This window comes from Lontra canadensis, unplaced genomic scaffold, assembly GCF_010015895.1.
Source record: "Lontra canadensis isolate GAN:19392208 unplaced genomic scaffold, GSC_riverotter_1.0 scaffold35, whole genome shotgun sequence".
Classification (NCBI taxonomy): Eukaryota; Metazoa; Chordata; class Mammalia; order Carnivora; family Mustelidae; genus Lontra; species Lontra canadensis.
Window position 1 is genome coordinate 5515559 of NW_022631029.1, and position 70832 is coordinate 5586390.

At 48.1% G+C, this 70832-nt stretch overlaps 2 protein-coding genes across 4 annotated transcripts; one reads left to right on the forward strand and one right to left on the reverse strand.

Moving 5' to 3' along the window:
- The first annotated feature begins 7449 nt into the window (after positions 1 to 7449).
- CCRL2 (C-C motif chemokine receptor like 2) lies at positions 7450 to 9542 on the forward strand. Of its 3 annotated transcripts, none has more exons than XM_032867850.1 (2): positions 7450 to 7865; positions 8375 to 9542. In XM_032867850.1, the coding sequence occupies exon 2, from the start codon at positions 8433 to 8435 to the stop codon at positions 9495 to 9497; it is 1065 nt and encodes a 354-aa protein (XP_032723741.1). In that variant the 5' UTR covers positions 7450 to 7865; positions 8375 to 8432; the 3' UTR covers positions 9498 to 9542. The 3 variants fall into 3 exon arrangements, with proteins under 3 accessions (XP_032723741.1, XP_032723742.1, XP_032723740.1); XM_032867851.1 differs by lacking the exon at positions 7450 to 7865 and adding an exon at positions 7878 to 8079; XM_032867849.1 differs by lacking the exon at positions 7450 to 7865 and adding an exon at positions 8107 to 8250.
- Positions 9543 to 15488: 5946 nt separating this feature from the next.
- Positions 15489 to 44020, reverse strand: LTF (lactotransferrin). The gene is made up of 17 exons (XM_032867852.1): positions 43913 to 44020; positions 37585 to 37748; positions 35237 to 35345; positions 34723 to 34905; positions 34273 to 34420; positions 33643 to 33698; positions 32044 to 32222; positions 31399 to 31573; positions 30505 to 30659; positions 29200 to 29290; positions 28153 to 28200; positions 27512 to 27667; positions 25729 to 25870; positions 20018 to 20085; positions 18207 to 18391; positions 17104 to 17293; positions 15489 to 15697 (listed from the first exon to the last, which is right to left on the reverse strand). Exons 1-17 carry the CDS (start codon positions 43953 to 43955, stop codon positions 15663 to 15665), a joined length of 2127 nt encoding a protein of 708 aa, XP_032723743.1. The 5' UTR covers positions 43956 to 44020; the 3' UTR covers positions 15489 to 15662.
- Between the last annotated feature and the right edge of the window lie 26812 nt (positions 44021 to 70832).

Sequence of the window (70832 nt, forward strand, 5' to 3'; positions counted from 1 at the left end):
CCCCCATTGGCCAAGCCCAACTGAGACTCCGAGGGTCAGAAGGTAGAAGCTCTGCCCTTAACAAGATTTGCCTCCAGGACCCAAAGCAGGCTGGAAGGGGATGGAGAGTGAGTACAGAAGGGCGGTGGGGAAGGGGGGGCGGGATTTACCAAACAGCAGACACTAAATGCCTATGAAATGAATAACATTTTTCGACAAATATTCCCTGAATATTCACTTCATGGATATTTATTATCTTGATCACTGTCTTATGTAAACAAATCAAAAGGCACACACCCTAAGAGGCTGTGGAGCCTACATCCAACACAGAGCAGACAGCAAGACCTTGGGCTGTCTGTGACAGGAGCTGGTGCAGAGAGGTCCCTGCAGAAAGCGGGCCCCTGGGGAGGAAACTCACCCATAGATGGGGGACAATAAGGAAGCTTAGCTGGCTTGGCCTACCAGGTGGTAGGCGGAAAATCTCTTAAGACTCCAAAACCCATCCTTCGTGCAAATAGCAAGTTCGATGTTATCATACCCTCAAAACGGGAGACCTGGAAACTAAAATTCAGCTCAGGCCACGGATGCCCTTCATGGTCCCGGTGGAAACAAATGCAAAACTCCTCTGGAAGGGAGTGCTCCCACCTCGTGCCACAAAAACCTGTTGCAGGACCAGTAATTCCCAATAAAGGTGAACTCACACGGAGCTACAAAACACATGAGGAAATACGACACCAAGAGTGACAGTGGGCAGGCCTCCCAAACCATAGGAGTAGAACCCTGAAAGACTGGGTTAAGTCATTAGTTGATTCGAAGTATTTTTACACAGAATCAGAGCACCTGGGTGGCTCAGTTGGTTAAGCCTCTGCCTTCGGCTCAGGTCATGATCTCAGGGTCCTGGGATCGAGCCCCGCAGGGTCTGCTTCTCCCTCTCCCTCTGCCCATTGCCCCGCTCATGCTCTCTCTCTCTCTCTAATAAATAAACAAAACCTTAAAATTTTTTTTCACAAGGAATCAAAATCCTTAAAAAAAAAAAAAGAAGAGCAAAAAAATAGAATATCACTACCAGAAGTTATTCAGTGTGTACGAGGGCATATTTGACTTCTGTGGAGTCTGTCCTATTGCCCTCGCTCCACACATTGTCTTAGAATGTACGAAGTCCAAGAAACCCTATTGGAATGGGAGGACTTTTACTCCGTAAGTGTTTTTCCTTTCTTTTCCTAGGGACACACACTCCTCTTCCCCCCACTTGTCTCTGACGGGAGAGTATTAGGATAATTCTCAGGATTTGCTGATTCTCGCTCTTTCTTCAATACTGTGTCTGTAATAGGATTAGGTTTAGACATCGCTGTAATGCACCGCATTTCAAGGTTTTGGCACAAGATTGCAGCCTGTTTTGTGTTCGGTTGCTACTGGTAGCTTTTTAAAATTCTTCTTGAAGCGATTTGATAAGATACCAGAGGAGAGCAAGACCGTTGATCCTGCTTCCCTCTGCCATCTTTACTGGAAAACCCATACTAATGTTTCTTAGATTTCACAAGGGTTTCGAAACCATTAAGCATGGCTTCAGCTTGGAAAGCCCGAGATATGGTGATGTTGATGTATTGTTGGCTTCACTGTGAGCAGGGGCATGTTGGTCACTTCCTGCTCACGGGTGCTTCACAGAGCAATGATGACATTTCAGCACAGAAGGGTGTTGGGGACCCTGAGGAGGCCAATATCAGCATAAGGATCTGGACTGACACCAGCCAGGAGGGGACTGAGTAGAGAATGAACAAGGATAAACTAGGATGAACAGATCTGGACAAGGAATGAAGGCTGCCTGAGAAGAGGGAGAGTATGTAGTTAGAGCAACGTGTGGGGTTCAGGATGGGTTTATAGTCTTTAGTTAAAGGAGAGACCAGAGCATTTCAATATTGTGAAGAACGCAGTTGAGGTTGGAACGGACCGTCGGAAACAGTTGCCAGAGGTCAGACAGAGTGTGGTCCAGAGGGCAGGAGGAGAAATGAGCCTCTGCTCTCCAAGGAGAAGCTCTGTCCATGGAGGAGGAAGGAATGGAGATGCCATGATGACATTTGGAGCTGGATGCCAGGGAGCGGAGAGAGTTCTGAGAAAAGCAGGAGATGAGGTCACCTCCTGAGCAGAAGTGAATGTGGTGGCGATGGGAGTATGAAGGCACTACAAGAGTTTTAGGGGGCTTGGAGTAGCCAACGGAAGACAGGAGAAGGTGACGATTTAGGACACTCAGAAGAGTGACTGGGGAAATGAGAAAAGTCTCTGGAGGCTAGCTGAGCCTGGAGACCACAAATTAGTGATGGATCTTCTCTTTGTGGCTAAGTGGTTTTAACCAGCTATCCTCAGAATCACATACTGAGAGAAAAATTGGAAGGGAGAAGCAGATGGATGGGTTGATCTAAGGCAGGGCTTTAAGGGAGAGCAGGGTATAGATCAGAGTGTGGCTAAGTGATAGACTAGGCTCTCAGCGAGACGGGAGGGGTGTGACTACCCAAGGCTCTCACAGGCAGAGCTAGAAGACTCAAGGAAAGAGAACAACCAATGGTGGGAAGTGGATGGAGGGAGGAGGGTCAGAGGGGTGGGAGCTGTCATCAGGAAAATGAGCTATTTCATTTTAAGGGTTCAGTGGTGGATCAGTGTTAACAGACATAAGTAAAGTTGAATTAATGAGTCCATGAAAGTGATGACTTGGGAGCTGAATGGAGGTCAACTCGGGCAGGTAGGTCTCCAGGGGTGTGGAGGAAACTGGGGTGAACAGAAGCCTGTTATCCATGGTACACAAGGCTAAAATGAAAGAAGAGGGCCATCAGGCTAGTGGTGGAGCAAAAGGTGACACAGTCAGAGAGGTGGGGACTCAAGGGGTCTCCTACATACCCAGGAGCAATGGTCAGCAAGTGGCACTGGGGCCAGAGATGTCACCTCCTGACCCCCAAGTCTGAGGTAGACATGAGAAAGAAGGAGTATCCTCAAGAGACAAGAGATGCTAGGACTGTTCTAGAATGAGTGAAGGATGTCAGAAGGAGCAACTGTCCTGGAGTTCAGGTTCCAGAGGTGCAGAGGAAGAGAATAGGGAGAGAGGAAACATTGAGAAATGAGCCAAGAGCAGAGGAAGCACAAAGGAGAATGTCGATGGGAACCAAGACAAGGTACATGACCTGAGCAGTTGAGCAGGATGGGGACATGATGGCAGTACCTGGTCTCCTGTATTCCAGAAAGTTCCATCCTGACAGGCCACAGGTAGATGGTGGACAAGACAGTCAGAGAGGGTTGGGGTGCTGCAAAGTGTATCATTCTCCAGCAAGCAAAGGGCTCAAGACTCTAGAGACGGATGCCCTCCTTCCAAGGCTGTGTTGACTCAGCTCCTTCAAGATGGGATGTGGTGTAGAGGAAGTGTATTAGAGGAAATGTCTCTGAGAGATTGCAAGGGAGTCGGGAGAAGCTGGGAAAACCGCCAGATCACAAAGCAGAATTGGCACCAAGTGAAGAAGAGAGGAAGGGTGCTAGGCTGGGGGAAAGCGCCAGCCAAAGTCACCATCAGAGCCTACCTTCCAGCACTGGGCCTGTCCCCATGTCCCTAAGAGGGTCACTGGCTGGAGCAGCCCCTGGTAGGCATGGCCTTGGCATGAATGCGAGGATGTGTTTCAGGATGCAGCAGCTGGGACCCTCAGTCACTCTGCTCCCTTCAGAGATGAGGAGATCCTTCCCCATGGCCATACCAAGACACAGTAACACACGAATGTCAAAGGCAACACTACTCAAATTATGTTCTGCAGAGCCCTTGGCCCATAAATAACTGAGAATTAAAAAGGGGGTTCCATGATCAAATAGCTTTGGGAAACACTGCAGACTGTTGGGGTCAATTCCACGTTAAAACCCGTTAAACCCCTAGGGCCCGCCTGGGCCTACTTAGCTATAGTGACTCCATGTTGCCTAGGTAGCCATTTTGTTGTTTAGTAAATGCGTCAGCAGTTACTGATACCAGTTCCGGGTAACCGTTTTAGACTTCTAATGCTTGGCATAGAATAAAACTTTACATAACTTTCACTTTGTCTCAGTCTTGTTCTTTTGATAATGGACCCAACACAGACCTTCCCTTCCTCATGGAAGATCACCGTGCTTATTAGCACATTAAGAGTTCTGAGAAGTCCTGTAGTAAAGACACTTGCTTAAATTTTTTTAGTTTTGCTCTTTTTCAAACGTACTTGGGCAAAGTCTCCCCCCACCCAGATTTTCTCTTTTACACTTTTTTAGCACACTGTGTAATGAATAGAGCATGCGCCAAGAGAGGCTTTTTTAGATACAGGTAACAATTTTTCTTTCAGTAAGTACATAGAAAATCTGTGTTTCAGGGTTGATTATCAGTACGATCGCATTTTGAAAGGATCATTCGCCCTTTGCTGCCCTCCCAGGAAGGCCAGCTACTGGGATGACCAAGCACTGAGACAGAGGGTTAGTCATTAGGCAGTCGGTGGGAGAAAATGTGGGAGCAGGACAGACACCCTCAGAATGCTGAAAATTACAACACGTGGATACTTGCCCTTTTCATCTACCACTCAATGCCAAACAACTAATCTGACAGAAAGCAGGCATCGAAAAGCAGTTTTTGCACATTTTTCATTAAGAAGTGGTGCTATTTAAAAATTATAATAGCTGTTCTTTGTGAATATCACGATTATAGATTATTTTTTCTGTACTTCCCAATTTTTCTGTAATGTAATATTTTCAAATAAAACTTAGATAGATAGATAGATAGATAATCTGAGAGCACTGATATTTGAAGAAGTCAGTTTAAAGGATAGATTAAATTATGATAATTCTAAAGTTTTGAATATCCATTTTCTCAATATCAAGTTAGATGCCTGGGAAATTTGCCATGTTAGCAATTCATCATCCAGGGATGCTGACAGCCTTTCACTGAGCTAAGTTCCACGTTGGCTATCTGTCAACCTGCATCCAGTCGAGAGACAGAAATCACACCAGTAACGTGAACAAAGAGAATTTACTATGAAGAATTCCTGTCTAGTAATAGGGGACTAGCTATAGGACCCTCAGACATAAGGAGCCGTCTCTAGGCTAAGACAGAACACCCAGACGTTCTGAACACACTTGGAAGGTGCCTTCCCTCCCAAGGCTGAGCCTCAGACCTTGTTGGAGACGGTGCGAGTACAACCTACTGGGCTGTGTGCTTTCCAAGCTCCCTGGTATAAGAACTTAGTACAACACGAAAAGAATGAGATCGTGAGCGTTCATTATCAGGCCTAATCCCACGCTGCCCCTACACACACCTGTCACCATGTTTTCTCAGACCATCTGACACAAAATGTGAACCCCTGAACCATCCCGGCCCTTCCCACCCTCCTTCCTGCTTTGCTTTTCTCCGCAAAACACCCCTCCTCCTACCCTGCAACTTCTGAACTCTTTGCCTACATTGTTCCCCCAGCCAGGCACCTCCCAGGCACGCTGTATCAAAGGTGACAAGCTGACCCAATGAACTGAAGGAATGATCTCCGAGTACAGGAGAATAAGAGCTATAACTTCTTAGTTTCTTGGGCGGAAATTGGGGTTGAATTATAGTGGAAAAGAAGAAAAAAAAAAAGACCTCGCAGGCAAGGTCTGTGAGCCACAAGCCAAAGTCACAGAATGCGGTGAGCTTTCACCAACAATGGAGATCCTATTATGGTTCCAGATAGCAGAACGGTAATAAAACGTTCCTCTTGCCTCCACTTCGGGCCTCCGAGCCATTCCATCCTACCCACTTAGAAGTTTCTAGAATCCCAAGGCCGTGGAGAGTGAATACAGAGTATAGCGATGATAGGGAACAAAACTGTGTCATAAACATCCAACTTGCTACCGGGACACGTCTTAACAGCTCGCACCACTAGAAGAAGCGGTACTTACGTGATGGGACAGAGGTGTTAGCCAACATCCCGATGGCAATCCTTTTGCAATAAAAATACAACAAATCAATACGCTGTAGACCTTAAACTTACACAATGGTATGTGTCAATTATCTCTCAGTTTTTGAAAAAGTGGGGGGTGAAGGACCCCATGGCCTGAGGCTGGGTAAGCAGAATGTTGGGGAATTGAGCCAAAATAACATAATACTGAAAGCGAAAGCCATTGATATCGGGAAGTTAGGGGCGGTCCTGAATTTCCAGTGTTTTTCCTGGGGAACTTCAAATCTCATAGAATTCTGTGACATGCGTGAGGTCCTGCCTGCTGCTGTTTTCCTCCATTTAACCATGCAGGGTGTGTGTGTATATCCACGGGGCTTTCCCTGATTCCGAGTTGACTTGACTGTCATCCTCTTGCCCAGCGTGGACCAGTGAGCAGGTGGCAATAAGGCACGAGCCTTACTGAGCATCCATCACTTACTCAAGGTCCTGGGGAGGAGAGGGTGGGGCTGGTGTGGCTCCGAACAGCCCAACCCAGGGAGGGAGAGCCCCTGGTGGATGGTCTATGGGTCCCAGGGCTGTGCCGCCTCCGGTGGGCAGTGACCTCCCACTCACCTACAGAACCCCGTGCGGGGGTCGGGGGCGTGGGGGTGGCGGTGCATGTCCTTGCTGGGAAGCGCGCACCGCCCAGGTTCCCACCGACGCCAACCCCGTGCGGAGGACAAACGTCATCTTTGAGTTAAATTTAACACTCAACTGCATTTTCGTCTGGGCCCTTTTTATGTTTGTTTTTGCCTTTCTTTTAATAGTTTGCTTCTATTTCCATCTTCACGGGTCCATGGTCTGAGTTCAAAGCTACCTCAGACACGTCTCTGGCGTTCGTTAACAGGATGTCCCTGAACCAGGTCTGTGAGAGCTAAACCACTGTGCAGTGGGGTGGCCCCAAATTAGGTCAGTCACGGGTCCCGAGAGCGGATCTGGGAGAAGTTCTTAGGGACTTCCGTGCTGTTTGGTGTTCCTCTTCTCCCTTCATCCTTCTTCCAAGCCACCCTCCCTGACTAGTTCCTGCCCCCTGACCACCCCCTGCTTCTTCCCTCCACTCTGAAATCTGGACTCCTCCAGCTTCCTTTCTCTCCAACCTCAGACCTCCCCCTTCCCCCACCACAGTCCTGGGCGGGGAGTTCTCCCCACTGGCTCTGTAGCCCAGACTTGACCCACCCCCATGGAATTTTCTGGGATCTTCTGGGAGCAGGGGCAGCGCTTCACGGCTTGCTTTCCTCACAACATTTTTGTTAAATCCCATAGCAGCCCCCCACTCACTGATCCCTAGCCTCTCTGCACCAGCTCTCTTCCCAAGTGACACCACTCTGTGGCTTCCTTTGTCTCCAGATCCTCTCTTGGGATGCCCCCCCTCCACCAGGGTCTCTCAACCATTCACTGTTGTTCTCCCAGAGCCTTCTAGATGCCCTACAGATGCACAGAGTGGGCTTCTGCCCTGGGGTCTGCACACAGAGCTCCCACAGGACACTTTCCCCTCCACTGCTGGCTGTCACCCACTCAGAAGTGTCCTGCTGTCATCCCACCTCGTATCACTGGGGAGCAATGACAAGTCAGTTCCCTTATCTGGGACAGCCAGGAGGACGCCTGTCTAAAGGCCAGGGGGAAATCAAAGGCGGGGTCCAGGGGGAACCGGGAGGAGAAAACAACTTCCTGGTTTCTCTCAGAGGCTTGAGAAACACTGTAGGGGTCCGGAGAAGCTTTCAAGTTGTTTTCTTTGGGTTAGTCCCTGAAACCGTGACCAGTGACTTGTGGTGTAGAGCTCCCCAGGGCTTAAACAGTGGCTTCTCTTGCCCCCAAGGTCAGGACCGGGGCTGCTCAGAAGAAAGCCGGTCTCTCAGGGGCCCCAGGCCATTCCCACGGCAGCTCGGATGGTGGGTCGGGAGGCTGTGCCCTGCCCCCCTGGAACTCTGTCAAGGGGTAAGTCATCTCTGTATTTAACCAGTGACGTCTATGTTGATGCTGGGGGTGGTTTCACTTTTGCAAACCTTTGTTTCTGTCCTTGGAGAGAAGAACTCGGCCAGCCTGTCACAGGAAGCTATCTGCCCGGGCGAACAGACTTTTTGAACACGTAGGAATTAGGACAGATACTTATTTCACGACACTAAACGGCGCTGCTTGGCTCTCTTTGATGGTGCGTTTCCTTAAATATTATCTTCAGATAGGCAAACCGTACTTCCACCGGGAGAATTTAAGTTCTGTGAAGAGGTGTAATGCTTACTTTAATTTCTCTGGTGGTATTAGCGCATGGTCCAGTACGTGACGGCTTAACGAGGAGGTCATTTACAGCAGCCGCTCTCAGCAGGTGCTGATGCATCAGAGAAATGTTTATTTTCTGAGCTGTAGACCTACTCTAGGTAAAATGAACCACTAGCAAAGAGACAGGTGGCATCACGAACACTAATTCCATTTTTATTTTCCCACTCCAGGACCACCCAGCTGTATGAAGGAAAACAATCTTGCTGGTCCGTGCGGGGCAGCCTGAAGATGGAAAATTACACGTCAGCCCCCGACGATGACTATGACGTCCTCATCGAGGATGACGTGAATAGCGGTGAAGTAGAACAGTGCGACCCCTACGACCCCAAGGTCCTGGCGGCCCGCGTGGTTCCGCAGCTCTCCACCGCCGTGTTCCTGGCAGGTCTCCTGGGCAGTGTCTGGGTCGTGCTTATCCTGGTGAAACACAAAGGACTCAAGCACAGGGAAAATATCTACCTCCTAAACTTGACCATTTCAAATTTGTGTTTCTTGCTGGCCCTGCCATTCTGGGCCTACACTGGGACACACGGAGGGGTTCTTGACAACCCCTTCTGTAGAATTCTAGTGGTACTGTACTCCATAGGCCTGTACAGTGAAGCGTTTTTCAACGTCCTCCTGACTGTGCAGAGGTACCTGGAGTTTTTCCCCGTGAGCTTGCCCTCCACCACCTGGACAGCACGCTGGGGCTTGGTCTCAAGTGTTCTGGCATGGGTCCTAGCCGCTCTGGTCATTTTGCCCGAATCCATGTTTTACAAAGCTCGGATGGAAAGCCAGACATCCAAGTGCTTCTTCGGACGACCTCACTTCCTGCCGGCAGAGGAGACATCTTGGAAGTGTTATCTGACCTTAAAGATGAACATTTTGGGACTTCTTTTTCCACTGTGCGTTTTTGTCTTTTGCTACGCGCGAGTGAGAAAAATACGAGGGTCTGGGGAGAGGAGGTCTGGACGTTCTAAGCTTGTTTTTGCCATAATGGCTCTTTTCCTTCTGATGTGGGGACCCTACAATATCGCCCTTTTCCTCTTCACTTTCAAAGACTCTTTCTCCCTGCATGACTGCAAGAGTGACTACAACCTGGACAGGAGCGTTCAGATCCTGAGAATTGTCGCGGCCACCCACTGCTGCGTCAACCCCCTCCTGTACACGTTCCTCGACCCCACATTCAGAAGACACCTCTGCCACCCTTGCTTGGTGTGCAGTGGCCGTCCGCTTCAGTCCAGGGAGGAATCTACACGAGAGGCATCCAGAGAAGGACACGACCATTCCATTCCCCTCCAAGCTAGTGTAAACTAGCTTCTGTCTAAGGCAGCACAAATAAACATTGATTTTTGTAACATTGCCCTGTTTTGCGTTTTTTTTAATGCATTTGTATATAAAACAGGATACAGGAAGAAAAGCGGGGAGGTGAACCAGCATTTTCCAAGCACCGAATTTGTCTCAGGTGTTGTGGAAGGCTGTTTGCTAACCTGAGCCCCTTTGCACCTCAATACTTGACCATGGGTGTGGATGAAATGTGTCTCATTTCGCTAAGGCGGGAACTGAGGCATGGAAATTTGTCTAGGTTCATGCAGCTGGAAAGTGGCAGGGATGGGACACAAACGTGAGTGCCACTCGCTCCAAAACCTAGGCTTTGTCCCAGCATGCCAAAATTCCAAAAATCAAGCAAGGAAACAGGAGAAATATATACATACCCTTAAAACCAATCAGACCACATTCGAAATCAGAAGCAACCTATTCATATAGAAGCAATTATCTAGGCACATTTTCTTGCAGGTAGTTGAAAGAACTAGCTAGCTGGAAACTACGGATAAAGAGGTAGAAGGGACTTGCTCTGTGGAATTTGCTGTCTCCTTGGCTACTTGCTACATGAATAATCTGGGTGAAAATAACTCCAAGTGAGAATATTCTAGAAGGAATTGAGAAAACCTCATTCAGTACAATCTGAAGTGGAATCTGCTAGGATGTGTTGTAATGGATGGGGGTTAAAACATGTGTTGGGCAGGAAAATGGCTTCATTGGACAAATTTACAAAATGTGGGAAAATGAGAAAATCAATGGTTATTCGTTGGTGGTACTCTTAGAAAATACTGGAATTTACGATGTGCATTAAACTGGTTGTGCCTGGGTGTCTCAGTTAAGCATCTGCCTTCTGCTCAGGTCATGATCCCAGGGTCCTGGGATCGAGCCGGGCATCGGGCTCCCTGCTTGGTGGGAGGCCTGCTTCTCCCTCTCCCACTCCCCCTGCTTGTGTTCCCTCTCTCGCTATGTTTCTCTCTGTCAAATAAATAAATAAAATATTTTTAAAAAAATAAAATGAAATAAAATAAATGAAGTAGGCCCAATGCCCAGCGCAGAGCCAGATGTGGGGCCTGAATTCATAACCCCAAGATCAAGAGCAAGTATCAGATACTTAACTGACTGAGCCACCCAGGTGCCCTAGTAGGATAATACAATTTTTTGTAAGTTAAGTTGCAAAAATGCGATCTCTGTTCTCATGCAAACTTGTATCAAACATATTTCCTGGGGGGCCCTGGGGGGTCAGTCGGTTAGGCATCTGATTCTTGGTTTCAGCTCAGGTCCTGATCTCAGGGTCGTGAGATCAAGTCAGCTTGGGATTCCCTCTCTCCTCTCCCTCTGCCCCTCCTGCTCACGTTCTCTCTCTCTCTCCCTCTCCCTCTCTCTCTCTCTCCGCCCCCATAAATAAATAAATCTTTTTTAAAAAATGTTTTCTGAACTTAGCCATGATTTTTAGACCTCTGTGCAAGGTCAAAAGACATTTCCCTGTTTTAAAATCAGTTTGGGCAACTGGAGAGCTTTCGTTTTACCTCCAGTGGGGGGCGCTCTGTAATCCTCCGTGCCAGGCTAGAAGGTAAACATCAAGTGGAGAATCTAGTAGAACTCTATAAACGTCTCCCAAGTGATAAATAGGCACGAGTAGTGTCTTACACTTGCAGGCAGGTGTCAGTGTTTGACAGCACCTTTTGTGAACAAGACATTTTTGAAGACGAATGATGTAAAATTTCTCCACAGATCAGCTTTAAGGGACGAAATGTTGGAATCAACTTCAGTAATGGGAAATATCAGTTTTGAACCTCAATTAAACAGAAGTTACCCCCCTAACTTCCACTCTTCTCCTTAGTAGGCCTGTATCACGCACAAGAAATTATACTCCAATTATGAGCTGGTACTGATACTGCCCATTCCAGCCCAACCCAGTGCTTCCACCTCGCCTTCTCCATTCCGCATTTCTGTCCTCTTTTCTTTCATGGTAACTCTAGGTCCCCAAAAGCATCCACGCATTTACTCATTTCCTCAATCATACATGCACACGACAGTGTCCAGTGTTGCTACACCCATAGTGCTCAGAATCACGGGTAGATGGATATAAGGGTGATAGAGAGTGGTATGCAAACTAGTCCTAAAGATATGGCCTGGAGGAGAGGAGACGATGCTATCACGGGGCGTGGGAGCGTGACTGATGTTACGAGATTCAGCAGTGGTCTCCCTGGAGGACATCTGTGCTCAGACGTGAGTGATCCTCCCCTAAGAATCCAGCATCTGCTCTATCTTCTGTGTCTGTGGTGCCTGGGCGGCTATGCAGGTGGGGTCCTGCCTACGCACCCTAATGAGGGAGACATTGGACCTGAAATCCAGCCTATGTCACTGAGCAGACCGTGCTCCCAAGCAGGAACCTGTACACACCCTGGGAAAGAGGTACCTTCCCTGGCCTTCATACAGGCTGGCAGGGCTGTCCTCTGACTGCTCTCTGGCCAGGCACCATGAAATTCTGATGCATTTTCCTTGGGCCATTTCTCTTTCCCCTGTCCTGTGTGTGGGCATGGTCTGCGGCCAGGACAAACAGGAAAGGGGGATGTCTCCCTCTGGGACCAAGCTTGGGGGCAGAGAGAATTTGAGGAGCCAGGCAGAGACAGTTGCAAGCCAGAGCAGGGCTGGTGAGGTCTGGCCAGGGGGTAGAGAGCCCAGAGAAGCTACACAGGGTGGAAACCATGCAGAATGCAAGGCTCTGGGCTTTCCCTTGAAGCCTGTGAGGAGTCAGGGGTCGGAGGAAGTGAAAGCAGGGACACCAAACCGAGGCCACCCTCCTTTCAGTGTGTAAAGAAAGTGGGGACCAAAGGTCACGTGGCAGCCCAGGGCTTGGGCTAGGTGGGATGCCCCCCGAGTGGGAGGAGAAAGGAGCATCCGGGAAGTTATGGAACTGAAATATGCAGATTTCCCACTTCTGCGAGAATTCATGAGTGCGAAACTCGAAGACAGTTTACCGCGGGTGCAGTTTCGGGGTTTGTGTGTCCCTGAAGATCTGAGACGCACAGAAGGAGGGATGTTGCTCTTGGTTAAGACAAAGTGCACACGTTGGTTCCTTCTCATGACTGGAGGCTTTGACTGCCATCCCAGCCAAGATGAAGCAAAGATGCTGGTGGGCTGTTTCTTCTCTTCCTCCATCTGTTCCTGCCTTACCCTGGATTCTCCACATCATCTTTCTGCAGCGACACCCTCCCTTAGGACTCAGCATGCCATGGTACCCATCTCCTGCTCTGCAAAGGGCTCAGGGTCCCACTCTGAATTTCCACAGGTTCCTGGGGCCTCACCCTCTTCCGACCCCCTGTCACCCACATCCTTCTGCTCCCTCATTACTGGTCTCCACCACCTTTCATTCCAGAAGTTGCGATCCGCTCCCCACATGCTCTCCCCACAGGCAGACCCTGTCCTGATGGGAGATGGCCAAGATGGGTCCAATCATTGATAGGTATTAGGTGTCCGGGATAAAGTATCCTGGCCAGCAGGGGCAGGAATTGTCTCCATGATGACATTTTCTTTTAGAATCTGAGAGGCTGAGTTCCTGGGGCCCATGTGTCCTCTCTGAGTGGATTTTCCACCATCTCTACATTTCCCTCACCTGCAGTCAACTCTAAGTTCCCTTATTCAACCAGGAGAGTGAGTCAACTTGATTGAGTTGGCTCCAAACTCTCACTCTCATGGTAGAGGGCTCACTTTTCTCAAACCCCGTGGCCACCTACGACCATTTCTTAATATACCCTCTGCTTCCATCCTAAAATTCAGACTCAACTTCACCCATTTATTTCATTCTGGCCCGGGGCACCTGGATGGCTCAGTGGGTTAAAAGCCTCTGCCTTTGGCTCAGGTCATGATCCCAGGGTCCTGGGATCGAGCCCTGAATCGGGCTCTCTGCTCTGCGGGGAGCCTGCTTCCTCCTCTCTCTCCCTCTGCCTGCCTCTCTGCCTACTTGTGACCTTTCTCTGTCAAATAAACAAATAAAATCTTTAAAAAAAAAAAAAGAATATTTCATTCTGGCTCAAACACTAGAAATGACCTGCTTCAGGCCACAGTGTTCACAACCCAGTGGGACTGTCACTTCGGTTGGAAGAAGCAGGTGGCTTCTCACACCCATGACCACAGCAGAATGATGATTTGCTCACCTTCTCTACATTTTGTGACTGTGAACCTGATGTACAGATGTTCCTGTGTGTTCTGCTGACAACACTAAATCTCAGAAAAGAGATGGACCAGAGCCTTAGGGTTGAAATAAATGAAGGTACAGCCTCAGGCACAGAAGTGAAATAGAGTCCTATGGCCAAGATGTTCACTGCTCCTTCCCACCGGGCCTCTCCCTACCGGACATCATATACCCACCTCCTCAATGTCGCGGCCACCTGACTGATTTAGGGCAATGAAGTGATGGGAATGACCATGCTGTCGATCTACAGAAGCTCTAAAAATTACGGTGAGGCACCCCTCCCCGTCTCTCTTTCAGCCCGGGTCTCAGAACAAAGACATGAGCGAAAGAGTCACTGGCGGAAAGACACGGGTGTGAGGCAGGAACAAGAGATTGCTGTGTAAGCTGCTAGGATTTTGATAGAACTTAGCATGAGCTGATGGCCAGAAAGGGTTTTTCACTGGTGGGGCTTTAATTTCTCCTTTGTATTTTATTTATACGAGAAGGTTCATACTGTCCAAATGTTATGCTTTGCGGGGCTAGTATTGTAGTGAACATGACAACAGCATCAAATGTTGCTCCCTGAAAAATGTTCTCAAATTAGTGAGGAGGGACGGCGTATCTGGGCCATAATTCACAGTAGCAAAAAGTGAGTTTCCATCCGAAGCCTAGGGGACCCTAATACATGTCCTTTCCTGGCAGATTTCAGAGACTGGTGTAGGCTGCAGCAAAACCACCTACCCATTGGTGGTGGTCAATGCTGGCCACCCTTGTCTGGCGGCTGCTTTGTCTTCACCCGGTTGGCATGCGTTTGCCTGTTGGGTCCAGTGAGCCAATGGAAAAACTGAAAGCCAGAGAATGTTCCCTTCCTGAGGAAGAGTTAGCAGTCTGAGAGACCTGGTATCTACCCACCACTGAGCTCCAGTTTCTGGAAGAAAGTCTGCTTTAGCAGCCGAGACCCTGTCATATGGTTCTCTCATGGGTCAGAAGTAAAACCCTGGAGAAGAAAGCCACAGGGGAGGCACACTTCAAGGACAAAGCATGGGTCCTCGACACGGCGGGGGAAGGAAGCTGGAGAGGAGGATGAGTGGAAGCTGAAGGAATGGGGTTCGAGGAGCGGCCCCGGGCTCGGGGAAAGAGATCCGGAAACCCTGAGAAACTTGGTGGTTTGGGAGGGCATGGGTGTCCTTTTCCAGAACCAGTCGGGAGAGAGAACAGGTTAGCACCCAGTCACAGTGAGATGCAGAGAGAATGAGAGAGTGGCCTGACCAGCCCACTCTGCTTGCTGAAGGAAGAGAGGGCAGCCTGCCTGAACCATGCTCTCCAGAGCTGGGCCGAGGAAAGTGGGGGGAAAAAACAACTGAATGGAGGTTAGCCGGAGGTGGGGGGACAATAAGGCCAGTCAGAAGACAAAGGGACAGAAGGCTGTTACCTCTCCCTATGACGCCTGTATTACTTGTACACTCGCTGTACCGACGTAATTTATTTAAAATACCAAACACTCAAAAATCTTTGTGATATCCAGTTTCTTTCACATCTTAGGATGCCTTCATTCCTACTCCCTATTCCCTCCCCCTGCCCTAGAAACACACACATACACAAGCACACACACAAACAACCATGTGAACAACGAGCCGATGCCCTTGGGGAAACCAGCTACTGGGCCTGTCCTTTGCTTCCAAGAGCCTGTGGGACAGAGGAGGCATAGGACCTGGAAAATGCAGAAGGAGCCGTCCAGCTGGCCCAGCACCTGACCAGACCCATGATTTCAGCATAAAATCTAGAAAAGATGAATGATGCATTACAAGGAATGAAAATCGACAGCCTTTCTCATTTTATTTTATTGAGAGGATGACAGCACGGGGTTGGGAAAGCAGATGACTGGCCAGGGTGGGAGAAGGCCCAGCACCCCCCTGGGAAGGGCCGGGAGCAGCGAGGGGCTGAGGTGCCTCAGGAAGGGAGGTCAGGCCATCTTCTGGCGGGTTTTATCTACTCAGGAAGGCGCAGGCTTCCAGAAGCGCTGTGGAACACACCAAAGCAGGAGAGTCAGAAACTGATTTCTTTTTTTTTAACCAAGATATCAGTCAAGGAGGGTACTGAAACACAGACCTTCCCCTGCCTTCTCCCACCAACCTGCGGCCCGTGCTTGCTCACCTTGGGCCTCCGAGCCTCCTCCTGATGGTGGCCCCTTAGCTCTGGGCCTCACTAACCAGGGTGACTTCCTGTCCTCGCCTGAGCGACACAGGCCCCACCCCCTTTTGCCTCTAACTGACTCAACTGTCACAGTCAAGTTCACAAGGCACAGATGGTCTTTGGATGGGAGCCGTCAACGCCCCGTCTTCATGCAGATCTGTCCACAGTGGCAGTCACCTCCTCGTGCCCTCGGGCACTGACAAATACTCCCCGAGGCCTGCTTGGTGTGAGGCACTGTGCTGAGTGCCAAGGTTCCTGCAGGGACACACGGGCCCTGCCCTCAAGAGGCACACACTCTGGGCACTGGAATAGCCCTGCAGCCTCTTTCTCAGAACGGAGTCCTCGAACCACCTGATCACAATGCCCTGCTAAAGAGTGGTGGCAGTATTGACTTTGGGGCCCAGGGAACCCTTGGTCGGCTGAGCTGTTCTCTGCTTTGTTCAGCAGCAACCATGGCTGCTGCCCACAGACACCAGCTGCACCCTCCTATGTTGTAAGAATCAAAAATACCTCCAAACACAGCCCAGTGTCCCCTCGGTGGGCGGGGTTGGGGGGGACACAGCACCTAGCTGTGAAGGACTGATACTAGAGCTTCTGGGCCCCACCCCACCCCGGGGCCCCCACCACCCCGATGTCTCCAGCTGTCGATGAGGTCCCAGGAACCAGATTATGGGCGACCCCATGCACAGGCCTGGTGGTGCACATTGTAGTGTTAGAATCACTGCCTGGGGTCTTACGACACTCAGCAGTATCTTACACGTGTTCTTCAAGGAGCAAATCATTTTTCAATACATTTTCCTGGCTAAGATGCTTTCTAAGACTTTGTATTTTCCATGGCTGGCATTTACAGTAACTGTCTGGAGACCAGCATTTGTCCTTTCTGAATACATACGTGTATACACACACACATACATGTACGTGCATGTACATGTGTATAAGCATATATACATATAGCTCCATACATGTACACATACTTCATTCTACTGGATAAAATGTATCATCAGTTTCTAAAACCCAGGACGGGCACTCAGCATTACAAAAATTGAGCATATTACTACTGCCTGATTTTTCCCTAAGTCTTTCATCTTGTCAGTGACACTGTAACTTCCCAAGGCAGCAGGAAAGCACATGGCCATGACTTTTTTATTCCCATCTTCACTCCTAAAATGCCACCCAGCCCAGCAACCTCGCCACCCTTCTCACATGCCGGCTTCCCCGGGGTGTCGCACTTACGGGAGCTCGAACACTGTCTCAGATTACCAACGGCCGTGACGTATGCTGATCCCAAATATTCTTGATACGTGTTTTTGCCCTGGAGTCTGGCCAGGCACTCCGTGTTGTCATTGAACAGAAGGTTTTTGGTCTCAGACAGGAACAAGCAAAAGTCTCTTGGGCACTTCTCGCCGTTTCTTCCAAACTGATTCTGTAGTAACAAGGCAGACAGTAAGAGAGTAGCCGAGGGAAACAGGAGAATGTAGGACAAAGACACCTCTTCCATCCAGGCTCAGCCCTGGGAAGCCCACAGAATGAAAGGAGCTGAGTTCTGGATGCCTTCTACCACTTGGCTGAGCCCCACCCTGCCCCATGTCCACCAGCGGTCCGTGCTCCACAGGTGGCAGACACACCGGGTAGGGACTGGGCCCCTCCCTACTTCTGATCTCACCTCCTGCCATCTTTCCCTCCTTGTCCATCTGTGGCCTCTTCCCGTAAAATCTCTGGGTGGCTAGGTGACAGCTGAGGATTTCTGAGAACTCCCCCAAAAGCTAACCACCTACAGCATTCCAAGAGGCCAGCTCTTGCAGACAGGCAGTCTGCATTGGAAATCATCTCTGTCTTTGATCAGGTCATTGCCCTCGGCGGGTGGGTCACTCAGCCTCATCCGCGGGGTGAGAGCAACACACCTCGGTGATGAACCCCCTCTTACCAGCACCAGTGAGCGTGCCACAGTGAGGTTACTGTACCCATTATTACCATTCTAGGGCCACCATCTTTAAATCACACCTGGACATGAGGTATTCTAACACAAAATCTAGACGCTCTAAAAGAGAATCACAGACTTTAAGGAAATTGCATGGTTTCCTGCAAACCACTTCCCACAGATAGCCTTTAAACTACAGAAGTTCTGGGTGTGTTCTTTCTAGAGATTATGCGTGCAGATGCCTCTGTTTTTCCCATCACTGAGACTCTGGGCAGCTCCTCTGCATGAAACCAACTTCATGCAGAGGGACGGGAAAGATGGGCTCTGGACGGGCTGCTTCCCCTCTAGCGCTGTGACCGCCCTGCCTCGCAGCAGCCCATGCAGCTGGGAGACGGCAGGAGACCCTGGCGATCCACACCTGTTGGTCGAGCAACACCTGCTTCAAGTGTGTTGCCTTCTCTTGCCGAGATACCACACCATGGTTTGGAGCCATGGCCAGGTGGCACGTCTGAGCCTCCGTCACGGGCTTCCGGGTGCCATCAAGGCACAGCAGCTCAAAGTCCTCCAGCCTCAAATCCTTAGCCCAGGCCTCAGGGTTCTTGCCTGGGGAGAGAAAGAAAGGCGGCATCAGCCATGGGGCTGCCCCACTGAGTAAAGGTCCTTTCTGGGTCCACTGGCTTCTCCTGAAATGCACACATGTGGGTCACAGTGATGCAAGGGAGAGGGAAGGAAGCTGTCTGCACAAGCTATACAAATGCCAAATATAGCAGACGTCAGTGCTGTTTCCACACTAGGGGACGGGATCCAGGAATACAAGGGAGCGAAACCCTGATATGCTCTACAATGTGGACAAACCCTGAGAAATTGATGCTCAGTGAAAAAAGCCAGTCGCTAAAGGCCATGGGATTCCATTTCTGTGAAATGTCCAGAACAGGCAAATCTACAGAGACAGAAAGCAGACTGGTGGTGGGCACCTCTGGAGGAGTGAAGAAAGGGGCAGGAGTACTTTCTGGGGTGTTCTAGAGTGTTCTAGAATTGGGCTGGGCTGGTGAGTGTGGCGCTCCATGAGTGTGCTAGAGATCACTGAGTCGAACATTTGGAATGAGCATATTTTTATAGCATGAATTGTATCTCAACAGAGCTGTTAATTTTTTTTTTTTAAAGAACGCCCTCCACTTGTGCCCTATTTTCCAGTGAGTTCTAGAAAAAGAACATCTGGTTTATGTTCAAGAAGAAATTGTTTTCTCCTTCCTTTCATATTCAAAGGCTCTTAGTGTATAACCAGACAAAGGATAGGAACTTCTGTAAGTTTATTGAGTATGTTCCATCGATTTAAAAAAATAGTTGTAAAATCCCAAAGAAACTTTACACCGCAGTCTGACATAGCTCTAGGATAACGAGAGTACGCTTATCGTGGTAAGCACTGAGTCATGTACGGTGATTGTTCAATCACTATACTGTACACCTGAAACTAATATCACACTGTATGTTAATTACACTTCAGTAAAAAAAAACTGACATCCATCGATCCCCAGAGATCACCTGGAGTAATGCTTCATAAATTTGAAGTAGAATTCTATGCATGTCTGTGTATGTGCAAACACAGATCCAATGTTCAGGCCCCTACTTCTCTCCTTCTACCCTATCTCCCCTCAAAAAAACAAAAACAAACACTTTACCAGTTCTCTTGGCTCTGTCTATTTGATATTGAGATCACTCCAAGTTTTCATGTCTGCCTTGGGGGCCGAGTAGGGGTTCAGGAGAAGGCTGCAGTTTGGAGGGAGGCCAGATGGCTCAGGGTGCAGAAGTTGGCAATTACTATTCATGTTCCATTTTCGGTACCTGCCTGTGATTTTGTCCCTCCAAAGACTCCCAAGGAGTTTCCAGACAGAGGGCTCACATGGGTCTGAATGAAGGCCCTTACTTCTTTTTTTAAAACTTTGGGACGGGAAGATGGTCTACTTCTGTGGTTGACTAGACAAAGCCAGGGAGACATTTGCTACTGTGTATGGCTGGGATGTGTGTGTGTGTGTGTGTGTGTGAGAGAGAGAGAGAGAGAGAGAGAGGGAATATGGTTTCAAAATCAGTGTGACACTCACAGACATACCACATGGCATAATTAAGTAAAGAATTTTGCAAGTAACTTGATCCAAAGCCTAGAAAAGGTTATAATAACTTCCCAATTGCAAACCCGAATACTGAGACGCGAAAGGGAAACACTTTGCTTACCATTCGTGTTCTCCAAGACAGTGACATCTTTCACAAATGCGACATCTCCAGCCCTCTCCGCCAGGCACCTAAAATGTTCCAGAAAATAAACACATTGCCACAAACGAGAAACTATTAGGGTTTTCATGAATATTTGTAATATAGATTCCAAAAACTGGAACAAGGGTGTAAACATGGAATAGATAAAGACAAATATTTCCAGGAACATATAATTTAAAATGGTAGCTTGGAACACATATGTTTATGAATTTTCCCTGCTTCCAGAGTCCCAATAAAATGATATTAGTGAAATTGATGGGTTTTTGGTTTCTTTTTTTTTTTAACTTTAATGAGATTTTTTTAAGCTGTAAACCATGAGTCAGAGGAGGGCAGGAGGGGAAGAGAGAAGGTAGTACTGACAACTTTTGGAAGGTGGAGAGCAAACCAATGAGTTGTAATTGATCCAGCAGAGCAGAGACAGCTGTAAATGGAAGTTGGAAGAGAGGGAAGCCCAGAAGAACACTGATGTGTGCTACAGAACTCCAGAAAGGTTCATCAGTTAGAGTACCAGGCATCACTAGAAGTACCAGGCATCACGAATCTGGCTGAGACAGGAGGACTGGATAGAGTGTGTATAAACATGGCTTATGTGCCCTTCTATTCCATTTGGATGGGAGATGGCTCCGCACACCCCACTCTCTGGCAGAAGACTGAGAACAACAAGGCTTGTTCACAAGATATTGAACCTGAATTACATGAGAGACAAAGAGCCAAGCAAGTGGAGAGCAGAGGCCCAACACTGATGTCAGAGAGTGGACTGAAAACCTATATTCTGTAAGGTTAAATCATAACCTCTTTCCCCCACTCAGCCTCCCAAGAAGCATACGGGATGACTCTTTCTCTGGAAGAGTTGATCAATCCAAAACAAATTCCTATCGATTCTGACATGGGGATGCCCCACAGTGAAATGACACAAATCAATTGCCCCCTAGGTGAGGTCCATAACCAAGCCAAGACATAGCACCTGATGCAGAACGAACAGTCATTGTTTGTGTTTATTCTCAAATATGGAAAATTGGCTAGAAACTACTGGATCTTTGGAATAAAAGCCAGAAAAAAATGTAGACTGCAAAAACATAGTTAATTATGCTCAGAAAATACAGAGACAATACAGGAGAGGGAATAAAAATTTTTTAAAGATTTTATTTATTTATTTGACAGAGAGAGAACACAAGTAGGCAGAGCAGCAGGCGGGGGAGGGGAGGGAAGCAGGCTCCCTGCTGAGCAGAGAGAGACTGATGCACGGGGCTCGATCCTAGGGACCCTGAGATCATGACCCGAGCTGAAGGCAGAGGCTTAACCCACTGAACCACCAGGTGCCCCTAACATTTTTTTTACTACAATGAATATCGCTAAAGAGATGAAAGAAATTGTAGCATTCATAAAACAAGAACAAGAAGCTCTTAAAAAGGAGCAGTCAGAATACAAACTGTTGTTAGAAAGTAAAACAAAAATCATTATCAAAATTCTCAAAAATGATATAATGATTAGGTTAAGCTGAGGAAATACCCCAGAAACTGGAAGATAAAGAAAAGCAAATAATAAATAAATAAATAAGAAGATGATGAAATGATAATCCAGGAGTCTATAATTTAAGAATCAAAGTTTAAAGAGAAATCAGAGAAAAAAAGGTAGAAATTATCTAAGAAATAATGAAGTAAGATTTCCCAGAACAGAACAACTTGAGCTTCTAGACAATAGAGGCCCATCAAGTATCCAATCCAAAGGTTTAAAAGGAGACTCACATAAAGAAATATCAGTGTGAAGTTTCAGAATATTGGAGATTTTTTTTTTAACTCAGAAACTTCTTAAGAAACTTTTTTCAAAGCATCTTACTTTCGATAAAACCCCATATGAATTTTTCCTAAAAAGTATTTTTCAGGGCGTCTGGGTGGCTCAGTCGTTAAGCATCTGCCTTCGGCTCAGGTCATGATACCAGGGTTCTGGGATCGAGGCCCACATTGGGCTTCCTGCTCAGCAGGAAGCCTGCTTCTCCCTCTCCCACACTCCCTGCTTGTGTTCCTTCTCTCTCTGTGTCTTTCTGTGTCAAATAAATAAATAAAATCTTAAAAAAAAAAGTATTTTTCATTCATTGTTCAATCTCTGTAAATTTAGAGAGAAATATACATTTTAAGGGAGAGGCATAGGTGTCTGATTTCTTTACTCTTCACAAAATATTCTTTGGGTCGACCTGTGCGTCTAAGATGCTTCCTCACCCTCCCAGAGCTCATTCTCTCAGAACAAGGATGTTACAAATAAATTGTTGAAAAATCAAAAGTAATTTTTTTTCAAAAAGGAAGAGTCACAAAGGATTGGGAATCCAAAATGGTAGATTTCTCAAGGGAAATTCTAGATTTAGAAGACAATGGATTAATGCTTTTAAATTTTTGAATTTGTTGTAGTTTCTGTCTTTCTGTTACATTCTGGATAATCTTTTCACATATATTCCTTAATTCTCTTTTCAGCTATGTCTGAGCTGTGAAACTGGCCAATGGCATAGATAGTTTCAAATGCTATGTTTTTTTTTTTTTCCTTTCCAGAAGTTCAATTTATTCTTTTAGAAAAAAAATACTGTTTTTTCTGCTGGATGTTGCTTCTAGTAACTTTCCCCCTGTGTGTTTGCTTCATACTATTATAGTTACTTCTGATTGTGTACTGCTCATTGTTATCAAGACAGGATTTTGGGGACACCTGGTGGCTCAGTGGGTTAAGCCTCTGCCTTCGGCTCAGGTCGTGATCTCGGGGTCCTGGGATCGAGCCCCGCATCAGACTCTCTGCTCAGTAGGGATCCTGCTTCCCCCCCTCTCTCTCTCTGCCTCCCTCTCTGCCTGCTTGTGATCTCTCTCTCTCTCTCTGTCAAATAAATAAATAAAATCTTAAAAAAAAAAAGATAGGATTTTTGAACAATCATTGAGGCCTATCCTCAAGGTGCTGTCTTTCAGGCAGGTTTCTAGAGGGAGCACTAGTCTGGGACCACTTTTAAAAATATTTATGAGTTGAGGGGCACCTGGGTGGCTCAGTAGTTAAGCATCTGCCTTCGGCTCAGGGTCATGATCCCAGGATCCTGGGATCAAGCCCCGCATCGGGCTCCCGGCTTGGCGAGAAGCCTGCTTCTCCCTCTTCCACTCCCTCTGCTTGTGTTCCCTCTCTCACTGTGAATCTCTTGGTCAAATAAAAAAATGAAGTCTTTATATAAATAAATAAATAAATAAATAAATGAAAATATTCATGAGTTGAGAATTTCTGGACCATTCTAGGGGATATAAGTTTGAGCTGCAAATCCATGCAGGAGGGGGTTCATGCTTTCAGTTTTTCAGGGCTGGTGTGCATTCTCCTCCATTTTCCTCAGCATCCAACAACTTGTTGCCCTCAGGAGTAGGTGAGGAAATTACTTCTGATTCACTCCTACCTTAAAGCTGTATGTAAGCTCTGTGTTCAAGTTTGTCATGACAGGTAAATGTCCTCAGGACAAAGTGAACTCTTATTTCTCTGAATTCCTAGTCTCCCTTAATAACCTTACTACTTTGTTATTTATTTGATATTTTTAAGAACGTGTGCGTGTGTGTGTGTCTGTGTGTGTCTGTGTGAGTGCGCACGCATGACCGTGTGGACTATTCCAACATTTTTGCTTGTTTTTAGTGAGAGGATTGGTCAAAATAGCTAATGCTGTCCTTTCCCAGACAGGGAAAATCCTGTCAAAATCCCTAAGGAGAATGTTTTTCAACGGACACTTAGTCATCCAGCCAAACTATACATCATTTCAAAGGCAGTACAAACACATTTTCAGACATGGAATCCTCAAAGAACAGCAATGTCAACTCAGCCTTTCTCAAAAAGATGTGTTCTGTGCCAACAAAGCCAAGAAAGCAAAAGATATGGAATCCAGGAAACAGGCAATTTAACATAAAGTATTGTGAAGGGAAATCCCAGAATGACCATCAAGGGGAATCCCAGGATGACAGCTGTGCAGGAGGCATCGAGAACACCAGTCGGGACTTGGCCAGAGCAAGATTCCCCAGCATCTGAGGAACCAGAGCCAGTATTCAGTCTGGGTATGTATTGTTAGGAGGTTTACACTACTGACTACAGGTTTTTAGATGAACTAGTGATTTTTTTTTTTTAAGCACACGAAGCAAAAAACATGACGCAAAAAAATGAAGCAAAAAAAAAAAATAAGACACTTATTAACCCTAGAGTAAACGAAAACTTTGTACTATAAGAGAAGTACAACCTTGTTACACCACATATTTGATATGAGAATATTTACATATTCATTATAACGTAAGCACTGAACATGAAATAAAAATATGCTGGGTGCTGAAAGGTGAAATTCGTGCTTGTGAGTGGAATAGGCACAGGAGTTGTAGGAGAGGCTAGAACTTCTTCCATAATGGAAAGTCAGCAGAAAAATAGCTGAAAAGTGAAAATTAAGAACCAGCAATATAAGAAGGTTAATTAGAAATATAGCCATGCTAGGACTTCTGGGTCCAGCTTTCAGTTTAGACAAAAGACAAAACATTTCCTTCTTGTATAAAGAGGAAGACTAAGGTGTAGGTGTTTCCAATGGAATAATACCTTCCCGTGATTATAAAAGAGAAAACCACATGATTCCTCTGGGTTTTTCTATTTCTGAGCAGAATCACATCACAGCTTTTCTATTTGAAAATCCTTAGTCTTTTAAAGATATTCTCATACTTCCACAAAATATTTTCATAAGTCACTCACACTATAGTAAAAGTTACGTCTATATCGTCCCATTGTGGGAGAGAAGGCCACTGAATTTATATATGAAAATTTCAAAGACCCCTCTTTGGCCACTGTCCTTGTCAGATCCATGACGCCATCTGGTGGTGCAATATCTTTTTTTTTTTTTTTTTTTTTTTTTAATAGGCTCCACACCCAGCGCAGGGCCTGATGCAGGGCTTGAACTCACAACCCTAAGATCAAGACCTGAGCTGAAATTAAGAGTCAGACGCTTAACTGACTGAGCCACCCAGGAGCCCCAAGAGCAATATATTCTTGGTGAATAGAGAAAAAGGGATTGGGGAGGACCCCTGAGAAGCCGACCTCTGTAGGAATGGGGTTGCAATTTTGAATTATGGATAATTACTGTGGATCACTAAGTGGTTATAACTAGTGAATTCTAAAAACGTATTTTTTGGTTTATCTTTCACTTTCCTAGTGGAAAATAACACTGCACTACTGCTTTGTCTTTGCCATTTCTAAGGCTGAAATCAGAGAGAAAAGTAAACTGTGAGATATAAGGACCACCCTGATGGGGGAGGAGGGTGAAGAGGGTGGCGGCTACAGGAAAGAGAATTCTTGCCCATAAAATTGAACTGTAGAAAGGACTTAAGAGGCCACAGACACGACCCATTTGATTTTGAGGAGGATGACGCTGAGGCCCACTGAGGCTGACTTGGGTCCCAGGCCACAGAGAGGGGCCAGGCAGAGCTGAGGTCATGCAGCCCCATGGCAGCAACCCCATGGCAGCCTTGGGAAGGAGTGGAGGGGCCCTGATGGGTGCAGCCCCTTTGTGGGCCCCCAGGCCGCCCCTTGGCTCTGCTGTGACAGGCCGTGTCTGCCTCCTTAGAAGTGCATTGTCAAGATGCTGGAGGATAAGGGATGAAGGACGAGACCCCACCCAGGGCAGGCTCAGCTGCAGAACTCACCTAAAAGCCCCAGTATAGCCAAAGTATCTCTCATTGTTGTTGGGCGCACACTTGTTTTCACCCTTCTCGTCGCCAACGCACAGCGCACAGAGATTGGACTTCGGGTCTGACCCAGGGGCACAGCTCTGGCTAAAGAATTCATCTGGAGAGAAGGAACACGGGAGTCAGCGCTTCCCACCTGAGTCAAGACGAGAGGCCTCTCTACCCAGCAGGCCATACAGCTTGGGTTGGGTCCGTTCCACAGCCTGGCAAGGACACTGCACCCTTGATGTCACACACCGCCTGGTGCTGCCACCCACAGAGGGCCCAGCAGAAATCAGAAGAGCTTCACACCGGAGGCACTGACAGGAAGTGTGCCCGGGGGCTGGAGAAGAGGGTCCGGTACTGGGCAGAGGGGCCCATTGTGACACCCTGGGGCTGAGACTCAACTGATGAACTTGGCAGTGACCCACAGCCGAACCTGCTGGCCACCCTGCAGGATCTGATGTCCCCTTTCCTCAGAAACAGAAGCCCTGCTTTTTACCTGGGCATCCGGTCCGTTAGAATAAAGACTGGCCTTACCAGATGCCCTGTGGCTAGTACAGAACTCTCCAGCAAGTTCCTTAGAAACACCCTTCGAAGACAGTTGGCCCAGATCTTTCTCCCCTTCTTCTCTTTCCTTCTGCACACGGGCTGCCAAAGTGAGCACCCAGCCTCCAGTTGTGACATATATGGGCCATGAAGGGACCTTGAGCACGGCAGCCACACAGATCACAGCTCTGTGTTTGAAGCCCAGGCTCTGACCCTGTGAGGTTATCACAGTAGCTCCGCACAATCTAATCTCTGGGTTTCACTTCCATGAGAAAGAAACCTCTGCTTTGGGGAAGCCTCTGCTACTTGGGAGTTTTCTCTCCTGGCCGCTGAACTTGATCCGACTAACCCCCGTGTGATCTGACCCACGTTTAGGAGTTAACATGGACTTATATGGGTGAAGGTGAGAGGACACGCTGGGACGAGAAGGTCCTGCCTCGATGAGCAGCTAGCACCCATTATCCGACTCATGCGGGCCCTGCCCCTGGGAGAGCCACACCACGTGTCAACCTCTGGAGAGGCCTGGGGAGCACCTGCTAAGGTCCCCCCTCCCAGCTTGGAGGCAGCCACGGGGCTGGGAAAGGATGACCACGGCAAGTGTCAGCAATGAGGAGCAGAGCCCCACGGAAGTTTGCCGGAGCCGGGCTCCCAAATCCACTCAAAATGCAGCGGCGTCCTCCTTGAGGAGACACCTGCACGAGAGGCAAGCCCTGGTGAGGACATGCCACACATTTTCACAGCAGCAGGCTCACAGCAGGTGGGACACAGCCTGCGCATGGCGGGGGGAACATGGGGCATGCAGGGAGAGAAGGCCCCAGAAGCAGGCAGAGCCAGAACCCTTGAGCTCTTAATTTGGTTTCCTGGCAGCGTGGAGGAAGAAGTCTGTTTCCTAAGGCAAACAGGTGCCCTTCCCCAAATTAGGAAGCCAGCGCCTAGGAGAAATTTGGATCGAACACTTCAAAAGATTTAAAAAAAAAAAATTCTGTACTTCTCAGAACCTGTATCTATTCTTAGGGTGCAGAGAAGCCAACTGGTCCTCCAGTTTTTTATCTTAGGGTGGAGCGACCCACTCCTTGCTGTCCGGTCTGCCACACGGACAACGTGCTGACCCCAAGAGAGGCCTTCGGGCCACAGTCGGCCCCGCCGTCCCCCTTCCCTGAGGTCCCACAGCTCAGCACGCCTACCCACGCACGACTCCCTCAGGACGCCTTACCGAACTTGCAGGAGCCCGTCTGCTTGAAGAGCAGGCCCATGGGGATATTCCAGCCTGCAGTCCTGCCCACAGCGGTGTGGCAGGACTTCCTGCCTCTCAGAGAGTTCCAGGTGAGACTGGGGTCTGATTTCCTGACAACGGCCACAGCAAGGTACCCTTGAACAACAGAAGGGGGGGCGCCTGGCATCGGACTCAAGCGCAGCTATCTGCAGCCAGAGCCAAAACAAGTCAAGGAGCCCCACCAATCAGGGATACCCCCTAGATATCTGGCCACTGTCAGAAACTTAAGCGACTGTTCGATGTGAAGGTGAGACCGATCTAGGCCATGAAAGGAAGAAGACAAGCCGAGCCTTTAAGCGGTGGCTGGGGACCTACCCTGACCCAGCCATACGAGACAGGGATGTAACCACCCTCCTGCCCTGAGATCAGGACACAGTGAGCCATTCTGAAGGTTCTTGGCCAAGTGTGGTCAGCAGAACATTCATTACCATTACGCATCTGTGAATTATGTGCACCTTCGAAAGAACTTCAGGATTCTCCAGCTGCATCCCTTTCTCGGAGTTTTTCTAGAGTTCCTGCCATCTCCCCCTCTGGCAATGAGGACTTAACCTCCACCCGGAAAGGAACAGATTCCAACTCACCTTCCGCCGGTCTATCCACACAACCTGCGTTATTAGGGTTCTGTGATTCTGAAAGGACAAAAACAAGCAAAATGCTGTTCAACACTGAGCTTTGTGGAGAAGTCGCAAACTTTTAAAATCTCAATGACACAGGATCAAATCTGAGGAGAAGGGACGGTGCAGCAGCCCCTGGCACCAGAAAGGCATCCATCCTTGTGTTCGCGGATGCTCACGGCAGCTCGCTCACAACGGCCACCAGCTGGACGTGACCCAAATGCCTCTCTGCCTTAGGAGGGACAAGAAACTGGTCGAGTCACGGCACAGAACACCACACAGCCACGAGAGTCCATATCCTTTGGAGGAACAGCACCAATGGAGCACCGAGCGAGAGACGTACAAAGCACATGCCTCACATGCAAGGTTTAAAATCAGGCAGAATTGCTCTGTGTTGTCCGAGGTCAAGGGTCATTACCCTGGCTGGAGTAAGGGGGCTTGTGGCAAGAGGGCACCCAGGGCCACGTGGAATTTGCTGTGTCTCAATCTGGGCACTAGCACACTGGGACGTGTCAGTTTGTGAAATATCACTGAGTTGCATGCCTATGGGCATTTTTCTGTATGTATATTAAACTGTAATAAAATCTTTTAAATATTTTATTTATTTGAGAGAGAGAGAGAGAGAGCATGAGTTGGGGGCTGGGCAGAGGGAGAGGGAGAAGCAGACTCCCCACTGAGCATGGAGCCTGACACAGGGCTCAATCCCAGGACCCAGAGATCATGACCAGAGTCAAGGTCAGACGCTTAACCGACTCAGCCACCCAAGTGCCCCTAAAACCTTTTTTTTTAAATGAGAAGAAAGAAGCCATTCCATGCCAATCTATGCTCTGTCCATGCTCGATCCATGCTTCTCAACACAGCAGGTAAAAGCCTCTTTCCTTTATTCTTTCCCCCCGATTCTCCTGTTTGAATGCATCCCCCGTCTCAGCATCTCCACCTGGACCCCACCCGGTGGGCTTACTCCTCCCATGGCCCAGACGGAATAAACCAGAGAAGACACTCCCCCCAACTTACTTTGGTTCTCTGCCAGGACAGGCACCAAACCACACTTGCCCGCAACATAGATAAGTCCTCCATCCAGGCTCAAGGCATCAGCTTTTCCTTTCTGCAAAACCAAAGCAAATCGTCAGCAGCACACAGGGAGGCTCTCTCCCATCCCACCTGTTTTAGGGTCTCTCGGAGCATGGCTATCCGTCAGAGAATGTCAGGTGTTCCGATAAAGCAGCAGAAAGAGACAGGGGTTTGTGTGAACAGAGCATCCAAGGAAAGACTATAGGCACTACTGATTCTCTACCAGCCCTCTATGCCTTTCACGCTGTCACTTCCAGCACAGAGACCAGGCACAGGCAGCCAGACTTTCTGTCCTCCAAGCACTCTTGGGACACCCTCCTGGACCAGCGTCACTCACGGAGGAAATGCATACGAACAACTGGCCTGGTCTAGTCTCATCCCGTTGGCACCACACTCAAAGAGCTACACAGAAGCTGTTCAACATGGGGAAGCCTGGGTGGCTCAGTGGGTTAAGCATCTGCCTTCGGCTGAGGTCATGATCACAGGATCCTGGGATCGAGCCCCGTGTGGGGCTTTCTGTTCAGCCGAGAATCTGCCCCTCCCCCTGCTTGTGCTCTCCCCCTGCTTGTGCTCTCTCCCTCTCTCTCTCAAATAAGTAAATAAGATTAAAAAAAAAAAAAAGGCGTTTAACAAATGAACCAAAACGACTGATCTGCCTCACCCTGGGAATGAATGAGCCCGCACCCCAACACTGGAACATGGATTCATCAAGACTAACTCCCTCTTTGGCTCAGTAATATATTTTTTTTTTTTTGACAACTCTCCTAAAAATAACTGGAGACGTGTCTGAAGATTTCTATTCGGGGATGGGGCATCACCGAGTTATAGATAATAACGAAGTAAGGGGACAAAGCAGAATAGGATCATGGCTAAACCAAGCCACAGACACAGGAAAGATGCCCTAACATCATTTTTAAGTGTTTTCAGAGACTATGTTCACGTGAGAAAATGGCCACGACGTACCCCAAGTGACAAGGACTCAAAGCCTACGGAACAAGTGCAATCCGGGATGCACACGTGTACCCAGGAATCCGGGGGTAGGGAGCTCTCAACCCCTGAACCGCGGTGTAGCTCTGCTAGTGGTGTGCGACATGCTACCTGTCTAGGCTTCCTCGGTCCCCGGCAATAACCGCGTCAAAGCGGGCTGCTTGGGGGTGGGGGGGTGGAATGGCCACCAGAAGCAGTTCTGAACGGAGCGCGGAGCGTCCCGGGGCCCCGAACCACCCCCGGCGGAGCCCGCGCCCCTACCAGAACCAGCGCGATGCAGTCCTCGCCGCTGGGCGCCGACTCGCAGCTCACGGTCCCGCCGCTCGCGCGGCTCCACTGCTCGCACTTGCGCAGCTCGTCCGCGCCCACCGCGCACCACGCCACCCGCGCGCGCCGCTCTGCCACCTCCGAAGCCTCTGCGCACGGGAACAAGGCCGAAGTGGGGTCCAGAGCCCGGCGGGGACACCCCGGCGCCGCCCAGCGCCCACCAGCCCAGAGAAACACCCAGGTAACCTGCTGCCCTCCCGCGCCCCCCACCCCCAGGCACAACCCCTTCTCCAGAAACGCTCATAACCCGGCTTCTTGTTTCCGATCCTTTGGAGACTTCCCCGGTTTCTAACCCACCCTTCGAGCCTTAGTGCAATAACTTGTCTAATGTCTCAGTCCCACGGGACACAAGCTCCAGGACACAGAGACAGTGGCAGTCCCAGGAGATGGCTTAGGGGACGTTGAGCCCATCCCGGAACTCCCCTCGGGCAGTCACCACCTCTAACGACAGTGCAGGGTCCTGGTTCCCCCCTCAAACTCCCACCTGTGCATGCACCCAGGAGAGGAGCCACGGCTGAGCTGGCTCACTGTGGTATCCGCCCCCTCCCCCCAGCAGGTGCAGGGCCCTAGCCCAGACTTGGTGTTCACCAGGCCCTCGGGGTTCATCATGCCCTGGCTTGGTTGACAGGACACTGGCCTCTGCCTCCAGTGGAGAAGTGACCGCTCTAGAGCAGGGCCGCACTGCCTGAGAAGGGAGTGCAGGGTCCTTCTTGGAAGGTCTCCCCGGCAACTTGCAGCCCCTGCTGCCAGCCTGCCTCCCCACCCCTCACCCACCTACCCCCCACCCCCCCAGCTCCCTCAACCCGGTCCTGCCCTGGCCTCACTCACTTTCCCTCAGGCCCTGGAAGGCACTGATGAAGTCGAAGCCAAGGTACAGCTCAGAATCTATATTCGAGGGGATCCTCAAAAACCCAACGGCGGAGTCTTTGAACAGCAGATCCTTCTCCCCTTCAGGGGAGCCAAAGAGCTGGAACGAAGATGACTTGTCTTTTCCAAACTTTTCCTAATTCAGGAAGAATAAGAACCACAGTCTCAGTGGTAAATAGAGAGGAAAGGAAAAACATCACGTTGGAAAACAGTATCGGGAGCTGGGGGATGATCCTTGGTTCAGTTCCTCCTGCGTAGGGACCGGCGCCTTCCCTGTGGCAGGAGCTCAGCTGTGGCTTATTCCTTAGAAAGCTGCTAGGGTCCCAGCACCTTAAGGTCCTGAGAATACTGCCCCATCCTCCCTCTGCTTCTGCTCCAGCCCACGAGACAATGTTCATCAGTAATGCTGGAGAGATCTTGATTTCTTCTGCTGTCTAGAGCACCACCGAGGTAGGCAGTTCACCGAATGTGTCACCTTTTGGGAAGAGAGGCTGCAGTCGGACTTCTGGAACAGCAGGAAATTGGGGAAGGAAAGCATCTCCCCACACAAATCCAAGGAGGTGCGGAGGGGCTCCAGGGGTAGGGGGGGGGACGAGGGGTGGATACCTGTGCCTTCTGGAGAAGCTCCCAGATCAGGTCCTCCTTGCCATCCACACTTCGGGCCACAACAGCATGAGAAGGGATCCGGGCCAGGTGACAGTCCTGGAAAGCTTCCACTGGCTTCCGAATGTTGTTTAAGCAAAGCAGCTCATACTCGTCCTGGTTAGCCTTATTTGGCAGGTTCTCTGGAGGAAGGGCAAAAGTGAAGGGGAGCCCAGATGAGCCTACTGGAGGCACTAACCATGAGCTTCCCCCAGAGGAGACATCGGAGGCACTCTACAAAACTGGGCGGTGAGAAAGGCAGTGGATTGCTCCAGAACATTCCAAAAGGAACGACAATGCCCAGAAAGCCTCGGGGGCTAGCCCAGTGTTCCTCTGGGTCAGACAGGCTGCTCCAGGATCAAGACTGCTGCCTGGCTGGTCAAGAAGGCAGAACCAGACCCCCTCTGTTTCCAGAAAAGGGCCAGGTGGCAGAGGCAACCCAGCTAGCCATCCCGGGGGAGATGCCTTACCCACCTCTCTAGAAAGAATAAAAATTACAAACACTTTTACAGCGAGAGATATAGTTGAATCACTTCCCAACACTGGGTGCTATCAAAAGAAGGGGAAAGACTGTTTTTATGAGGGAGTTCGGCCTGATTTGGAAGTGCTAATGGATCTCGTATATACGTCACTTCCAAATATATAAAGTGACAGGAACCTGCCCAACTCCTCTTATGAGATTAGTACAACCTTGATCTCAAAATCAGAGAGAGAAGTACAGCAGAGAATTACAGCCCTCTTGTCTTTACGAACATAAATGCATCAATCTCAAATATACATTAGCTAATTCGGTCTAACAGAGTATCTTAAAAACTAGCAGATCAGGATTAAGGTTTGTCAGTCTATCCCATTAACAAAAGAATGGTCAACCATCCAAAAAGCTAAAGCAATGTATGCCATTAATGGAGAAAAGGAAGAGAACCGTGAGATCATCTTAATTTTAATAGATGCAGAACAAGTACGTGTATGTTCAACATCTACTTGTGTCTGTTTTTTAGTTTCAGAAAACTAGTAATATGGAGAACTTGGTAAAGTTCTTGACCTTGACAAATGCCATCTATCACAACAACTACAGCAAAATCCTACTAACAGAAGAAAATGAAAGCATTCGAATCTGGTAGACACATTCCGTGGAGCATTCCTCAACAGATAGAACCACTGAACTAGACAGACACAAAACACAGATAAATCTCTGGAACAAAATGCTGGGTGGAAAATCTGGGCAGCAGCATGGTTTCTAATGCTGAAATGTCTGCGGTCTTAGAACACCAAAATACAAGGGGCGCTCTGCATTTTGCAAGACCCCATACATCTCGAAGGACCCATGTCAAGTACCATGGCGGGGCTGTCTATGAGGAAAAGAAAGGCAGTGGGTATGGGGGATTTAAGGGAAAATGATTGTTTAAAAGAAGAAATAAAAGGAAATAAAAAGAGGCATGTCCTGTAGGGAACCCCAACAATAGTGTGCCAAGGAGATGAGGCATCCGATTATCTCAATACTCAAAATTATGGGAGAATAAAATAAAAGGAGAGAGTACCCAAGGCTCTCCTCCCGCCTCTTACCAAACACTGTACTGTCCCTGACAAAAGCCACATCTCCAGCCCCTTCTTGCAGACACCTGTGGAATGAGAAAGCACGGGAAGGGTCAGCACGAAGCGGCCCTCCCCAACTTCTTCCTTGTGCCTCCCAGGGGAACAGGGTCCTGGGGTTTGTCTCCTGTGGGTGTCCGACCCACAGTGGTCAAGGCTCTGAGGCTTTGGAGCACCCCATCTGGGGAAGGAGCAAGAGCCACGTCCAGGTAGATGGTGAAGAAGAATGGCTCAGGTGCTGGCCAGAGACACCCCCCTCATCTCCTGTGTTAGGGGCTGAAAGGGCAAAATGGGTCTTTCTATATAAAAGGGTTTGAAGACTCTACACCAGAAAGTAAAGTCTGAGTATCTTGAGGACACCACCAGACTAGTGTAGGGGTGAGGGGCACCATGGAGGAGTCCAGGGGTGGGGGCTGGAGGGGCACGTTCGCCGGGCAAAGTCAGTGCCCTCTTTCTACTAAGTACTTCTGTCTACACCGCAGTGGGAGAACTGGACCTGCTCCGCGGGCCCGGCCAGCAGGCTGAGCTGTATTTGGGGCCAGAGAAAAGGCTTCCTGAGCTGAGGACATGTGGCACTCAAGAGAAGACGACCTTCTCACTCACTTGAAGGCACCAGAGTAGCCAAAGTATGGTTCCTGGGAGGAGCAGGCACATTTATTTCCCCCCGTCCCCGCACACAGGCGACATAGGTTGGGGTACCGTTGCTCATCTGCGCAGGGCACGCAGCTGGCGGAGAAGAATTTGGCCACAGCTGTCAAACAGAGAAACAGACCACATGGGGTGAGCCAACCCAGCCACAGCTCGTCACACCTCCCTGTGTCGCCCCTGCGGGCAGAGGGCCACTTCCTCTATCCTTGCTGGACAACCTCTTCGTCAGACTGGGAGCTCAGAGATGCCCTTGGCCGACGGCAGACTCAGCTGCCACCTTCCAAGGGCCGCCAGTGCAGGGAGGCCCACCTTAGGCTCATCACACATGTGTACCAAGTGGCCTGTGTGTGCAGCTGGGCTGGAGACTCCCGCCAGAGATGGCCCTCCATCCCCCAGCCATCTCACCTTCCTCAAGGGGCTCAGGTGGCCCTGCCCAGTTCAAGAATGGACGAAGGGTACCCATCGGGATGTTCCATCCAGCGGATCTGCCAAGGCCTGTGTGGCAAGACCTCAAGCCTTGTAGTTGGTTGAGCTGGAAGTTGGTGCCCTTCTTGGCTATGGCCACAGCATAATAGTAGACTCGTTGCTCTGCAAAGGGACAGAGAGAACTGAAAGTTCTTAACTGGATAATTAAAAGCCTTAGAGGGAGAAAAACAGCCCACCTTGATCTTCCCCGGGTGGAAAGGGGAGCCGTAGGCTACCTTTTCCTCTGGTCTACTCTGTTCCCCTGGGGAGCACATGCATGTCCTCCCCAAGTGGGTGGGCATCTGGCCCAAAGAGCCCAGTTGGTGGGCATCTGTCCCCTGCAAGTGGAATGCTATCTGAGACCCCACCTCTACAACGCAGCCCCTCTGACAGCACGGAGCCCAGGGCCAAGGCCAGGGCCACCCCAGCTTCTGGGTCTCCAGGGAGAACTCACCTGCCTGGGTCCCATACACCTCAGCTACTATGGGTCGCAGTTTGTTGGGGTCCTGGCCAGCCTCATACACCAAACCACTGTCCAGGGTCACAGCATCTGCCTTGTTTGCCTGAAAGCGAAGAGGCCAGCCAAGCTTCAGAAGAGAGCCCACCCTAACCCACGTCGCTGGATTCCAGGACGTCATAGGTCTTTGTGGCTGGAAGGATCTTCCAGCCATATTGCTATATTCTCTTTTTTGTACGAACCCCCTGCCCGTATTGCTCATTCATTTCAGTCATTTATATCTAAACTTGTTTATTCTAGATGCCTGCTCCCATCTTTTCTCTATATTTGGTTCTTTTAAGTTCCTTTTTATCGAATAGAAAATAGAACTATTACGCTATCTTAAAATTATCCTAATAAACCATGTGCATTCTCTTTGGCATATTACTTCTCATATACTTACCTATTTCTTTTTATTTTATTTATGTATTTGACAGAGACAGACACAGCGAGAGAAGGAACACAAGCAGGGGGAGTGGGAGAGGAAGAAGCAGGCTTCCCGCCGAGCAGGGAGCCTGATGCGGGGCTCGATCCTAGGGCCCTGGGATCATGACCTGAGCAGAAGGCAACCAATTAACGACTGCACCATTATACTGGCAATCTGGTAGAGACAATATTTGGGGGACTGTTTTACTCATCTAAAACCGCATGACATTTTCTTACTTCTGCAGTCTTTATTGACTTCATTGACCTCCTCATATTTTATGATAGTGTGGTTGTTCCATGGCTTATCCAGTAATTCCTCAAATGTTCGACACTTTCTTTTTTTACTATGATATCTATGCTTTTATGGATCGCTTTGTCTTCATAGGTTTCTTTTTTCCTTCTGATGACCTGTCGCCTTGGGATAGGCATCCAAGGGTGGGAATCACTCAGACGGTGAGCACATTTATCTTCATGGCCCTGGCCACTGTTGTTTTTCTGCTTTCCAGAAGATTCGTAATGGCAATTTAGAATCCCACTGACCAGGAAGATCAGTTTTGCTATAAAATCACCAGCAGGACAGGCTTTCGTTTTATTGCTATTACTTTAGAAAATGCAAGTGCTAACAGATTGCTTAGGTATATATTCCTTCGGTTACTAAGGGGAACATTTCTTATTTTTAGTAATTATGCATGCCCTCTTACTAAGGCTTGGTGCATATTATTTTTCGTATAGGACCCTACCTTTCTGGCCAGGTTGAATTAATTCGTTATGGAGTGTACGGTAAATAGGAACCCCTTGTCAGAGCTGGTGCATATTCATTCTGGTGCTTTCTAAATTTTTTGGTTGAATGTTTTTAATGACTATAAATTAAATTTTTTATGTTTTTCAATCTGTCAGTTTACCTCACGATTTCGTTCATTGCTTAAAAGCTACGAGCATTCTTGTCCTCCAAATTTCTGAGAATTAACCTGTCCCTTGGTTCTTCAAAAATGTGTGTTCTGTTCCAGTGACATCATTTGATGTGTGGTATGTAGAACTGATTTTGAAGGGGGTTTTTATTAAAAAAAGCAAATTCTGTGACCCCATCACAGGTACTCAGTTGAATAGGTTAGAACGAAGTCTAAGATTCTGCATTTTAAATGAGCAAGGTATGCTGGTGCTGTTTTTCCCCAGGCCATAGTTATAAAACAATAGCCTAAAACATTGTTTAAGCTAGATCTTTTACCCCTACATACTGTTCCGATAACTCTAGATATTATTAGAAACTTTGACACAATTTATCCACTCTGCTAGAGTCAAGTGCCCACAATAATGGCACAGGGAAGGGACACAGAACATATCTGTTGAGTGAATGAGTAAAAATTATTTCAGTAGATCTTATATCTCAAAAAAACAAAAGGAATCAGTGATCATCCGGAAGTCATGATTCCCTTTTCTCTCTCTCTGGGTATGTTTTGCACAAATGTCCTTCCAATGCCTGGTGCCCTGGCCAGCCATTCCCAAGCCCTGTGATCCAGTAACTACAGATCAGCTGATCTTACTTTGTTCAGGGTTTGGCGGTAATGATCTTCTGGAGGTTTTACCTTTCAGAGGAACCCTGATGTTGCCTGTTCATCCAACGTGACTACTTCTGTGTTTGCAACAACTCTTCTTAACAATTTGTGTTGCAACACCAGATTCCCCACCTTTGGTCTCTCAACTTTGAAATGTTAATATCTTCTTTCAAAATGGCCCTGTGTCCTATAAGGAAGGAGCACTGCCAACTTATAGGTACTCAAAAAGAAAAGCAGAAGAAGTGGGGGAAAACACGTTTTCTATTTCACTCCATTTCATTCCCTCCATTCAGCTTGGTCCCACCCAAACACACGGCAATGACTTACCTTGATGGCCTGGATACATTCTTGGTGGGAGGTTCTCCTTGTGCAGGAGAGTGTAGGGCCCCCCACTTTCTTCATATTCCATTGGAATTTGGAGCATTTTGCCAACTCTGCTTTCGATATGGTGCACCACCGAACATTTTTCCTAGGCGCGGCCAGACACAGTCCTGGGAGAGAGAAACCAAGGAGTCAGGGTTCAAGCACTGCCCACGGGAGATACCACCTCACCCTCTGACAGGGTTTTCCAGACTCTTCCATCTCTCTGCTCTTCCCCTTTCCCCCTCACTCAGTGCCAAAGTTAGGCCACTGTCCTCGAGTGCAGATGTCTTGATGGTCTAATGAGCATTCTCGGCTGGCCAGAAGGCTATGACTCTCAATAAATGAAAGGAGATGGTCAGAGCCTCTGGATTATTTTCTTTCCTGTACCTGACACATTTCCTACCTCTAAAAAATGATGATGACCCTTTGCATCCATTTGTGAGGTTCTCCCACCTGCTTTGACCCACTTGAAGTCAAGAGGTAGGCAGGAAAGGGATTACTGTTCTTGTTTTATTAAGGTGGAAACTGGCTCTTGAGGAAACTGAGTGATTGTCTGCTCAGCGGTGGCAAAGTCCAGCCTAGAATCCCAAGTCCCTCTAGACTGTTTTGCTTTGACAAGAATATCCCCAGATGATGCCAAGGCAACTAAAACACACCCGACTTCTTTTCAGTAGTAGTGAGTGGTGTACCAAATGGGTCAGTGTGTCTGAGTTACCACCATTCACCCTGTATCAAGAAGACTGGTTCTCCAGCCGAGACTGCTTTGTTAGTAGAATCTTTGCAATTAAGAATGAGGCTAGACCAGATTTGCTCACAGCCCTTAAAAACCATATCATTGAAAAACTTACAGTGAACATTATATTATAATGGTGAAAGACTGAATGCTTTCCCCTAAGATCAGGTATCCACTCTTACTTTTTTTATTCTACATAATACTGGAGATCCTAGCCACAGTAATAAGGTAAGAAAAAGCAACAGAAGACACCCATACTGGAAAGGAAGAAGCAAAACTGTCCTTATTTGCAGATTACATGATCCTCTATGTAGAAAATCCTAAGGAGTGCACAAAATGCGATTAGAACTAATACACAAGTAAAACAAGGTCACAGGATACAAAGATCAATACACAAAGAGCAATTATATTTTTGCATATAAGCATTGGATAATCCAAAAATGAAACTAAGAATATAATTTTATTCACAATAACATCAAAAGTAATTAAATGCTTAGAAAAATATTTAACAAAACAAATGCAAGATTGGTACACTGAAAATTATAAAAGTTTGCTGAGGGAAATGAAAGAAGTTCTAAATAAGTGGAGAAACATTTTTGTTCATGCTTTATAAAACTCAATATTGTTAAGATGGTAATTCTCCCTAAATTGATACAGATAATCAACACAAATTCTATCAAAATTCTGGCGGGCCACTTTTTTATTTTTGGAGGAATTAGCAAACAGATTTGAAAATGTATATAGGATAAATAAATACATTGATATAAAATAGCCAAAATAATTTTATATAACTTATATTTATAATTTTTCCATATAATTTATATTCAATAGTCAAAACAGTTTTGAAAAAGAACAAATCTGGAGCAATTTTGCTTCCTATTTTCAAAACATTGTAGGGGTGCCTGGGTGGCTCAGTGGGTTAAAACCTCTGCCTTCAGCTCGGGTCATGATCCCAGGGTCCTGGGATTGAGCCTCGCATTGGGCTCTCTGCTCAATGGGGATCCTGCTTCCGCCTCTCTCTCTACCTGCCTCTCTGCCTACTTGTGATCTCTCTCTGTGTCAAATAAATAAATAAAATCTTTAAAAAGACTTTTAAATATATATATATATGTATTTATTTATATATATTTATAAATATAAATAAAATAAAATCTTTTTTTAAAAAATTATATAAAGCTAAAGTTATCAAAACAGTGTGATGTTAGCGTAGAGATAGACATATAGATCAATGAAAAAAGTTGAGTCCTGAGTGAGGTAAATCCTTACATTTACATTCAATTGATTTTTGTTAATGGCACTAAGGCAGTTCATAGGCAGAAGGATAGTCTATTAACAAATGGTGCTAGCACACAGGTAGGCTCATACAAAGATTAACTTAGAGCCCTACCTCACACCACACACAGAAAATTAACTCAAAGTTGGATCATAAAATTTAGTGTAAGAGTTAAACAATTATACTTTCAGGGGGAAAACAATGCAACCTTGGCTTAGGCAAAGTTTACTTAGCTATGACACCAAAAACACAGTCCATAAATGAAATAAAATTGATAAATTGGGCCTATCAAAATTCAAAACTTTTGTGTTTCAAGGACAGTTATGAAAATACAAACACAAGCAACAGGTTGGGGAAAACACTTACAAAGAACCTTGACAACTCAGTCAAAGACAAATAACCTAATCAAAAAATAGGCAAGAGATATGAACAGACATTTCACCAAAGAAGATACATAAATGGCTAATAAGCACATGAAAAAGATGTTTGACATCATTAGTCATCAGGGAAATGCAAATTAAAGGCACAATGAGATCTTCATTTCACACCTACTGGAACTAGTTATAGTAACTAAAACAGAAGATAATGTATGGGTAAGGATGTGAAGAAATGGGACCCCTTGTACACTGTATAATGCTGGAGCCACTTTAGGAAATAGATGGGCAGTTTCTCAAAATGTTAAACAGAGAGTTACCATATGACCCCGCATTCCACTTCTTAGATGTATACCCCAAAGAAATAAAAAGATATATCCACATAATGACTCCTTTATGAATATTCATAGCAGCATTATCCAGAAAAGCGCCCCCCCCCAAAAAAAAAAACCTAGAAACAACCTGAAAGTCCAGGCACTGGTGAATGGCTCAAGAAAACGTGGTACATTAACACAACAAAACATTATTTGGCAGTAAAAAGGAAAGAACTAGTGGTATGGGCCATGATACAAATGAGCCTCATTTATGCTAAATGAAAAAAAGCAGACACAAGACACTACCTATTGTTTGATTCCACTTGTATGAAATTTCCTAAAAGGCACATCTATAAAACAGAAAATAGATTAGTGATGACCTGATGTGGGGGTGGGAATGAGAAGTAACTATAAATGGACATGAAGAAACTCCTTAGGGAGAAGAAATGTACTAAAACTGGTTTACAGTAATGGTTGTGCCACTTGGTAAAATTACTACAAATCACTGAATTGTACATTTAAAATAGGTGAATTGGAGGGTATGTAAAATATACCTCAATAAAGCTATTGCAAAACAAATAAACAAAACCCACTTGTTGGCAAAAGCCCCCTTCCCGTTTGGATGTGCTTTAGAGTAGAACACTCAGCCCTCTGCCATCTCCGGCATAATCAGACCCATGCATAATTGTGAACCATCCCCTGTATAATCAGACCCACCAAGTTATTTGAGGCTCCCAGGGGAGGGCCTGGGAAGGCACCCAAGCAGAGTCAGAAAGGGCTCAAGGGCATGCTGCCACAATTCTTCTCCACCAGCCATGTCCCAAAAAATCCCAGGGGATGTAATCTAGCATGAGGCTTTCATGGAACTGTACTGCCATAAAAATTAGTGGTTCAGTCAGTTAAGCCTTTGCCTTCGGCTCAGGTCATGAACCCAGGGTCCTGGGATCAAGCTCTACAATGGGCTCCCTGCTCAGTGGGGAGCCTGCTTCTCCCTCTCCCTCTGTCCCCCTGCTCATGTTCTCTCTCTCACACTCTATTTCAAATAAATAAATAAAATATTTTTTTTAAAAAATCAACCAACCATGTCATAGTCAGCCACTTGTGACCCAGTAGCATTTACTGGATGCCCTCTGTATACACAGCACGTGTGTGTCATACAGAGGAACATGTAAGCAGAGAGCACTAGATCTTACCTCCCTTCTGGAGAGGGAGAAAGTCAAAAAAGAGAAAGCTAAGGACGATGAATGCTCTAGAAGAAACAATACCAAACCAGAAGTGAGGTCCCCATGACCTCAGCCAGTAATCAGGGCGGTCAGGAGAGTGAGAACAATGGCCCCAATGTTGCAAGCACCTTTTATGCCAGGCGCTTTGCTCAGCATTTCACGCCTTCTCTGTCCATCAGTCTTCCCAACCCCCTGTATTGTGAGTGTTCCTAACACCCTCATTCAGGTGAGAAAATAGTGGCTTTAGCTAGTTATGTGGCTTGTCTAAGTTCCCCCCAACTAAGAAGTATTAGGTCTAGGATTTCAACCTACAAAGTCAGACACAAAACCTCCTGCTCTTACCACAAAGCTAGCCTGCCCATTCAGGTTGGTCAGGTTAGAGACGGACCACAGTGGAGATGGAGTGAGTAAAGGGTTTGGGGTCAGATCATGGAAAGCCCTCGGTGCTGGTCCAAGGAGGTCTTATTCCAGAGGGAGTAGAGCTCTCTCTTGAAAGAGAGCAGAGATAAGAGTTTTGCTAAGAATGGGGAAAGGGTAGACTGAAAGCAGGGAACCAAGCAGAAAAATACTGGGAATGGACAAGGGTCAGGAATAGTGAGGTGGTGTCAGAAATTAGCTTGATGACAGATGCGACCAAAGAGTGTAGAGGAAAGGTAAAACAGAAGACCATGCTTCAAGGTGGGGGAGGACATGAACAGCAGCAGGAATGGGGAACCCACAGGCAGAGTTGGTTTCTTCCCTTGGGAAGGGCTGAACCAGGAAACTATATAACGGACCACAGAGGAGTTTTTCAAGATCCACAGTCCCAGCCCCCCAAACACTAGGGGCAGGGTCAGAATGTAACACCCACTCATCCCTTCCCAGCCACCTCTGAAGCCATGCGTCCCCCTCAAGACCACGTGCCCTCTGAAGCAGGTCTGAGGCTGCCCCCTCCTATATCCCCAAACCTACACCCGAACACTCTGTCAGCCCTTCAGATGCTGCCCACCTGAGCCTGGATGGAATCTCCTTGAAAGTATGCATCCCCTAATTGCTTGTGTACAGACAGGCAGTGCCCTGACCTCCAGGGCAGGGACTAGGATGGAGCTACTCTTCTCACCCCACCCAACCTTCACCAGCCAGGATGCCCATGGGAGCAGGGCAAGGACCCCCTAGAGCAGGGGTCCACAGCAACCAAAGATTCAAGAGAATCCTCAAAATGGAACCCAGGGGTGCAACTCTAAGCCCAGATCCTGCAGCACAGCCTATGACCTCCTCCAGGAAAGCAAGTTTTCCTGCTTCTTGGTCTCTCTCAGGTGACCGCAACCCTGTGCTCTGCTCCCAGCTGGCTACACACAGGTCAGGGAGCAGAAGGCAAGCTGGTCCTGAGCAGTTGGTCCTGGCAGACCCAATCCTTCCTCAGAGAAGACAGGGATGACAAGACCCATAGGAAGGAATTTGGAAAAGGAAACCAGAAGATGGGGACAGGGATGGCTTCATGGTCCCTTAGGTTGGGGGTATACGCTCAGTGTGCTCTCTGTGGCCCTTTTCCACACAGGATTCTCCCAGCTGGGAGTACATGCTCTAAGCCAGGAGGAGGCTGACCCGGGCTGGCAGCCCAGGGAGGGAGGGGACATCTCTCCTTTTCCTCCGACCCCCCACATACTGCCTAGGCACTGATACCTGTCACACACACACCCCACAACTGCGGGGAGCCCTGCCCTCACACATTCCAGTCACTGATGTCCATGACTGTTGAGTGCCCTTGCGCACACCCCAGAAACTATTTCAGATAGTCCTAGCCTGGATGCATTTAAAAACCAGAAATCAATCATTTCTCTCTTAGATGCTCTGAAGAAGGGGTCCCCTCAGGAAGGTCTGTGCCACCACCTCTGCCCTTCTGGGAAGACATCTGGACTTTTTTTTTTTTTTTTAATTGGGCTCTGTCTTGCCCAAGTTACACAGTCCTGGCAGGAGCTGGGTTCTGAACTCCAGTCTCCTGTGTGTCTTGGGCAAGTCACTCACGGTCTCTGGGTCTCATTTGCCTCCCACGTAAAAAGCCTGCAAGAGTACTATAGGTACCAAAGGTCCCAGTGGGACACAATGGGACGGGGTCGCTTTACGCCGCCCTAGGGACGCTTGGACCAGCTCAGAGGAGCCCTACTCTGGCTCCTCCCCAAGCAGGTGGGCGGGACCCGGCCGCCTCCAGGCTGCTGGAGCTTAGGCACAGGGATGGACGGGTGCGGGGCACGGGGAGTGGGGGCGCAAACGCGCACCCCGCGGGGCTCAGGGATAGATGGTTGAGGGGGATAGTGGGGACGCAGGCACCCACCCAGCGGGCGCGGAGACCAAGGGCGCCCACCTGGCGGGGCGCGCTCCCAGGTACCTGCACTCACCAAGGGCCCCGAGAAACAGCAGGGCAGGGAAGACTAGCTTCATTCTGGGTCCCTGAGGCGACTCTGGCGAACGAAGGCTCTGCCACCCCCACCGGCTCTGCCCCGCTTTATCCACGGCTTGGTGACCTCACGGGGTTTGCCCCGCCCTGTGGCCCAATACGCATCCCCTGCCCTGCGCTCTCGCACCCCTCCTCCGCTAGTTCCTTGAGGCCAAGAAAGGGGGGCAGAGGGGGAACAGGAGAGGGAGGGGAGAAGGACCGGTGCCCCAGCAGCCTTAGCGCCATAAGAGAGGAAACCCAGCCCACAGGCCACCTCTGTGAGTTTCCACTGGTGCTGCCTGGTGACTGGGCACTAGGATGGTCTTTCTCTTCTGCAGGTTGCAAGTCCCTAGGGACTCGTGGCCTGCGAGTCTTGTCCTTTCTTTGGTCTCAGAGCCTCCTAGACCACTGGACACAGAGCAGGGATCCCAAGGTGAACATTTGTGATCATGTGAACTGTGACGCTCGCCTTTCCTTTCGCAGATGAGTCAGAAGTGCCTGGGAGCCAACTTCACCTTGGCCAGCGGCCAGCCCAGAATTCTGCAGAGGACCCAGCTACCTGCCTAGAGTCTGCCCCAGGCCACCCATGGGGTCTCTCCCTGGCCCACTGAGACCACAGTACAGCTCCCAGAAAACAGAGCCAGAAGTCTCAGAGGAAGGGACCACTGCCCAGGGCCCAACGGCTGTCACCCTGTCCCCTCATTTGCCAGGGAGAAGGCTGTCTTAACACTTGTGTCTTCTTTCTTTTGTTTTGTTCCATGGCAGTATGAGGTGGGAGATGAGAACCTCATTTTGATAAATGTCATATTTTGTCAACATAAGCTGACCTTATTTCAGGAAGGTGTTTGTAAACTCTAGGATTCTGCTGCTAAGAATATACCTTGTAAATGCGCTCCCGTGCTGCACAGCGGCTCACATATGAGGATCTCCAGGGCCACACTATGTATCATTAACCAACTGGAAGCAAAGTCAACATCCATGGCTTCGGGGTGTCACAGAGTGTGCCTCCTTGGGACCCTCAGGGAGATGGTGGGACCCCTCTGCCCCAGGTATGGAGACTGTCAAGGCACAGAGTAGGGTCTGATCAGGTATCCTGCCTGCCTGGGGGTCAGCAGTAGATTCACCAGCCGGGTTTTGGGGTGACAGATTCAGCCCCTCCTATTGTTTGGAAACATAGTGTCACAACGTTAAAAGTTGCTTTCATTGATAATTGCAATAAGCGATTTCAAAAATAGTGAAGAAATACAAAATTGACTAATTCTCAGGAGTGCTGAAGCATCTTGGTACCTAAATTAGCCACTCAGCTCTGCCCTTCCACAATTATTAAAGAATTAAGAAATGTCACCACCCATGTGTCTGTCTCTCAATGCAAGTTTTACAAAGGGTGGCTTGTAAAGTCAGGGGCCTCCGGAGCCTCTTAAGTCTATTGCAGCGTTGGCAGGAACACGGAGAACCTGGGGCCACAATCAAGAGGCTGAGCTCCAGGGATAGGCCCTGGAGGCAGGACCGGGATAGGTCGGGTCACAGGACAGACTGCTTGTATGCTGTGTCTGTAGGGCATGGCCCAGTCCCAGGCCAGGGATGTGCTCAGCTGGACACCTGCAGAGCATGGCTACTCCAAGGTCATCTGCAGAGGTGGACAGAAAGTTGGAGTCTACCCAGGAGACAATGAAGTTCAACAGAACTATCATCAACATTCATTCTTCATTCGTTTGTGCCAGACCTGGTGAGTTCCAGGAGGGACATGGAGAAGAGGGGTCTGTCCTTGCCCTCGAGAGCTCACAGCACAGCCAAATGGCTGGGGGCAAGCACAGGCATACCCCTCAACCACACAGACACAGGAGCATATACAAAGTCAGGGTAGGAGGAGGAATGACTGACCAGTTCCCATCATGAAGGTTCCAGAAAGGTTCAAGGAATAATATTTGACCTGGGTAGCAGGGGGAAGGGTTACATTTCTACAGGAAAATTATTCAGGTAGAGGAAACAGACAAGAAAGGACCTGGGAGCGTGAGCACTCAGTGACCAATTACCTGAGCACGAGGAGCCACAAAAGGTCAATCTGGGCTTTCTGGCCTGGGCCTTTCCCTGGAAGAAGGATTGACCAAGCCACCTCCTCTGGCCTGAGCTCCGTACCAGGTGTCTATCTGCCTCTGGACAGTCCCCCCTGCAGGTCCTGTGGGCACTGGAAATCCGTGCATCTGAAATGCACTCATCCCCCGCTCCAGCCCTGCACCTGCTCTCAGATTTCCTACCACCTTCCACCAAACCCTCCAAATAAACAGCCTCAGAGGGGTCCTCAAATCCTCTGGCCAGCTAGCCCTGTCCGTGTGATGGATACCCAATGATCAATATTGGTTAATGAGTGAAGGAGCAAGGAGGAGGGACAAAGCGTGAAGGATCCTGCTTGCCATTGTCAAATCTGAAAGAGGGGGAGACCCAGGGCTGGTGAAGTCAGGCCTCCCCAGAGTCTGTGTGCACGGAGCCCACTTTGCCCATGGGCTCAGCATCGATCTACATGGCTTTCTGAGGGACCAGGAGCTGGGCCAGATCTCACAGAGCCTGCAGGGAAGTAGGCTGTAGGTTTCACAATGCCAAGACTGTGGCATGGCGACGAAGGATGCTGATGGGACAAATCACCGTGTAACATTGGGGACTGGTGTGCGGCAGGCAGGTGAGGGAAGCCAACAAACTTCTCCCACATCCTCACTCCTTCTCCAGCCCCGAAATTCACACAGGGACCCTTTGCCAGCTCAAGGACTGGCCCAAGCAAAGCCCCCTCCCGACAGGTGCACAATTAGCCCCACTCCCTGCCCTCTACAGTGTCCTCCAGCTCAAACCCCAAGGGGAGCTTCGGGAAGGAGCTGTGGATCTGGGCAGAGTAAGCTCTGGAAGGAAAAAAGAAGGAAAGGAGTTCTTCAGACATCTCCTCAGCTAGGGGTCTTTGGCCAACTGGAGACCACCGGCTGGGCTGCCCACCCCTGCCAATGGTGGGAGGTTACTGGCTTGCTAGACAGCCACTTGTTAAATATTCAGGAATTTTGTGGCAGGTTGTTAAACCGTTAGTAGCTTGAACTCATTCATGGTGGGAGTATTTACACCATGGAAATGAGCAAATCGCTGTGAATCAGGGCATGTTTCCCTCCTGAAGAGCCAGTTTATAGCACATCACGGCCCGGGCTTGTCACTGTGTGCAGGCAGTGTGCCCAGGTCAGCGTGGCTATATGGCCTCCTAGGAGAAAGACAAGGTAATAACACAAAGCATTTGGTTAGCACTTTGAACTTCAAATGGAGCTGCCAGTGACCTTGTCTCTCATGGCTCGGAGAGCTCTGGAAGTCATGGTTATTGCTCTAAAATCAGGTAAACTGAGGGTTGCCTGCAGTCACACAGTGAGTAAGATGCAGAGATGGAACTGCCGGCCCTGAGTCTCCCCCTGAGCCCACAACCAGGCTGTGCTCCCCAAGGAGGCCCAGAACTCTCCCAGAGCTCAGCATGCAGAGGCTGAGATCCAGGGACAGCCCTAGCTCTTGACCTCAGCAAGAAGGAAAACCCGCAGGGACTGACCCCCTTGTGGCTCCAGCTACCATCCAGCCCCTTCCACATGTCAGCCGTGGCTCTTGATCCTTGTGGAAGGACCGTGACGTGCCTCAGCAGGCCTGCTTTCTGAATGGGGAGAACCGGGCAAAGCAACTCGTCCGTGGCCACGCCACTGGTCAGATCTAGAAATCCGCCACTGACCCCTGCCTCCTATCCGGTGGTCCCTGACGGCTCTCCATCGTTCCTTTGCTGACCACCCAGAAGAGAGAGCAGAACGTGAACAAAACTGAGGGTGAGGTAGACTCAGAGCTCTCTGCTTCTTGTCCAGGGTGGTGGTCACAATTTCCAGAGCAAGGTCCTCCAGAGTAAGGTCCCCAGAATACTGGGCCCCAAGTGGGTCCCTTGCATATGGTCAAAAGGTCTGGTGAGACTTCAGGAGTGTCTGTGAGTGGTGGGGGCCGAGCTGGAGGGTGACGGGCAGGAAAATGGTGGCTTTATTAACTAATATGTCTTGTTGCCAAATGTTGCCCAATTTACAAAGAACCCACAGAGACAAAGAGCTTCTATGTCCTTGGACAGCGCTCTTCCTCCTCCTTCTCCTCCCTCACCTCCCTCTCCTCGTAATCAGCACCCTCTGCCCTTCTGGACCCTCCCCTCTCGGGCCAGCACTCCGCAGACCTCCCCAAGGACACGGCATCATTCTGCCCAGTGATCTGAGGGCCAGTGGAGACATCCTAGGTTTTCCAGGTGCAAGATTTCAATTCTCCCAGCCAGGTCAGCACCCCCATTTCCCTGGCAGAAATCAGAACTCCATGAGCACCTAATCACCACGTCTAGATGAGAATGTGCAGCAGGCCAGGCCCAGGGAGAGTCTTCCTGGAAGGTGCCAGCCAAGAGCAGTCTGGAGGGTGACAGTTGCTGGCCCAGGGCCAGCCATGCAAATTTCTTCCCAGAAGGAATGAGGTTCCTGCCAGAGAAACCCCCAGGCAGGAAGCACCTGAGCCAGGGGCCCCTGCCGCTGTGCCTCCCATGGGGCTGCATTCTGGCAGCTCCGCTGGCTGCCCCCCCAAACCTGCCACGCTATCTCTGAGAAGGAGTTGGGTGGGTGCCCAGGGGAGCAAGGAGCCACGGTTTTCCTCCATCCCCCCCGGCAAGGCTGGAGCTGCTCCTCCCCAGCTTCCCCAGGCCAAGAGTGGCCGGCCCCTGACCTGCTCCAGGAGGACATCTGCCCCACACCCCCCTCATTCACTTCTTCACTGTACAGCCTGGTGGACTGGAGGGCGAGGGGAAATATGGTTAGAGGTGTAGGAGATTGGATTGGACACCTGGATGGAAACTGCTCCACTCTAAATAGCCACCTTGGCCTGGGCTAGTCTCTTAAACTCTCTGAAACTCAGTTTCCCCATGTGTAAAAATAGGATACAAGTAATACCCACCGTATGAAGTGGGTAGAGTTAAAATCTGATGTCTGAGATGCTTATACAGTGTTCAGTACGGGCAAGCTGTTGGTCGTATTTGCAGACGTGAATGAGTGTCATGAGCTGTGTGGGCCCCGGCTGGGCATGGGGCTACAGGGGAGCAGGCAGTGCCCTCTAGGGACACTTGGCCCATCAGCAGGGGCTGTGTGTGTTGAGAGTCTCTATCCCATGTGTAGATACCTAGGAAGGTGCTGCTGGGAGCTCTGGCCATGGCAGGGACAGCTCCCCGGAACCAAAACAATGGCAGAGTTACTTTCCTACATGCCCCTCCTTCTAACAGAGCATGCGGCTGCCCTCAACTGCCCATGTGTTCTAGAGTGTCAGTCTTACCCTGGCCTGCTCTCCAGCTCCTTCTCCATGTCTCTGTCCCTGATCTGTGCCTCTTCCCTCGTCTCTCATTCTGCCTCTCTCTCTCTCTCTCCTTAGCTTCCTTCTCCATCTCCAGCTCGGGCCTCCCTCCCTCCTAAGCTCATGGGTCCACATTCCTTTTGTGGACCCTTTTGCAAGCTGAACCTTTTGCAAGCTGTGCATCCCACTGACACATCTCCCTGCACCCCTCCCCTGACACTGAGCTCTGGGAGGAAGGGGCTGCCTCTGACCCATCTCTGGATCCTCAAGTCCAGCCCAGGGGAGACCCTCACTGAGGGATTGTTCACTGGGTGAGTGTGAAGAGAAATAGGAGGAGAGGTCTAAATCTCCCTCCCAAAAATCTTTTGGTTGTAAGTCTAATTGGCACCCTTCTCATCCCCGTGGAGGTAGGAGGAAGCTGGACCCTGAGAGTGAGTGGGGCACTGAGCCCCAGTGTGGTGTGTGTGTGGGGGGCACCTGCCTGCTCTATCTCCCCCTCCCCGCAACCCCATGCCCTGCAGAGACCTCTCAGCAGGTGGGACATGCCTGTCCTGCCCCGTCCTGCCTTGGGCAGCATCTAGCATATGAGGGCCTAGAGTGCTAAGGAGCATCTGTATGAGGACAGCAGCTAGGGGATTGATAGGAAAGGCTGGAGAAGAGATTCCTCCATGACCTCCAATACCCAGAACTCCCCTACAGGGAAGCTAGGACTGCCCCCCGCCTCCTACTGAAAGTTCTCTTCACTCCCATACAGCCAACATCAGCTTCAAAAGACAAGGAGAAGGGACACCAGGAGAGCAGCAGGGAAATAAAAGTGATGAGCTGGGAAGATTGTGGAAGGAGGGGGCAATGCTTCCCAAATCCTAATGCACCCCCCTTTTCAGGCCAGAGATATTCTCATCTTAGTGAATTAGTTTGTAGCCAAAGGCCCACTGGAGTGTCCAGAGGGGCCTTGGCAGCCTGGGACCGCTTTCTCTAGCTCCTTCTAGGGCTATCTTCTCCAGGGACACCCCACCCTCCCATCTCCTCCTTCCCTCTCCTTCCCAGCTCTAGAGTCAATCCTCCTCTTCCCTCCCCCTACTCTTGCTCAGCTGAAAACAGAGGTAAAACTAGCACAAACCCAGTTCCTTGTAGGAAGTGATGGCACGTGAGCTATGGCATTTAACCCCACAAGTATATATTATCACTGAACTTGCGCTCTCCCAAGGCTACAGAGAACACTAGCCTGGGGTTCTTTCCTGGGCACTCTGTCTGCTCATACCTAACCTCCTGTGTGCTCACATTGAGTGAGAGGAGGGGCAGAGATGGCAAGCGAGATGCCCCATTTTCTTTTCTTCTTTAAACAAGTGCAATTCGACATGTTTTTTAAGAGAGGGTGATTGTGTGGGTGGGGGAACAGAGGAAGAGGGGGAGAGAGAATCTCAAGCAAACTCCACGCTAAGACCTAAGATCATGACCTGAGCGAAAACCTAGAGTTGGACACTTAACTGACTGAGCCACCCAGGTGCCCCAAGATGCCCCCTTTTCCTGATCCACTGAGCAGGTCTTGATCCTGAGCAAAGTCTTAACTCTTAACTACCAGAGAAATCCATTTGGGAAAAGATTAACGTTCAGTCACTGGCTTGGTGTGGATGGTGTTTGAGGGAAGACTGGAAGAAGCTGAGGGATGGGGACTGTGTATACAGGACAGCAAGGCTCTGACCAACAGAGATGTTGCCCAATGTTGCCCCATTTGTAAAGGAAACTCGGCAATCAAAGAGCTTCTCTCTGCTCATCCTTCCTGTCTCTTCTTCATGTCTTCCTTCCTCTCTGGAATCCTAGCTCCCTTATGGTCTTCTCTTCATTCCAGTCTGGCAAGGCTGGGCTCTGCTCCCAATCTCTCCAGGTCAACACTTGTGTGTGTTTTCAAATGCCCCCTTCTTCTTCACTCTCTGAATGCCATCTGGTGCCCAAATGCACTCAGCCTTCCTTCGTCCTGCCTTTCATGTCCATGCGCCCCTTTACATTCCATGGTCATGAGATGGCCCTGGGCTCCTGCCTCAGCTCCTCCCGCCTCTCGCTGCCCCATTGTCATCTGTTCCCAAGGGACTCTCAAAATCACAGAGCCCACAGTGCTTCCATGGCTTCTTTCCTTGCCCCTCCTCTCTTCTCCCTACACGCTGCCCCTGAAGGACTTCGTCTTTTAGATTAAACTACTCTCTATGTTGAAAACTCCTGGAAACACAATGCCCACCCAGATTTCCTGTCTAGTCTGATGGAGATGTGCTCAACCATGAGCAGGACAGCTCAACCTGCAAGTCTCACCAGCACCTCAAAATCACATGTCCGACTGCCAGTGCTGGGTCAAGATGGAACGGACACATCTCTCCCCCACTCCTCCCAAGTACAGCTTAAAACTCTGGGGATGACAGCTATCATGGCTTAACACAACACAGATTTAACAGTCTCAAGTTCTAAATGTTGAGGTTTAGGTCATCCTCAGTGGGCTAAAGAACATACAGCTGTGTTCCTCTGGAGACTCTGGGGCAACACCACTTCCTGGCCTTTTCCAGCTTCTAGAGGCTGACTGAGCTCTTTAGGTCTTGGTTCAACATCACTCCCACTTCTGTTTCCACTTTCCCACCTCTATCTTTCACTCTGATCCCCTGCTTCCTTCTTATGAAAACCTTTGTGATTACATCGGGCTCACTTGGTTAATCCAGGATACTCTTCCCATCACAAGACCTTTACTTTAATCATATCTGCAAAGTCTCTTTTGCCACCTAAGGCAGCATATTTACAGGTCCCAGGAATTAGGACATGGACATCTTTGGGGTTACTCATCCATGAGTAATCCATTACTCATCCCAACAGGCCAGTTGCATCATGGATGCAAACTGGCCACAGGAGTGACTGCTAAGTAAACTGTATGAAGAGATACACTCAAAAACACTGTAGATAAGTTAAAATGGAATTGTAAAAATATGTTTAAGTAACCCACAGGACACTAGGAAAAAGAAAATGATGAAAAATGTAGAAACAGAGAAAACAGATAAAAAATAAAATGGCAGATGAAACCCTAGTATATCAATAATTGTATCAGATATAAATAGGCTAAATATTCCAATTAAAAGACAGGGATTGGCAAAGTGGTTTTAAAAAACATAATCCAGCTATTGGCTGTCTGCAAGAAACTCACCAAAAAATATAACAACATAACTAGGTTGAAAGTAGAAGGACAGAAAAATATACATCATGTAAATATTAATAAAAAGAAAGTAGGAGTGGCTGTATTAGTATCAGAAAAAGTCAAATTCAGAGCAAAGAAAACGGTTTGGGGTACAGAAGGACATTATGTAATCATAAAAGGGTAACAATCCTAAACGTCTACATACCAAAAAACAGAGCTGCAAAATACATGAAGAAAAAACTGATAGAATTAGAGACCCCTGTGTGGCTCAGTCAGCTGAGCATCTGCCTTCAGCTCAGGTCATGATCCAGGGGTTCTGGGATCAAGCCTTGCCTCAGGGCTCTCTGCTCATTAGGGAGACTGCCTCTTTCTCCCTTCTGCCCCTCCCCCCTGCTCGCACTTGCTCTCTCATGCTCTCTCTCTCAAATAAATAAATAAAATCATAAAAAAACTGATAGACTTGAAAGAAGAAATAGACAAATCCACAATTATAATTGGAGACGTCAAACCCCTCTCTCAACAACTGAGAGAACAAGGAGACAGCAAGTCAGCAAGGGTGCAGAATAACCCAACAGCACCATCAACCAATAAGAGGTAAGCAAAATTTATGGAGAAATCTGCCCAACGGTAGCAGAATATAACTCTCGTTCCCACAGAACACTTGCCAAGACTGACCATGTCTTAGAACATAAAACAAACTTCAACAAACAAAGAAACTGAAATCACACAAAACATATTCTCTGATCAGAATTAAATCAAACTAAAAATCAATAACAAAAAGAGCAAAAATCTCCGAACTCTTAAGAACTAAACATCCAGGGGCGTCTAGGAAGCTCAGATGGTTGAGCCTCTGACTCTTGTTTTTGGCTCAGGTCATGATCTCAGGGTCGGGAGATCGCGCCCCACGTTGGGCTCCACTCTCAGCATGGAGTCTGCTTCAGATTCTCTCTCCCTCTCTCTCTGTATGTCCCCACTGCTTGCTCTCTCTCTCCAAAACAAATAAATAAATCTTTTTTTAAAAGAAAGAAACTAAGCATCCCATTATTCAATGGGAGAGTGGGGCTTTGAGACACAGGAGGAGCGGGTAGGACTGGGGACAGGGTAGGAAACCCTTCCCCCCAGTCTCCCTCTTGAAGCTGAACCAGGCAGCATGCCACTCATGTTTGACCCAGGACATCTGTCTTTCTGATACTTTGTTCTGTCCTGTTATTTGTCTGTAACTCAGTTGCTCCCTCCTCCTCTCTCTGTTAGGACTTCTGGCTCTTTCTCCATCTCCAGGTCTCTCTCTGCCTCATCCTCTATATCTCTCTGTCCCTCATCACTCCTGTCCTCTCCCTTAGCTCCACAGCCCCCAAGTCCTCTAGTGACCTCTCACAACAGACTCTTCATTGTCCTCTTTCTGATCTCTGAACAAGCTGCCTCTCAGCTCTCAGGTTTTATCTCTGTTCTACAATGCTTTCTCCCTCCCTCTTCCAAGCTTCCCTGGGCTACAGGAGAAGCTTTCCCAGAACCCATGTGGCCACGTGGTCTCTTCCCCAGGAGTTGAAGTTCACAGTGTTGGTGACTAAGAACAAGTGATGTGCTCTGCCCATCAGTATGCAACAGCAGGGGCCCTGGAGGGCTCCAGGGACTGAGTCCGGGTGAACCCAGGTGAGTCCAGGCCCAGGTGTTTCTTAACCACCATTCCCTGGTCACCAGGGAAGTTGCACTTTGACAAGAAAGTGGCCACAGGATGCAACACGAATGCCAGAGGCCACTGTAAGGACACAAAGGCAGAACATGACTTGTATAATGAGGAAGTGGTGGGCAAAGTAGATGGGGACCTGGTAGATGAACCAGAACCTGATGGTTATTTGGAAATGGTAGAGAATCGGAAGTGAGCAATTTCTAAGATATTTAGAAATATTTTGTTTTGAGACTGCTCCCATGAAATAAGTTAACCAAAAAATCAGACACCTTCAGAGCTGAATGTTTCCCTGGATACTATTTTAAAAGTGGGGTCTCTAAGCACAGAGGGGACATTTGGCCTGCCCAGACCTGCCCTGGTCGGTGCTAGGCAGACTCTGACTTCCTGACTTGCACTGGATGGAGGGAGGCGAGTGAGGGGAGGCAGAGCTCCCTTCAGTTGAAGAATGTCAACAGAGCATTTGCTCTGGGCCAAGCCCTTGTTAAGTACTGTGGGTCACCAACCTGCATCAGACTTGGTCCCTGCCCCTCAAGGACAACAGACGAGAGAGCAGGGAGTTACTACCACAGGGGAGATAAGAATGTGTGGGAAAAGGCACGAAAGACGGTGCTTGTGCCCAGTGCCCTGTAAATGGGGGAGGGGTCACCGTCTGGGGCAGCTCCAGGAGAGGCTGGGAAAGCCCCCACACTGCCCCACCCTGGCATCTTCTAGCAACCTCCACAAGGAGGGCCTGGCTAGAACAATGTGATTAAAGGAGAGGTTATAGGGATCGGGGATTATGGGACCTTGCAGGGAGCTGGGGGAACTTTTGCGTTCATTCTGGGGGAGGGACGAGTCATTGGAGGGGCCTAAGAATAGACTAAGAAGGAGGGACAGGAGGGGAGCAGTAATCTGCAAGAGAGATGTGACAGCTTGGTCTGGGATGTAACAGTGGGGAAGTGGCAACATAGGTTGGATTCTAGATGTGTTTTAAAGGAGGTCACCATGGGGTTTGCTTACATCACCAGGGAATGTAGCATCAAGACACGAGGACGCTGCTAGGGTGCGTGGCCTGAGAAGCTAAGAAGAAGGGACTTGTGTTGCTAGATGGGAAGACTGGAGGAAGCAGGCTGGGAGGGGTAGATCAGAAGTTCTGTTCTGTACACTGTCAGTAGAATAGACCCTTGGACCTCCAGGTGGATGGTGATAGAGGAACTTCCCCAACTCACTGCCACCCAGTGTGACATTGGTGCTAGGAGTCAAAGGTAGAAGTCTGCTACTTTATCTAAAATTTATTTTGGACCATGGGTCCGTGTTCTCCCCAGGGTAATGTTGATGCCTAGTTATGCAAAATACTGTGTCCAACTCTAGGAGCTCATGAAACACTCTGTACATGTCCGTGGGTCATTCTCACATGTTGGGTGTCTGGGACTCCACAGCTTTCCTAACCACTCCTTCGAGCCCCACTCTGACTTTTTGTACCCTCCACCCTTCCTGTGTCTGTGACTGTGGAGTGCCGACAATCGCCCATTCAAGCCTTTGGCTCATCTCCCTGTTTCATGGATGTTGGTTCTTTCTTTGCACATGAATTCAGAAGGAGGCTGAAGTTTTTCTTTGTACAGTCCACATCTAATGCAAAGCCTGCCTCTTGGAGTTGCACAGCGAGAAGTCCTTTGTGATTGACTGTTGACCTCTGCATTAGAGAAAGAGCAGGAAATGTCTACCCCGGCCGCAAGAACAACGGACACATTCACAAGCCTCGGAAGGGCTTGTGTGCATTTCTGGACAATGTTTATTCATCATATTATGGGCCACTCGGTGTTGCCCACAGATGTCAGTGCACAAAAGAATTTATTGAGATTAGATCTGAGCAGTGATATACAAGACATGAGAATTGAACCTGTAAGAGAGGGGTTCCCTTGAGAGGGGAGCAGAGCTTCCTCAAGTGAAACTTCTGCCCCAGTGACAGCCCGATTCAGGCTTCCTTCCAGGTGGGCAGTGGGGCTGAGGCATGGAGGATAGGACACCTGCACAGGAGGGACACATCTGCCCATGGAAATGCCTGCAGCTCTCTATGCCCCAGCTTTACTGCCTACCCCATAGCACTCACAGACTGACCCTGCCCGGTGCCTGCTGCCTCCCATGCCCACTCGAACTTGAAGCGGTGGGCCTTCAGAGTACAGCCCCCACCAGGAAGCCAAGCAGTTGCAGCTTCAACCCACCACCCTAACGGCTGGCTCACACTTCAGATAGCGGCCCTATGGAAGTAATATTGGCTTATGGAATCTCTTGCCAACAATTATCAACAAGCCTATGTCAGTTTGTTTGCTCAGCCATAACCTTAGTTTCTAGGAAAGTGCTGGTCCTGGGATAGGAGTTCAAAGTACAACTGAATTTTGTTTAAAAACCCACCAGCAGACGTATAAATCGGCGAGACCACTTTGGAGAATGGTTTGATGGGACGAGCTATGGCACGACACGCCCTCGGCCAGTGCCGGGCTGATCAGTGCTTCCTAACTGGCTCTGGGAGTGCAGCTCCACCAAAATTATCTTTGGGTTAATACTTCTGTTGATGTTAAAGAGTAACACGGAAGAGAAACAACATTGAACGTCACTCATTCGTCAGTGGTGTGAGCAACAAGCTTCTTCCCTTAATCAGTCCATAGTTTTCCGAAACTGGAGAAATATATCCTAAGTTCCTTTGCTCTATTTAGAGTGGAACCCTTCTGAGCCTATCATACATTACCAGCACGTTCTCCATCACTTCCTTCAGGCTCATCCTAGCCCATCAGCCAAATAAATCTATTAAGCCTCGATCTGTAACAGTTCCATGCTGTAAAAACTCCCCCATGACTGATTTCACGCTACCAACATGGACAATTATCACTGAACTTGGAGCTGGTAAGGGAGAAGGTACATCACATTTGTGCCTCATTCCCACCATTACAGATACAGCCTCGGGAGACCCGGGAATGCAAGAGAAAGAAGGACAGAATGGGGCAGAACTTTGCAAATTCTTGACAATCTTAAGAGCCGGCTCTCATGAGCGTGTGCCTGTGACCAGGTGCTCCTCTCCCAGAACTACGTCCAACTGAAACAAGCACCAAGAACATAAACAGGAATGTGCATAAGAGCATCTCCCTAGGGGCGCCTGGGTGGCTCAGTCAGTTAAGCGTCCGACTCCCCATTTTGGCTCAGGTCATGATCTCAGGGTGGTGAGATCGCGCTCAGTGGGGAATCTGCTTGACATTCTCTTCCTCTCCCTCCCTCTGTCCCTCCTCCCACTCTCTCTCTCAATAAATAAATAATCTAAAAAAAAAAAAAAGAGTGCTTCCCTAAACATCCCAGATGTCTGAGAGGTAGACTCACAATACCTAAATGATAAATGAATAAATGATAAAGAAATAAACACAATAAATAATAATATTATAAACCAAGCCAGGAGAATGAGACTGTCCCCGTGAGCCACTATAGCATGGCTAAATCCCACAACTATAAAGCTGAGCAGAAGACGGGGGGACACAGAGGAGCCCTGCCGCCTTCCTGCATGTGTACAAAACTCAAGAACGGGTCAGATTAGCCTCTGAGGCCACAGGATGGGAGAATGGTAACTTTGGGGAGTAGGAAAGCAGGAAAGTGATTGTCGGGGGACAGGGGTGGGGTTTTGGAGTGCTGGTAACATGGGCTACTGGCGGTGATCCCATGAGGGGGTTCATTTCAGGGTAAGTCATCTAGCTCTGCAAAATATCAACGATGCAATCTTCTGGAGGTTTGTTATTTGTGCATAACAAGCTTATTTTTAAAAGCCACCAGCATGAAGGCATACATTCATTACATTCATGTAATGAATGGCTGTGGTCCTGGGAATGGCCTCCTGGGCACCCCCAGAGGTGCCACCCTTCTTGGGGGTGTGTCAGAAATGCTCCTCCGGGGGCCCTCTGGAAACCACAGAACAAAGCTTTTCCTGAAAAGTGACCCTCTCCCTGAAGTGTCAACCCTTGTCGGGGGCTAAAGAGAGAAAGGATGGGAGGGAGAGGGTGGGGATGAATATTTGTTAATGGACAAGAGTTACAGTTACCCACATGACAGTGGGGGAAGTGTTTGAGCTAGAGCATGGGCCCTGGAAAAGGAAGGAAGGAAAGAAGAGACAGAGAGAGAGAGAGAAGGAGCAAAGATGTTTGGCAGACCCTGGCAAGCTCCTGAGCACAATGTCAGACCCTGTTCTTGACACTGTGCGTGCACTCCTCTCTGGGTCCTTGGCCACCCCCATGCAGTGGATCTTGTCTTCAATCTGCCCATCTCACAGATGAGGAGGTCAAGGCTTAGGGGTGAGGTGAAGCTAAAATGCCCTCCAGGCAACTGCAGGCCCCATACCCTACCCCTACTCCCCTAGAAAACAGCATGTCCCCACGGGGAAGGCAGTGCCAAGAAGGGCCCAAAATGTCCTGCCCCAGAACGTTCTGCCAACGTCTGCGCTCCTCCCACACTGGCACTGAGCTCTTAGGATCTGGGGCCCCCAGCACATTGTTGTTCATCAAGATTAACTGTGGTTGATGGAGCAGGGACTTCAAAGGGGCCCACAGGAGGAATAAGGAAATAAATGAAAAATCAAGTCAAATGTTCCCAGCCGGTCCTGCCACCTGTTCCCAGGCAAAGCTGAGACCAGAAGGCATAGTCTCCTTACACACGCCCACGCCGGGCCACCTCGTGGGGCAGGGCAAGAGCCCGTACCTTGGGGCAGAGAGGACAAGCCTTCCACACACTTGAGGGCTGCTGAGTGGGCTCCAGACTGGAATGAGTCACCATGACCTATGGGACTGGCCTCTGGGGCCATACTTCCTCCGTGGCCAGCCTCCTGCTCTCCCAAGCCCCTGCCAGCTCCAGGAGGAACACACCTTCTACCATTCTTTGTTGATCAAACTCTGAGTCAAGTCTGACCTCCGTCCAGGACCCAGCTGGAGTTGCAGGGAGCAGGGAAGGTGGTAGCAGAAAGCTCAAGGGCACAGGCTGGTTGAGCCAGAGGCAGGCAGTCCAGAAGGTGGATTCAGAAGGATTCTGCTCACTGAGCTACAGGCTTTGTTCTGCCAGGTCCCAGGTTGCATCTGTGCTCTGGGTCCAGAGCAGCCTACCCACCGTCCCCAGAGCTCCCTGCTGGGCAGCAGGAATGAGCAGGAGTGGGGGTAGTGGGGTGAGGAAGGAGGCCTGGTGGGAAAGAGGGAGTTGGGCAGTACAGGATGTCCACTCATATTTCGGTCTCCGTGGAGGACCGTTGCTTGCTTAGTGTCAATTACAGAAATGCTGAGGTCACAGGCAAGGCCAGTGGGGGTGGAGGTCAAGGTTCCAAGGACCCAACACAGCTCCTAGAGAGAGTTATGGGTCCTTCTCAGAGAAAAGAGGTCTCAGGAGGTGTCCACCACCCAGAAGGCCCTCCGGCCACAGCCTTCCCCGTGCCCAGCCCCTCCCCCTGATTTTACAGAACCCACCCATGCTGGCGAGCTCCCTTGCTCCCTGTGGGTGTTGGCAGTCACACTTGGAAAGTGGTTATTCATACAACTTCTTCCTCCAAAGGTCAGGGCTCATTGTGGTAATGCTGATAATTTGTGGCACATTAATTGTGGCTATTATTGGCTAGGAGTGGAAACAAAGGCCCAGTCAGGTCGCTGTCCACCTGTCCTTGCTGGGGCCAGGGTCACGGTGTGTGCTATGGCTACTAAGGGAGGACCCCCACCTTGCGAATACGAATACGTGGGAGTTGCGCTCAGGTCCACACTGTGGGCTCACTTCACGGAGGAGGGAGCTGAGACCATGGGCCGAGTAGAAGCTGGGAGGCCTTGCGCATAAGGCACCCAAGGACCACCACTTCCCACACAAAGGCTCAGTAAGGAACTCAGGAGACAAGGTGTCCTGGAGAACCGTCCTTGGAAGCTTGAAGGTCTGGTGCAGCTCTGGGAGAGGAAGGACAGGTAGGCAAGGGGAGAGGGCAGCAGCCTGTCCTCTAGAAGTGACAGGAGAGAGCACAGGTGTGTGGGCACTGTGAAAGGAGCAAGAGCGCGTCTGTGCCCAGAAACCCCCCTCTCCTGCACGCCACACTTCAGACCCCTGCCCCTGGGGCAGGAACAAGGAAGCTCCTGCCTCCTGACCCACGGCAGCGCCCTCGTGGGCTGAATGGGAGGAAGCCCCCAGAGACAAATGATACCAAGGCGGGGGGTGATCTCCGGGAGGTCACCCAGAGCTTGAGAGTGACACAAACCGGCCACAAGATGAATGACCGCCTTCAGCTTCCAGCCGAGCATGGGCCTACAGGAGCAGCATTTCCAGTTACCCAGTTTGAACCTTAGTTTTCTCATCTTTAAAGTGGGAGCAATGATCTCCAAGGTTGCGGTGGAGATTTGATCATTTATCTTCTTAAAAGCTGAACGTGGTGTCTGGCCCAGTAAGGCAAGGTTGGTTCCAGTCTTCCTTTCTGTCCTGTCTGCCACCCACCAAAGCTGCTAGTGCACTACGATCACTGGGTATGGGATGGAATGAAAGAATGAGAGAAAAGAGATAGGGAGGGAGAGGGGGAGGGAGGGAAGAGGGACAAGCAGGGAAAGGGGGACAGTAGATACTAGGAATGCCAACTAATACGGATCCTCCCAAATTCCTCAGAGGGGATTTCCTGGGAGGTTCCAGGCTGAGCCAAGACCCCAAGGCCAGGGATCCCCCGCACCCACCCTCCACCCGACTGCACCCCAAGGGCCTATCAAAGGCCTGAAAACTTTGCTGAACTTTCCAGGGGCTGGAGGAGTTTCCTGTGAGAGCTAGGCTGCATCGCCCCTGACCGCAGGGACACTGCTTCTTCCCCTCCGTCACTGGCCCCAGGGGACGAGGGCCTGAGTGAGAGGTCCAGGAGGCTGTCTGGTCTGCTTTGCGGAAGTTTTCTACAACTGTGCGCTGTGTCTCCCTTTCTTCCTCTCCCCCTCACCCCTTCCTTTTCCTTTCCCTCCTTCCCTCTCCTCTGCCTCTCTCCCCACTCTCTCTAATCTATCAGACACCCTTCCCCCAAAGCAGAGAGCTATAGGCCCTGGAAGCCCCAGGCCCCCTGGGAAGGGTGGCCACAACGTATCTCTAGAAGGACAAGCAGAGGTCCTGTTCCCAATGCATCAGCAGAGGAGTCGGAGGCTCAGGCAGCCAGAGTTCAGGAAGGCTTTTCTCTCCCAGCACTAATGATCTGGAAGGCCTCTCCAGCTCAGCCAGTTCCCTGACAGTGGAGAGGAGGATCCCAGCAGCTGGCCACCTGCTCTCCTTCCCTGGGGCTCAGATGCAGCTGAGGGACTCCTGCCATCCATTCACTCCAGGGTCATTTCTCAAGCCCTGGGCTGGGCTGGCGACACACCAGCATCCCTTTGCTCCTACGGATACTCAGTGGACAGCGAGGTGGGGAGAGGCAGCTAATATCAACATCCGAGGGCAGACACATGACTGGAACCCTCACAAGATAATCTCAGGCATATGAAACAGGCTCACACTTTTATCTGAGCACAAATGCACGCTAATTGGCCGCGCTGAGCCAATGGTGCCCAGGAGTCCTCTGGAGACCGGCATGAGAAGCCAAGTCAGGAAATTGAGTGGCTGAAGTTTAAAGGCCCGCTGGCTGTTTGTGAGTGGTCGTCCTTATCGTTTTCATTCTGAAACTTTGAGGCATTTATGGGCTTAGATTTTGGATAGTGTAGGTAGGGGCCCCCCAACACAGGAGCTACCTCGGACTAGCGGCCTCCTTGTCTCTAACAATGCTGCCACTAGGGTTCCCACAGCGTGTCTCCCCAGGCTCACTCAGCATCTCCTTCCGCCTGGAGAGGTGTGACAGATCCTGGGGCTCACAACAAACAGAGTGACAATAGGCTAGAACGCTGGTCTTCTCAGTCACAACTTTGTGCTCTGCCCCTAAGAAGGGCTGAGGGTCTATTCCCTGGAAACAAATCTAGCCTACCCAGAAGAAGATTGGTGGGATCAAACCAAGGCTCACCTCCCCGAGTGGGAAGTCTCTACATATATTACTTGGAATTCTTCTAGAAAGATTTATCTTCCCTTCTTACTTTTCATTTACTCAGCCATTATGAATTCGTGTATGCTCATGTTATACTTTGGGTTATAATCCCATACCATGTTACTTTGTGGCTCAGACTGCTCCAACTTGGGCCATCCAGGAGCTCGGTCAGTTTGGTCCAGGAGTCCCATTGACGTGCCCCCATCTTTCTTTATTTTTTTTTATTTAAAGATTTTATTTATTTGACAGAAAATGCAAGTAGGCAGAGAGGCAGGCAGAGAGAGAGGAAGGGAAGCAGGCTCCCTGCTGAGCAGAGAGCCCAATGCGGGGCTTGATCCCAGGACCCTGAGATTATGACCTGAGCCGAAGGCAGAGGCTTTAACCGACTGAGCCACCGAGGTGCCCTGCCCCCATCTTTCTGATTTTTGAGCCCTTCCTTACCTTTCTGGCACTACAAGATGCTCCCGGCTCATCTTGTATTTCTTCCTGCTGTGTCCCCAAGGCGCCCTCACTCCTTTCCTAGAGAATGATATTTAGAAACTAAGTTGTAAGGACTGAGTATGCTTGTTGCTATCAGAACCTCTTGGCAGACAGGGCTGGGTTGGTGTGTATATGGGGAACATACGTAAGTCTGTCCACAGACTGATGCTGACTCTGTATCTACCCATCTGTGCGTACACGGAGCTCCCTGTGGCTGTCTCCAGTTCTAATCGGGCCCTCAGGATCCATCCTAGCCTTCCTTCCCGTGCACCTGCTGCTTCCCTCTGTTATGGTGCAGACAACTTGGCCCACCCCTGTCATCGTTGTATTTACTTGTTCAACCCCGGCACACCTGTGAAGCAATGTCAGGATGGCTCACCTTTGGGAGCACCTGGGGGCTCAGTCGGTTAACCGTCTGACCATCTGACCTTCGGCTCAGGTCTTGATCTCTGGGTCCTGGGATCAAACCCTGCACCAGGCTTCCTGCTCAGTGGGGAGTCTACTTCTCTCACTCTCACTGCTCGTTCTCTCTCTCTCTCTCTCAAATAAATAAAATCTTAAAAAAAAAAAAAAGTGGCAACCCCTCTGGGAAATGAATTTACTAATTAGAGTATGATATTTGCAGATCCTTTCATCTTTAGCCCAACCGTGTCCAGGCCAAACGCTATTTTCCAAAGTTAGTGGGATGGGCGCCTTGTCCCCCCAGCCACGTCAGTGTGGTTATGTCATGCATTTGTGCAAAGTTTGTGTCCCTCCTAAAGCAGAACTTCCTGGCCCTGGATGCACCCTTCAGTATACTTCACAGCGAGCAAGGTTATTTTAGAGTAAGTTTTCTCGGTAGAGGGCGCCAGAGGGACGTGGCGGGAGGAAGGGGCCCTGCCACGGTTTGCAGTGTGGGTCTGGGGAAGGGCGGGGTGGATGTGAGGACCGGCATCCAGGCTATACAGTGTGATAGCCTGGGTCTGGTGCTAATCCTTTCCTCAGCCCTCTAGCTCGGAACCTGGAGCCCTGCGCAGCCTGCCTGACCCATGCGCCTGTTGTGTGCTGGTGCCCAGACTCCCTCTCCAAACCTCTGTGTGGTCTGCGCACAGTGGCCTGTGGCCCCAAGGGTCATACGCTCACCTGCAGCCCAATGTACAAGCCTCCATGTGGCCCAGGCACTTGGAAGGCCTCCTGTCCCCGCCAGTGCCAAGGACACATGGCCCCTTCCAAGTGTGTCCTTCCTTGAGCTCTCCTTTGGCTCTGCAGCACCATATAGAGTGGCCTTACCCCCTCTAGTCCTGTAGTCTAGTTCACATTTCTTTATCAGCCTCTCTCCTACCCTAGGAACACTCCTGTTGGAAGAGAAGGTTGGCCTCAGTCCAAAGGAATGAGTCCTAATTTAATAAAGCAGTCCAATGATGGCTCCCTGGGACCAAAACCAGTGGGATGGTAAGTGCAGACTCGGGCTGGTGGTCTGTGCTTCTGGGCTGACGGCAGGAGCAGCCGGTCTGGGTAGCCTCCTACTCCCCAACCCCAGCCTTAAGCATTCACTAGGAGCTCAGCCGTGGGGGCACTAAGCAGGGCTCCCTCCTAGGTGCCTCTCCCTGGCTTTATATATGCTGGTGAGAGTGTGTCTGATGTTCCTGGACCAGGTGGGTTCCTCTGTGTCAGGCTGGTCTCAGGGACAGGCTAAGCACAGCCTCTAGCAATACAGGGCAGGACCCAAAAGGAAACCAGGCTCAGAGAGACCCCAGGGTCACAAATAAGCTTTCTCTCACTTGAGTCCAGTGCATTCTCTGTTCCCTGAACTGCCGTGGCACCCTTTGCTCAGAGATGCTCCAGCAGCATTTAGAAGCGTACATGCTCCCTCCCCAGCCCGAGATGGAAATACTGTCCGGGGCCACAGCAGGGGCAGCTCATGACCCCAACATAGCCATTGGCTCTCCAAAGACCCTGAAGAAAGGTCTAAGTCAGGGCATGGGGACCAGGGACCCGCCAAAAAGCACAACTTGGAGTCCTTAAAGAGACTGTAATCCCTCCCTCATCTGATGTCTTTGTGCTTTTAATCTATTATAAAATACTTTAGACATATATGAATACGGAAAGATTGAATAATCAGACGACTTGTAGCTTAAGAAATGGACTATCATCAATAGAGACAATGCCCCCACATGCCCCTCCTTAATTGCCTCAACCCTCCCTTATATTTGAGAGTCTTCTTACGCTTAACAGCAAGTGAGTGATTGTCTACAGGACATAGAGTACCGTTCTATGGTTCTGTTCTTTATATAGGTGGTATCACACTATATTATTCTCCAACAACCTGAATTCTTTGCTCAACGCTATGATTGGGAGATGGGTCCCTGTGGATAATAGGTAGTGCTCGGTCAAAGGCAGCAAGCCTTTTCCTGTAAAAAGCCAGGTAATATGTATTATAGGCTTTATGAAGCAAGAAGCAAAATTGAGGGTATTACATACTTACATAACAAGAAGGAAGCCAAATTGCCACAAAACTTTTATTGATGAAATTCAAAATATAATAATAATAATAATAGAATGGAAATTGTAGTCCAGGTCTAATAACAAGAAGACTGAAATTCTTTTTGATTAACATCAAAGTTAACATTTCCTATTGCAACTGTTCCTCTTTATAAACTATTGTTGGTTCTTGGTTGTACAAAAACAGGTGTTGGGCCAGAGGTGGCTGCAGGTGATGGCTTGCTGACCCCAACTCTAGTTCATTCATTTGTACTGCTCTATAAAATTTCACTAGATGGGGGCACCTAGGTGGCTCAGTCAGTTAAGCCTCTGCCTTCGGCTCAGGTAATGATCCTGGAGTCCTGGAATTGAGGCCCGAGTAGGGCTCCCTGCTCAGCAGGGAGTCTGCTTCTCCCTCTCCTTCTGCCTCTCCCTCCAGCCCGACTTGTCCTCTCTCTTTCTCTCTCAAATAAGTGGATAAAATCTTCGAAAAAGAATAAAATACATACATACATACATAAAAATTCCATTGGATGACTCTAAAAAATTCATCTATTTATTCACAGGGGAAAAAGGAGTTCCAATTGTTTTGATATTAAAATGATGCTTCTATAAATAATCTAGTTTATATCTGTGCACTACATGTGTAAGTGTTTTTCAGGGTAGTATACGTAGACATAGAGTTGCCAATAGTTGAATAGGGCATGTAGATCGTTAATACTGAACTGCTTTCCAAGGTGGGCCTTCTAATTTCTACGAAGACTGGCAGTGTATATGTATACCTGATGGGCTACGTGCTTACAAACACTTGGTATATCAATGTTTCCAGCTTTGCAAATCCGGCTGGCGTGTGATGCTTTGACTTTCATTTTCATTTCTGGATTACAGATGAGGTTGAATATTTTTTCAAATGTTCATTGATCTTTCATACTTTCTCTTCTGTAAATTGCCTATTCATACCTTTTGCCTGCTTTTTTATTGAGTTGTTTATATTTTTCCCATTGATTTGTGAAAGTTCTTCATATAGCGATTAACTCCTTTTTTGTTCAGGTGTGTTGAAAATGTCTTCTTCCATTTTGTGGCTTTTCCCCATTTTTAAGAGTGTCTTCTAAGGAAGAAAGTTTTGTTAGATGTATAGTACATTTTGTTAAATGTATAAATTGTGTGTCTTGTTTAAGTATGTACTTGAAAAGGTTTTGGAAATTTTGCTCTTCATATTAGGTTCTTAATCTACAGGAAATTAAGGCAGGGATTTGAATTTATTGGAAAAACAGGTTAATGGCTCCACCTTTTCCTAATAATCTTTAGGCCTATCTTTCTCTTATATCTCTAGGTAGGTTCACAGAACTTGTGAAGTTCTATGAAAAGTCCTGTAGGAGTTTTTATTGAAACTGCACTGAGCTTTTAGATTAATTTGAAAAATACTGACATTTTTATACAGATTCATCTGACCTATGCACATGATATAGTTCTTCTTTAGGGTGAGGGGTATTTGGGTCTTTTTAAAATGTCTTTTATAAAATTGTAGGATTTTTCCATAAATGTTTTAACATCTTTTGTTAGATTTATTCCTAGTTCCCTAGTTTTTATTGTTATTGCTTTTTAAAATGTCACTTAAAAATTTGTTTTGTTGTTTTCTAATGGTTTGTTGTTAGTGTATAGAAATGCATGTGATTTTGGTCTATGCATCCTATATGTAGAAACCTGTTGAACTCTTAATAATGCTCATCATTTATCTATAGATTCCTTAGGGATTTTTTTCCCTACCTATGTAAACAGTCATACTGTCTGTGAATAATTGCAGTTTTTCTTTCTCCCTTCCCAATCCCTGTAACCATTTTGTTAACAACTTATTGGGCTGCATTTCAGTTGTATTAAAACACTGAATAGAGGTTCCCATGTTAAATGATGGTGGTGTACTTGTCTCATTTCTGAATTTTTAAGGGTAAACGTCTATTGTTTCACTTTGTGGAATGATTTTGCTGTAGGGTTTTATTAGATACTCCATCAAACAAAGTAATTCCCTTCTAGTCCTAGTTTGCTAAGATTTTTTTTCTTTTTGTCTTACATGGATGTTGGATTTTGCCAAACACTGTTTTTTACTGGGTTTTTAAATTTGTTTTTATTTTTTAAGGATTTTATTTATTTGGGGCACCTGGGTGGCTCAGTGGGTTAAGCCTCTACCTTTGGCTCAGGTCATGATCTCAGGGTCCCGGGATCCAGCCCCCCACAACGGGTGCTTTGTTCAGTGGGGAGCCTGCTTCGCCCTCCCCACACCCCCTACCCCCGCATTGCCTGCCTCTATGCCTACTTGTGATCTCTCTCTCTCTCTCTCTCAAATAAATAAACAAAATCTTTTTTTTTAAGATTTTATTTATTTATTTGAGAGAGAGAGAGTGAGAGAGTACAAGCGGGGACAGTGGGCAGCAGAGGGAAAGGAGAAGCAGGCTCCCAGTTGAGCAGAGAGGCTAACCTGGGGCTCTATCCCAGGAATCCAGAATCATGACCTGAGCTGAAGGCAGATGCGTTTTTTTTTTTTAAAGATTTCATTTATTTATTTGACAGACTGAGATCACAAGTAAGCAGAAGATACAGGCTGAGAAAGAGAGAGGGGGAAGCAGGCTCCCTGCTGAGCAGAGAGCCTGATGCGGGGCTCGATCCCAGGACCCTAGAATCATGGCCTGAGCTGAAGGCAGAGGCTTTAACCCACTGAGCCACCCAGGTGCCCCTGAAGGCAGATGCTTAACTGACTGAGTCACCCAGGTGCCCCATTTGTGTTTTTTTATTTAATATATTTTGAAGCTTATATGTTAATATAGTGAGCTACAATAAAAAATTTCTGTTAAGACATTCTTGCGTTCCTACCATAAATTCAACTTGGTTGAGATACATTTTAAAATACATTGCTAGATTGCCTTTGCTGGGTTTTTTGTTATTCTGTGTGGGTTTTTTAAATATATATATTAAGTTCTTAGATGACATTGGCTTATAATTTGTCTTCTTGATGGTTTTTTTTAATCAAGGTTATAATGTGCTAATAAAATGAGTTATCAAGTATGACTTCTTTTTCTATACATGTAAAAATATTGTGTAAGGTTAAAATTATCTTTTCCTTGAATGTTTTATAGCACTCACCTAGAAAACAAAACTAGATCACAACTTAGATCCAGTTTTTGTAGTTTTCTTTAATAATTACAGATATTTTAAGATGTTAATTATAATGTTTCATAATTTCAACAAGCTATTCATTTCCTCTATTTCTCTTATTTTATTTATTTTAGGTAATATGTATTTATTTTATTTAAATTTATCATTGTAAATTTCTCCAAAGTAGAAGGATGAAACATACAATTGTCCCACATGTAACTGAAAAAGAATCAATACAGAAAATATATTTTTAAAATTCCAACAAACCAATATAAAAAGATAAACAACTCAGTTTTTAAAATGAGGAAAAGACATGGCCAAGTACTTCAGAAATGAGAATATCAAATTGTCAATCAACATTTTGAAAAAATACTCTTATTTCAACAATAATCAGGAAAACATAAATTTAAGTCATAGGGAAATATTTTTACATGGTCACTAGAAAATTTAAATTTTAAAATTATGACAATATCAAGTATTGATGAGTCATGGAGTAATTGAAATACTCATAAACTTTCCCAAACTGGGGTATCTACTGAGGTTTAACATATGCATATTGACCACACATTTCCATTCTTAGTTATACACCCAACAAAAAGGCATACAAAGGCACCAAAAAAAATGTGGCTAAATATATGGAAAGTTTCATTATTATAAGCAAAAACTGGAAACAACTCACACAGGCAACAACAGCAGTATGGATAAAAACGCTGTAGTTTTCATTCACTGGAATATACAGGGTTGAGAATCAATAAATTACTGCAGTGTGAAATAGCATGGGTGAAACTTATATACTATTGGGTAAAAGAAGCATTAAAACATAAACTGAGACACAGTAACATTTTTCACGAATTTACTTCAGCATACACCCATCGGAATCAGGCAGCTCCAGACCAAAAGTAGCAGCTAGGTGTGCTCCACCCACAGGAGTTAGGGAACATTTTTTTCTAAAGAAGACTCAGAAGCCAAGCAAGGAAATTATTTCATTGGCTATAGCTTACACAGTAGCCTTATTTGGGAAAGACTGGTTGGCTATGATTGGTTGTCCTTAAGTTTCATTTTCTCGGGTTCTGATGCATTGATTCTGACCCAGGTTTCAGTTTGGTTACATAAGCTACCAAAGCTTTAGAGCCATCTCCATCTAATTGCCTCGTTTAACTAAAAGAAGCAAAACAAAAAATACATCTAGTTTGATTCTGTTTATGTAACATTTTTAAAAGATAAATTTTTTTTTTAAATAGAGCTGCACACACACGTGGTAATTATTACACCAAAGTTAAAGGAGAGTGGTCATTTCTAGAGAGCCCCAGGTGGCTCTTAGAATGATGGTGTCGACCTTCAAAATTTAACAATGAAGGTTACCTGATGAGTTTATTCAGGAATAGCAAAGAATCGCAACTCAGGACTTGCAAACTATGGTGACCAATAGACAAGTCCAGAGAACAAAGGAGGAGAATATCCATTTATAGGAAGAAAGAAGGATTTGGGGAGGGATTGGTTTGAACAGAAGGTCATTGGGGGAAAAGGAGAGTTGGAAGTGGTGGTGGCCTCTCATTGGCTGCAGGCAAGCACAGCTCGCTCTTTCTGAGGGATCAGGAAATATTCCTTCTTCTATTCTTTCTTCGTGCAGGACTATGTAGGCTGTGAGATGGTCGTGCATGAGCGCTTTCCCTTCATGGCTTCTGGATTCAATTTTTTTTTTTTTTTAAGTAAATGTGGGTCTCCAGCTCATGACCCTAAGATCAAGAGTCCCCCATCTACCAAACTGAGCCAGGTGCCCCTCTCCACCCCCACTACTAACTCAATTTTGAGTAAGATTTCCTTTATTCATTTTCACAATAGCAATATTCTGTTTTTTGAACTTGGAGGTATTTATACAAATATTTGCTTTATAATTACTCATTACCCTGGTATATATGTCTTATTCTTCTGTCTGTATATTGCAGAACAGATTTTTTAAGTCAAAATCTTAGAAGCCAGGATAGATATGAATGGCATAAAGAATGCCCTCATACCTATTTTCTTAAAATATGGTCTAAACAAGGGGTACATTTTAGCAGTATTTAGGACAACAACAGTGACTGCAATTTCAAAAAAGATTTAGAATAGGATGAACGAAATATATCCGAGATTAAAGTGGACTGACTTTCCGGGACCAGTAACAGTGGACTAGGGAGTGTGGTGGTGACCTGTTGGCTCATCTCCCACTTCGCTGGTTCCCTACCTAACCAAACACTGTAAAATACCTTTCACTCTCTCTGCAGTGTTTTATTCCTTTCCCAATCAGCCAAGAACATGGTTAAATCCCCTTTATTTAGCCTTAATAGTTCTCATTTTCATTTTTAAAAACTGTGAAAAAAAATTTTATTTTTGTTTGTTCTACTTCAAGATGATTTACTGGAACTGGAGATGCTCCTTTTGGGGTGAAACTGGGATTACTATCAAGGAGGTATTAAGTATTTAAGTCGCTGCCTTCTCTTTTTCCCTTTGCCATGAATCTTAAAGTATATACTGGGGGCGGGGGGGGGAGGACACAAGCCCAAACTTGAATAACTTGAACTATTACGCGG

Bases quoted from the DNA above. Each gene is read 5' to 3' on its own strand.
- LTF (XM_032867852.1), bottom strand. From the start codon at position 43,955: ATGAAGCTAGTCTTCCCTGCCCTGCTGTTTCTCGGGGCCCTTG. The intron at 34,906-35,236 runs GTGAGTTCTCCC...GTCCCTTTGCAG, and splicing joins GGTGTATGGGACCCAGGCAG to AGCAACGAGTCTACTATTAT. The intron at 29,291-30,504 runs GTAGGGGCGCGG...TTGGTTTTGCAG, and splicing joins ACTGCATCGCGCTGGTTCTG to AAAGGAAAAGCTGATGCCTT.
- CCRL2 (XM_032867849.1), top strand. From the start codon at position 8,159: ATGCTTACTTTAATTTCTCTGGTGGTATTAGCGCATGGTCCAGTACGT. The intron at 8,251-8,374 runs GTGCTGATGCAT...TTCCCACTCCAG, and splicing joins ACAGCAGCCGCTCTCAGCAG to GACCACCCAGCTGTATGAAG.